The sequence below is a fragment of the Nothobranchius furzeri genome, chromosome 8, assembly GCF_043380555.1.
Source record: "Nothobranchius furzeri strain GRZ-AD chromosome 8, NfurGRZ-RIMD1, whole genome shotgun sequence".
NCBI lineage: Eukaryota > Metazoa > Chordata > Actinopteri > Cyprinodontiformes > Nothobranchiidae > Nothobranchius > Nothobranchius furzeri.
The window spans coordinates 34,904,573-34,972,243 of NC_091748.1; positions in this window are offsets into that span (position 1 = coordinate 34,904,573).

Below are 67,671 nucleotides of genomic sequence, written 5' to 3' on the forward strand. Positions count from 1 at the left end.
TTCTGCTCTGCTCGTTGGCGTCTGCGACTGCTCATCTCCTGCTGCTTATTTCTGCTCTGCTCGTCGGCGTCAGCGACTGCGCTGATCCTGCTGCTGTTTTCTGCTCTGCTCGTCGGTGTCAGCGACTACGCTGATCCTGCTGCTGTTTTTTGCTCTGCTCGTCGACGACTGCGCTGGTCCTGCTGCTGTTTTCTGCACTGCTCATCGGCGTCGGCGACTGCGCTGATCCTGCTGCTGTTTTCTGCTCTGCTCGTAGGCGTCGGCGACTGCGCTGGTCCTGCTGCTGTTTTCTGCACTGCTCATCGGTGTCGGCGACTGCGCTGATCCTGCTGCTGTTTTCTGCTCTGCTCGTCGGCGTCTGCGACTGCACATCTCCTGCTGCTGTTTTTTGCTCTGCTCGTCGGCGACTGCGCTGGACCTGCTGATGTTTTCTGCTCTGCTCATCGGCGTCGGCTACTGCGCTCATCCTGCTGCTGTTTTCTGCTCTGCTTGTCTGCGTCAGCGAATGCGCTGATCCTGCTGCTGTTTCCTGCTCTGGTCGTCGCCGTCGGCGACTGCGCTGGTCCTGCTGTTGTTTTCTGCTCTGATCGTCGGCGTCGGCGACTGCGCTGGTCCTGCTGCTGTTTTCTTCTCTGCTCGTCGGCGTCTGCTCTGCTCGTCGGCGTCTGTGACTGCGCTGGTCCTGCTGCTGTTTTCTGCTCTGCTCATCGGCGACTGCACTGATCCTGCTGCTGTTTCCTGCTCTGCTCGTCGCCGTCGGCGACTGCGCTGGTCCTGCTGTTGTTTTCTGCTCTGATCGTCGGCGTTGGCGACTGCGCTGGTCCTGCTGCTGTTTTCTGCTCTGCTCATCGGCGACTGCGCTGGTCCTGCTGGTGTTTTCTGCTCTGCTCGTTGGCGACTGCGCTGGTCCTCCTGCTGTTTTCTGCACTGCTCATCGGCGTCGGCGACTGCGCTGGTCCTGCTGCTGTTTTCTGCACTGCTCACCGGCGTCTGCGACTGCGCTGGTCCTACTGCTTTTATCTGCTCTGCTCGTTGGCGACTGCGCTGGTCCTGCTGCTGTTTTCTGCTCTGCTCATTGGCGTCTGCGACTGAGCATCTCCTGCTGCTTTTTTCTGCTCTGCTTGTCGGCGTCTGCACATCTCCTGCTGCTGTTTTTTGCTCTGCTTGTCTGCGTCAGCGAATGCGCTGATCCTGCTGCTGTTTCCTGCTCTGCTCGTCGCCGTCGGCGACTGCACATCTCCTGCTGCTGTTTTTTGCTCTGCTCGTCGGCGACTGCGCTGGACCTGCTGATGTTTTCTGCTCTGCTCATCGGCGTCGTCTACTGCGCTCATCCTGCTGCTGTTTTCTGCTCTGCTTCTCTGCGTCAGCGAATGCGCTGATCCTGCTGCTGTTTCCTGCTCTGCTCGTCGCCGTCGGCGACTGCGCCGGTCCTGCTGTTGTTTTCTGCTCTGATCGTCGGCGTCGGCGACTGCGCTGGTCCTGCTGCTGTTTTCTTCTCTGCTCGTCGGCGTCTGCTCTGCTCGTCGGCGTCTGTGACTGCGCTGGTCCTGCTGCTGCTTTCTGCTCTGCTCATCGGCGACTGCGCTGATCCTGCTACTGTTTCCTGCTCTGCTCGTCGCCGTCGGCGACTGCGCTGGTCCTGCTGTTGTTTTCTGCTCTGATCGTCGGCGTTGGCGACTGCGCTGGTCCTGCTGCTGTTTTCTGCTCTGCTCATCGGCGACTGCGCTGGTCCTGCTGGTGTTTTCTGCTCTGCTCGTTGGCGACTGCGCTGGTCCTGCTGCTGTTTTCTGCACTGCTCATCGGCGTCGGCGACTGCGCTGGTCCTGCTGCTGTTTTCTGCACTGCTCACCGGCATCTGCGACTGAGCTGGTCCTACTGCTGTTTTCTGCTCTGCTCGTTGGCGACTGCGCTGGTCCTGCTGCTGTTTTCTGCTCTGCTCGTAGGCGTCGGCGACTGCGCTGGACCTGCTGCTGTTTTCTGCACTGCTCATCGCCGTCGGCGACTGCGTTGATCCTGCTGCTGTTGTCTGCTCTGCTCATTGGCGTCTGCGACTGCGCATCTCCTGCTGTTTTTTTCTGTTCTGCTCGTCGGCGTCAGCGACTGCGCTGACCCTGCTGCTGTTTTCTGCTCTGATTGTCTGCGACTGCGCATCTCCTGCTGCTGTTTTTTGCTCTGCTCATCGGCATCAGCGACTGCGCTTATCCTGCTGCTGTTTTCTGCTCTGCTCGTCGGCGTCTGCGACTGCGCATCTCCTGCTGCTGTTTTTTTCTCTGCTCGTCGGCGACTGCGCTGGTCCTGCTGCTGTTTTCTGCTCTGCTCATCGGCGTCGGCTACTGCGCGGATCCTTCTGCTGTTTTCTGCTCTGCTCATCGGTTTCGGCGACTGCGCTGATCCTGCTGCTGTGTCCTGCTCTGCTCGTCGCCGTCGGCGACTGCGCTGGTCTTGCTGTTGTTTTCTGCTCTGATCGTCGGCGTCGGCGACTTTGCCGGTCCTGCTGGTGTTTTCTGCTCTGCTCATTGGCATCTGCGACTGCGCATCTCCTGCTGTTTTTTTCTGCTCTGCTCGTAGGCGTCGGCGACTGCGCTGGTCCTGCTGCTGTTTTCTGCACTGCTCATCGGTTTCGGCGACTGCGCTGATCCTGCTGCTGTTTTCTGCTCTGCTCGTCGGCGTCTGCGACTTCACATCTCCTGCTGCTGTTTTCTGCTCTGCTCATCGGCATCGGCTACTGCGCTCATCCTGCTGCTGTTTTCTGCTCTGCTTGTCTGCATCAGTGAATGCGCTGATCCTGCTGCTGTTTCCTGCTCTGCTCATCGCCGTCGGCGACTGCGCTGGTCCTGCTGTTGTTTTCTGCTCTGATCGTCGGCGTCGGCGACTGCACTGGTCCTGCTGCTGTTTTCTTCTCTGCTCGTCGGCGTCTGCTCTGCTCGTCGGCGTCTGTGACTGCGCTGGTCCTGCTGCTGTTTTCTGCTCTGCTCATCGGCGACTGCGCTGATCCTGCTGCTGTTTCCTGCTCTGCTCGTCGCCGTCGGCGACTGCGCTGGTCCTGCTGTTGTTTTCTGCTCTGATCGTCGGCGTTGGCGACTGCGCTGGTCCTGCTGCTGTTTTCTTCTCTGCTCGTCAGCGTCTGCTCTGCTCGTCGGCGTCTGCGACTGCGCTGGTCCTGCTGCTGTTTTCTGCTCTGCTCATCGGCGACTGCGCTGGTCCTGCTGGTGTTTTCTGCTCTGCTCGTAGGCGTCGGCGACTGTGCTGGTCCTGCTGCTGTTTTCTGCACTGCTCACCGGCGTCTGCGACTGCGCTGGTCCTACTGCTGTTTTCTGCTCTGCTCGTTGGCGACTGCGCTGGTCCTGCTGCTGTTTTCTGCACTGCTCATCGGCGTCGGCGACTGCGTTGATCCTGCTGCTGTTTTCTGCTCTGCTCATTGGCGTCTGCGACTGAGCATCTCCTGCTGCCTTTTTCTGCTCTGCTCGCCGGCGTCTGCGCATCTCCTGCTGCTGTTTTTTGCTCTGCTCGTCGGCATCAGCGACTGCGCTTATCCTGCTGCTGTTTTTTGCTCTGCTCGTAGGCATCGGCAACTGCGCTGGTCCTGCTGCTGTTTTCTGCACTGCTCATCGGCGTCGGCGACTGCGCTGATCCTGCTGCTGTTTTTTGCTCTTCTCGTCGGCGTCTGCGACTGCACATCTCCTGCTGCTGTTTTTTGCTCTGCTCGTCGGCTACTGCACTGGTCCTGCTGCTGTATTCTGCTCTGCTCATCGGCGTCGGCTACTGCGCTGATCCTGCTGCTGTTTTCTGCTCTGCTCGTAGGCGTCGGTGACTGCGCTGGTCCTGCTGCTGTTTTCTGCACTGATCATCGGCGTCGGCGACTGCGTTGATCCTGCTGCTGTTGTCTGCTCTGCTCATTGGCGTCTGCGACTGCGCATCTCCTGCTTTTTTTTTCTGTTCTGCTCGTCGGCATCTGCGACTGCGCTGGTCCTGCTGGTGTTTTCTGCACTGCTCATCGGCGTCGGAGACTGCGCTGGTCCTGCTGTTGTTTTCGCCTCTGCTCGTCGGCGTCAGCTACTGCGCTTGTCCTGCTGCTGTTTTCTGCTCTGCTCGTCGGCGAGTGCGCTGGTCCTGCTGCTGTTTTCTGCACTGCTCATCGGCGTCGGCGACTGTGCTGATCCTGCTGCTGTTTTCTGCTCTGCTCGTAGGCGTCGGCGACTGCGCTGGACCTGCTGCTGTTTTCTGCACTGCTCATCGCCGTCGGCGACTGCGTTGATCCTGCTGCTGTTGTCTGCTCTGCTCATTGGCGTCTGCGACTGCGCATCTCCTGCTGTTTTTTTCTGTTCTGCTCGTCGGCAGCAGCGACTGCGCTGACCCTGCTGCTGTTTTCTGCTCTGATTGTCTGCGACTGCGCATCTCCTGCTGCTGTTTTTTGCTCTGCTCGTCGGCATCAGCGACTGCGCTTATCCTGCTGCTGTTTTCTGCTCTGCTCGTCGGCGTCTGCGACTGCGCATCTCCTGCTGCTGTTTTTTTCTCTGCTCGTCTGCGACTGCGCTGGTCCTGCTGCTGTTTTCTGCTCTGCTCATCGGCGTCGGCTACTGCGCTGATCCTTCTGCTGTTTTCTGCTCTGCTTGTCTCCGTCAGTGAATGCGCTGATCCTGCTGCTGTGTCCTGCTCTGCTCGCCGCCGTCGGCGACTGCGCTGGTCCTGCTGTTGTTTTCTGCTCTGATCGTCGGCGTCGGCGACTTTGCCGGTCCTGCTGGTGTTTTCTGCTCTGCTCATTGGCATCTGCGACTGCGCATCTCCTGCTGTTTTTTTCTGCTCTGCTCGTAGGCGTCGGCGACTGCGCTGGTCCTGCTGCTGTTTTCTGCACTGCTCATCGGTGTCGGCGACTGCGCTGATCCTGCTGCTGTTTTCTGCTCTGCTCGTCGGCGTCTGCGACTGCACATCTCCTGCTGCTGTTTTCTGCTCTGCTCATCGGCGTCGGCTACTGCGCTCATCCTGCTGCTGTTTTCTGCTCTGCTTGTCTGCATCAGCGAATGCGCTGATCCTGCTGCTGTTTCCTGCTCTGCTCGTCGCCGTCGGCGACTGCGCTGGTCCTGCTGTTGTTTTCTGCTCTGATCGTCGGCGTCGGCGACTGCACTGGTCCTGCTGCTGTTTTCTTCTCTGCTCGTCGGCGTCTGCTCTGGTCGTCGGCGTCTGTGACTGCGCTGGTCCTGCTGATGTTTTCTGCTCTGCTCATCGGCGACTGCGCTGATCCTGCTGCTGTTTCCTGCTCTGCTCGTCGCCGTCGGCGACTGCGCTGGTCCTGCTGTTGTTTTCTGCTCTGATCGTCGGCGTCGGCGACTGCGCTGGTCCTGCTGCTGTTTTCTTCTCTGCTTGTCGGCGTCTGCTCTGCTCGTCGGCGTCTGCGACTGCGCTGGTCCTGCTGCTGTTTTCTGCTCTGCTCATCGGCGACTGCGCTGGTCCTGCTGGTGTTTTCTGCACTGCTAATCGGCGTCGGCGACTGTGCTGATCCTGCTGCTGTTTTCTGCTCTGCTCGTAGGCGACTGTGCTGGTCCTGCTGCTGTTTTCTGCACTGCTCATCGGCGTCTGCGACTGCGCTGGTCCTACTGCTGTTTTCTGCCCTGCTCGTTGGCGACTGCGCTGGTCCTGCTGCTGTTTTCTGCACTGCTCATCGGCGTCGGCGACTGCGTTGATCCTGCTGCTGTTTTCCGCTCTGCTCATTGGCGTCTGCGACTGAGCATCTCCTGCTGCTTTTTTCTGCTCTACTCATCGGCGTCAGCGACTGCGCTGACCCTGCTGCTGTTTTCTGCCCTGATCGTCTGCAACTGCGCATCTCCTGCTGCTGTTTTTTGCTCTGCTCGTCGGCATCAGCGACTGTGCTTATCCTGCTGCTGTTTTCTGCTCTGCTCGTCGGCGTCTGCGACTTCGCATCTCCTGCTGCTGTTTTTTGCTCTGCTCGTCGGCGATTGCGCTGGTCCTGCTGCTGTTTTCTGCTCTGCTCATCGGCGTCGGCTACTGCGCTGATCCTTCTGCTGTTTTCTGCTCTGCTTGTCTGTGTCAGCGAATGCGCTGATCCTGCTGCTGTTTCCTGCTCTGCTCGTTGCCGTCGGCGACTGCGCTGGTCCTGCTGTTGTTTTCTGCTCTGATCGTCGGCGTCGGCGACTGCGCTGGTCCTGCTGCTGTTTTCTTCTCTGCTCGTCGGCGTCTGCTCTGCTCGTCGGCGTCTGCGACTGCGCTGGTCCTGCTGCTGTTTTCTGCTCTGCTCATCGGCGACTGTGCTGGTCCTGCTGGTGTTTTCTGCACTGCTCATCGGTGTCGGCGACTGCGCTGGTCCTGCTGTTGTTTTCGCCTCTGCTCATCGGCGTCTGGAACTGCGCTGGTCCTGCTGCTGTTTTCTGATCTGCTCGTCGGCGTCGGTGACTGCGTTGATCCTGCTGCTGTTTTCTTCTCTGCTCGTTGGCGTCTGCGACTGCTCATCTCCTGCTGCTGTTTTCTGATTTGCTCATCGGCGTCAGCGACTGCGCTGATCCTGCTGCTTTTTTCTGCTCTGCTCGTCGGCGACAGCGACTGCGCTGACCCTGCTGCTGTTTTCTGCTCTGATCGTCTGCGACTGCGCATCTCCTGCTGCTGTTTTTTGCTCTGCTCGTCGGCGTCAGCGACTGCGCTGATCCTGCTGCTGTTTTCTGCTCTGCTCGTCGGCGTCTGCGACTGCGCATCTCCTGCTGCTGTTTTTTGCTCTGCTCGTCGGCGACTGCGCTGGTCCTGCTGCTGTTTTCTGCTCTGCTCGTCGGCGTCGGCAACTGCACTGACCCTGCTGCTGTTTTCTGCTCTGCTTGTCGGCGTCAGCTACTGCGCTGATCCTGCTGCTATTTTCTGCTCTGCTCATCTGCGTCAGTGAATGCGCTGATCCTGCTGCTGTTTTCTGCTTTGCTCATCGCCGTTGGCGCCTGCACTGGTCCTGCTGTTGTTTCTTCTCTGCTCGTCAGCGTCTGCTCTGCTCGTCGGCGTCTGCGACTGCGCTGGTCCTGCTGCTGTTTTCTGCTCTGCTCGTCGGTGACTGCGCTGGTCTTGCTAGTGTTTTCTGCACTGCTCATCGGCATCGGTGACTGCGCTGATCCTGCAGCTGTTTTCTGCACTGCTCGTCAGCGACTGCGCAGGTCCTGCTGCTGTTTTCTGCTCTGCTCGTCGGCGACTGCGCTGGTCCTGCTGCTGTTTTCTGCTCTGCTCGTCGGCGACTGCGCTGGTCCTGCTGCTGTTTTCTGCTCTGCTCGTCGGCGACTGCGCTGGTCCTGCTGCTGTTTTCTGCACTGCTCATCGGCGTCGGCGACTGCGCTGGTCCTGCTGTTGTTTTCGCCTCTGCTCGTCGGCAACTGCTCTGCTCTTCGGCGTCTGCGACTGCACTTGTCCTGCTGCTGTTTTCTGATCTGCTCGTTGGCGTCGGTGACTGCGTTGATCCTGCTGCTGTTTTCTGCTCTGCTCGTTGGCGTCTGCGACTGCTCATCTCCTGCTGCTGTTTTCTGATTTGCTCGTCGGCGTCAGCGACTGCGCTGATCCTGCTGCTGTTTTCTGCTCTGCTCGTCGGTGTCAGTGACTACGCTGATCCTGCTGCTGTTTTTTGCTCTGCTCGTCGGCGACTGCGCTGGTCCTGCTGCTGTTTTCTGCACTGCTCATCGGCGTCGGCGACTGCACTAATCCTGCAATTGTTTTCTGCTCTGCTCGTAGGCGTCGGCGACTGCGCTGGTCCTGCTGCTGTTTTCTGCAATGCTCATCGGCGTCGGCGACTGCGCTGATCCTGCTGCTGTTTTCTGCTCTGCTCTTCGGCGTCTGCGACTGCACATCTCCTGCTGCTGTTTTCTGCTCTGCTCGTCGGTGACTGCGCTGGTCCTGCTGCTGTTTTCTGCACTGCTCATCGGCGTCGGCGACTGCGCTGGTCCTGCTGTTGTTTTCGCCTCTGCTCGTCGGCAACTGCTCTGCTCGTCGGCGTCTGCGACTGCGCTGGTCCTGCTGCTGTTTTCTGATCTGCTCGTCGGCGTCGGTGACTGCTCATCTCCTGCTGCTGTTTTCTGATTTGCTCGTCGGCGTCAGCGACTGCGCTGATCCTGCTTCTGTTTTCTGCTCTGCTCGTTGGTGTCAGTGACTACGCTGATCCTGCTGCTGTTTTTTGCTCTGCTCGTCGGCGACTGCGCTGGTCCTGCTGCTGTTTTCTGCACTGCTCATTGGCGTCGGCGACTGCACTAATCCTGCAAATGTTTTCTGCTCTGCTCGTAGGCGTCGGCGACTGCGCTGGTCCTGCTGCTGTTTTCTGCAATGCTCATCGGCGTCGGCGACTGCGCTGATCCTGCTGCTGTTTTCTGCTCTGCTCTTCGGCGTCTGCGACTGCACATCTCCTGCTGCTGTTTTTTGCTATGCTCGTCGGCGACTGCGCTGGTCTTGCTGCTGTTTCCTGCTCTGCTCGTCGCCATTGATGACTGCGCTGGTCCTGCTGTTGTTTTCTGCTCTGATTTGTCGGCGTCGGCGACTGCGCTGGTCCTGCTGCTGTTTTCTGCTCTGCTCGTCGGCGACGGCAACTGCACTGACCCTGCTGCTGTTTTCTGCTCTGCTTGTCCGCGTCGGCTACTGCGCTGATCCTGCTGCTATTTTCTGCTCTGCTCATCGGCGTCAGCGACTGGGATGATCCTGCTGCTGTTTTCTGCTCTGCCCATCACCGTCAGCGCCTGCACTGGTCCTGCTGTTGTTTTCTTCTCTGCTCGTCAGCGTCTGCTCTGCTCGTCGGCGTATGCGACTGCGCTGGTCCTGCTGCTGTTTTCTGCTCTGCTCGTTGGTGACTGCGCTGGTCCTGCTGCTGTTTTCTGCACTGCTCATCGGCATCGGTGACTGCGCTGATCCTGCGGTTGTTTTCTGCACTGCTCGTCGGCGACTGCGCAGGTCCTGCTGCTGTTTTCTGCACTGCTCGTCGGCGACTGCGCTGGTCCTGCTGCTGTTTTCTGCTCTGCTCGTCGGCAACTGCGCTGGTCCTGCTGCTGTTTTCTGCTCTGCTTGTAGGCGTCGGCGTCTGCGCTGGTCCTGCTGCTGTTTTCTGCACTGCTCATCGGCGACGGCGACTGCGCTGATCCTGCTGCTGTTTTCTGCTCTGCTCGTCGGCGACTGCGCTGGTCCTGCTGCTGTTTTCTGCACTGCTCATCGGCGTTGGCGGCTGCGTTGATCCTGCTGCTGTTTTCTGCTCTGCTCGTTGGCGTCTGCGACTGCACATCTCCTGCCGATTTTTTCTGCTCTGCTCGTAGGCGTCGGTGACTACGCATCTCCTGCTGCTTTTTTTCTGCTCTGCTCGTCGGCGTCAGCGACTGCGCTGACCCTGCTGCTGTTTTCTGCTCTGATCGTCTGCGACTGCGCGTCTCCTGCTGCTGTTTTTTGCTCTGCTCGTCGGCGTCAGCGACTGTGCTGATCCTGCTGCTGTTTTCTGCTCTGCTCATCGGCGTCTGCGACTGCACATCTCCTGCTGCTGTTTTTTGCTCTGCTCGTCGGCGACTGCGCTGGTCCTGCTGCTGTTTTCTGCTCTGCTCATCGGCGTCTGCGACTGCGCTGGTCCTGCTGCTGTTTTCTGCTCTGCTCGTCGGCGACTGCGCTGATCCTGCTGCTGTTTTCTGCTCTGCTCGTAGGCGTCGGTGACTGCGCTGGTCCTGCTGCTGTTTTCTGCACTGCTCATCGGCGTCGGCGACTGCGCTGATTCTGCTGCTGTTTTCTGCTTTGCTCGTAGGCGTCGCCGACTGCGCTGGTCCTGCTGCTGTTTTCTGCTCTGCTCGTCGGCGACTGCTCTGGTCCTGCTGCTGTTTTCTGCGCTGCTCATCGGCGTCGGCGACTGCGTTGATCCTGCTGCTGTTTTCTGCTCTGCTCGTTGGCGTCTGCGCATCTCCCGGTGTTTTTTTCTGCTCCGCTCGTCGGCGTCAGCGACTGCGCTGATCCTGCTGCTGTTTTCTGCTCTGCTCGTCGGTGTCAGCGACTACACTGATCCTGCTGCTGTTTGCTGCTCTGCTCGTCGGCGTCTGCGACTGCGCTGATCATACTGCTGTTTTTTGCTCTGCTCGTCGGCGTCGGCGACTGCGCTGATCCTGCTGCTGTTTTCTGCTCTGCTCGTCGGCGTCTGCGACTGCGCTGATCCTGCTGCTGTTTTCTGCTCTGCTCGTCGGCGTCGGCGACTGCGCTGGTCCTGCTGCTGTTTTCTTCTCTGCTCGTCTGCGTCGGCAACTGCGCTGGTCCTGCTGCTGTTTGCTGCTCTGCCCGTCGGCATCAGCGACTGCGCTGATGCTGTTTTCTGCTCTGCTCGTCAAGGTCAGCAACTGCGCTGATCCTGCTGCTGTTTTTTGCTCTGCTCGTCGGCGTCAGCGACTGCGCTGATCCTGCTGCTGTTTTCTGCTCTGCTCGTCGGCGTCTGTGACTGCGCATCTCCTGCTGCTGTTTTTTGCTCTGCTCGTCGGCGACTGCGCTGGTCCTGCTGCTGTTTAATGCTCTGCTCGTCGCCGTTGGTGACTGCGCTGGTCCTGATGGTGTTTTCTGCTCTGATTGTCGGCGTCGGCGACAGCGCTGGTCCTGCTGCTGTTTTCTGCTCTGCTCGTCGGCGTCGGCAACTGCACTGACCCTGCTGCTGTTTTCTGCTCTGCTTGTCGGCGTCGGCTACTGCGCTGATCCTGCTGCTATTTTCTGCTCTGCTCATCTGCGTCAGTGAATGCGCTGATCCTGCTGCTGTTTTCTGCTCTGCTCATCGCCGTCGGCGCCTGCACTGGTCCTGCTGTTGTTTTCTTCTCTGCTCGTCAGCGTCTGCTCAGCTCGTCGGCGTCTGCGACTGCGCTGGTCCTGCTGCTGTTTTCTGCTCTGCTCGTCGGTGACTGCGCTGGTCTTGCTAGTGTTTTCTGCACTGCTCATCGGCATCGGTGACTGCGCTGATCCTGCGGCTGTTTTCTGCACTGCTCGTCAGCGACTGCGCAGGTCCTGCTGCTGTTTTCTGCTCTGCTCGTCGGCGACTGCGCTGGTCCTGCTGCTGTTTTCTGCTCTGCTCGTCGGCGACTGCGCTGGTCCTGCTGCTGTTTTCTGCTCTGCTCGTCGGCGACTGCGCTGGTCCTGCTGCTGTTTTCTGCACTGCTCATCGGCGTCGGCGACTGCGCTGGTCCTGCTGTTGTTTTCGCCTCTGCTCGTCGGCAACTGCTCTGCTCGTCGGCGTCTGCGACTGCGCTGGTCCTGCTGCTGTTTTCTGATCTGCTCGTCGGCGTCGGTGACTGCGTTGATCCTGCTGCTGTTTTCTGCTCTGCTCGTTGGCGTCTGTGACTGCTCATCTCCTGCTGCTGTTTTCTGATTTGCTCGTCGGCGTCAGCGACTGCGCTGATCCTGCTGATGTTTTCTGCTCTGCTCGTCGGTGTCAGTGACTACGCTGATCCTGCTGCTGTTTTTTGCTCTGCTCGTCGGCGACTGCGCTGGTCCTGCTGCTGTTTTCTGCACTGCTCATCGGAGTCGGCGACTGCATTAATCCTGCAATTGTTTTCTGCTCTGCTCGTAGGCGTCGGCGACTGCGCTGGTCCTGCTGCTGTTTTCTGCAATGCTCGTCGGCGTCGGCGACTGCGCTGATCCTGCTGCTGTTTTCTGCTCTGCTCTTCGGCGTCTGCGACTGCACATCTCCTGCTGCTGTTTTCTGCTCTGCTCGTCGGTGACTGCACTGGTCCTGCAGCTGTTTTCTGCACTGCTCATCGGCGTCGGCGACAGCGCTGGTCCTGCTGTTGTTTTCGCCTCTGCTCGTCGGCAACTGCTCTGCTCGTCGGCATCTGCGACTGCGCTGGTCCTGCTGCTGTTTTCTGATCTGCTCGTCGGCGTCGGTGACTGCTCATCTCCTGCTGCTGTTTTCTGATTTGCTCGTCGGCGTCAGCGACTGCGCTGATCCTGCTGCTGTTTTCTGCTCTGCTCGTCGGTGTCAGTGACTACGCTGATCCTGCTGCTGTTTTTTGCTCTGCTCGTCGGCGACTGCGCTGGTCCTGCTGCTGTTTTCTGCACTGCTCATCGGCGTCGGCGCCTGCACTAATCCTGCAAATGTTTTCTGCTCTGCTCGTAGGCGTCGGCGACTGCGCTGGTCCTGCTGCTGTTTTCTGCAATGCTCATCGGCGTCGGCGACTGCGCTGATCCTGCTGCTGTTTTCTGCTCTGCTCTTCGGCGTCTGCGACTGCACATCTCCTGCTGCTGTTTTTTGCTATGCTCGTCGGCGACTGCGCTGGTCCTGCTGCTGTTTCCTGCTCTGCTCGTCGCCGTTGATGACTGCGCTGGTCCTGCTGTTGTTTTCTGCTCTGATTTGTCGGCGTCGGCGACTACGCTGGTCCTGCTGCTGTTTTCTGCTCTGCTCGTCGGCGTCGGCAACTGCACTGACCCTGCTGCTGTTTTCTGCTCTGCTTGTCCGCGTCGGCTACTGCGCTGATCCTGCTGCTATTTTCTGCTCTGCTCATCGGCGTCAGCGACTGGGATGATCCTGCTGCTGTTTTCTGCTCTGCCCATCACCGTCGGCGCCTGCACTGGTCCTGCTGTTGTTTTCTTCTCTGCTCGTCAGCGTCTGCTCTGCTCGTCGGCATCTGCGACTGCGCTGGTCCTGCTGCTGTTTTCTTCTCTGCTCGTTGGTGACTGCGCTGGTCCTGCTGCTGTTTTCTGCACTGCTCATCGGCATCGGTGACTGCGCTGATCCTGCGGCTGTTTTCTGCACTGCTCGTCGGCGACTGCGCAGGTCCTGCTGCTGTTTTCTGCTCTGCTCGTCGGCGACTGCGCTGGTCCTGCTGCTGTTTTCTGCTCTGCTCGTCGGCAACTGCGCTGGTCCTGCTGCTGTTTTCTGCTCTGCTCGTCGGCGACTGCGCTGGTCCTGCTGCTGTTTTCTGCACTGCTCATCGGCGTCGGCAACTGCGCTGGTCCTGCTGTTGTTTTCGCATCTGCTCGTCGGCGTCTGCGACTGCGCTGGTCCTGCTGCTGTTTTCTGCTCTGCTCGTCGGCGTCAGCGACTGCGCTGACCCTGCTGCTGTTTTCTGCTCTGATCGTCTGCGACTGCGCATCTCCTGCTGCTGTTTTTTGCTCTGCTCGTCGGCGTCAGCGACTGTGCTGATCCTGCTGCTGTTTTCTGCTCTGCTCATCGGCGTCTGCGACTGCACATCTCCTGCTGCTGTTTTTTGCTCTGCTCGTCGGCGACTGCGCTGGTCCTGCTGCTGTTTTCTGCTCTGCTCATCGGCGTCTGCGACTGCGCTGGTCCTGCTGCTGTTTTCTGCTCTGCTCGTCGGCGACTGCGCTGATCCTGCTGCTGTTTTCTGCTCTGCTCGTAGGCGTCGGTGACTGCGCTGGTCCTGCTGCTGTTTTCTGCACTGCTCATCGGCGTCGGCGACTGCGCTGATTCTGCTGTTGTTTTCTGCTTTGCTCGTAGGCGTCGCCGACTGCGCTGGTCCTGCTGCTGTTTTCTGCTCTGCTCGTCGGCGACTGCTCTGGTCCTGCTGCTGTTTTCTGCACTGCTCATCGGCGTCGGCGACTGCGTTGATCCTGCTGCTGTTTTCTGCTCTGCTCGTTCGCGTCTGCGCATCTCCTGGTGCTTTTTTCTGCTCTGCTCGTCGGCGTCAGCGACTGCGCTGATCCTGCTGCTGTTTTCTGCTCTGCTCGTCGGTGTCAGCGACTACACTGATCCTGCTGATGTTTGCTGCTCTGCTCGTTGGCGTCTGCGACTGCGCTGATCATGCTGCTGTTTTTTGCTCTGCTCGTCGGCGTCGGCGACTGCGCTGATCCTGCTGCTGTTTTCTGCTCTGCTCGTCGGCAACTGCGCTGGTCCTGCTGCTGTTTTCTGCTCTGCTCGTCTGCGACTGCGCTGGTCCTGCTGCTGTTTTCTGCACTGCTCATCGGCGTCGGCGACTGCGCTGGTCCTGCTGTTGTTTTCGCATCTACCAGTCGGCCTCTGCGACTGCGCTGGTCCTGCTGCTGTTTTCTGCTCTGCTCGTAGGCGACGGCGACTGCGCTGATCCTGCTGCTGTTTTCTGCTCTGCTCGTCGGCGACTGCGCTGGACCTGCTGCTGTTTTCTGCACTGCTCATCGGCGTTGGCGACTGCGTTGATCCTGCTGCTGTTTTCTGCTCTGCTCGTTGGCGTCTGCGACTGCACATCTCCTGCCGATTTTTTCTGCTCTGCTCGTAGGCGTCGGTGACTACGCATCTCCTGCTGCTTTTTTCTGCTCTGCTCGTCGGCGTCAGCGACTGCGCTGACCCTGCTGCTGTTTTCTGCTCTGATCGTCTGCGACTGCGCATCTCCTGCTGCTGTTTTTTGCTCTGCGCGTCGGCGACTGCTGGTCCTGCAGCTGTTTTATGCACTGCTCATCGGCGTCGGCAACTGCGCTGGTCCTGCTGTTGTTTTCGCCTCTGCTCGTCGGCAACTGCTCTGCTCGTCGGCGTCTGCGACTGCGCTGGTCCTGCTGCTGTTTTCTGATCTGCTCGTCGGTGTCGGTGACTGCTCATCTCCTGCTGCTGTTTTCTGATTTGCTCGTCGGCGTCAGCGACTGCGCTGATCCTGCTGCTGTTTTCTGCTCTGCTCGTCGGTGTCAGTGACTACGCTGATCCTGCTGCTGTTTTTTGCTCTGCTCGTCGGCGACTGCGCTGGTCCTGCTGCTGTTTTCTGCACTGCTCATCGGCCTCGGCGACTGCACTAATCCTGCAAATGTTTTCTGCTCTGCTCGTAGGCGTCGGCGACTGCGCTGGTCCTGCTGCTGTTTTCTGCAATGCTCATCGGCGTCGGCGACTGCGCTGATCCTGCTGCTGTTTTCTGCTCTGCTCTTTGGCGTCTGCGACTGCACATCTCCTGCTGCTGTTTTTTGCTATGCTCGTCGGCGAATGCGCTGGTCCTGCTGCCGTTTCCTGCTCTGCTTGTCGCTGTTGATGACTGCGCTGGTCCTGCTGTTGTTTTCTGCTCTGATTTGTCGGCATCGGCGACTGCGCTGGTCCTGCTGCTGTTTTCTGCTCTGCTCGTCGGCGTCGGCAACTGCACTGACCCTGCTGCTGTTTTCTGCTCTGCTTGTCCGCGTCGGCTACTGCGCTGATCCTGCTGCTATTTTCTGCTCTGCTCATCGGCGTCAGCGACTGGGATGATCCTGCTGCTGTTTTCTGCTCTGCCCATCACCGTCGGCGCCTGCACTGGTCCTGCTGTTGTTTTCTTCTCTGCTCGTCAGCGTCTGCTCTGCTTGTCGGCGTCTGCGACTGCGCTGATCCTGCTGCTATTTTCTGCTCTGCTCATAAGCGTCAGCGACTGGGATGATCCTGCTGCTGTTTTCTGCTCTGCCCATCACCGTCGGTGCCTGCACTGGTCCTGCTGTTGTTTTCTTCTCTGCTCGTCACCGTCTGCTCTGCTCGTCGGCGTCTGCGACTGCGCTGGTCCTGCTGCTGTTTTCTGCTCTGCTCGTTGGTGACTGCGCTGGTCCTGCTGCTGTTTTCTGCACTGCTGATCGGCATCGGTGACTGCGCTGATCCTGCGGCTGTTTTCTGCACTGCTCGTCGGCGACTGCGCAGGTCCTGCTGCTGTTTTCTGCTCTGCTCGTCGGCGACTGTGCTGGTCCTGCTGCTGTTTTCTGCTCTGCTCGTCGGCAACTGCGCTGGTCCTGCTGCTGTTTTCTGCTCTGCTCGTCGGCGACTGCGCTGGTCCTGCTGCTGTTTTCTGCACTGCTCATCGGCGTCGGCGACTGCGCTGGTCCTGCTGTTGTTTTCGCATCTGCTCGTCGGCGTCTGCGACTGCGCTGGTCCTGCTGCTGTTTTCTGCTCTGCTCGTAGGCGTCGGCGACTGCGCTGGTCCTGCTGCTGTTTTCTGCACTGCTCATCGGCGACGGCGACTGCGCTGATCCTGCTGCTGTTTTCTGCTCTGCTCGTCGGTGACTGCGCTGGACCTGCTGCTGTTTTCTGCACTGCTCATCGGCGTTGGCGACTGCGTTGATCCTGCTGCTGTTTTCTGCTCTGCTCGTTGGCGTCTGCGACTGCACATCTCCTGCCGATTTTTTCTGCTCTGCTCGTAGGCGTCGGTGACTACGCATCTCCTGCTGCTTTTTTCTGCTCTGCTCGTCGGCGTCAGCGACTGCGCTGACCCTGCTGCTGTTTTCTGCTCTGATCGTCTGCGACTGCGCTGGTCCTGCTGCTGTTTTCTGCTCTGCTCGTCGGCGACTGCGCTGGTCCTGCTGCTGTTTTCTGCACTGCTCATCGGCGTCGGCGACTGCGCTGGTCCTGCTGTTGTTTTCGCATCTGCTCGTCGGCGTCTGCGACTGCGCTGGTCCTGCTGCTGTTTTCTGCTCTGCTCGTAGGCGTCGGTGACTACGCATCTCCTGCTGCTGTTTTTTGCTCTGCTCGTCGGCGTCAGCGACTGTGCTGATCCTGCTGCTGTTTTCTGCTCTGCTCATCGGCGTCTGCGACTGCTAATCTCCTGCTGCTGTTTTTTGCTCTGCTCGTCGGCGACTGCGCTGGTCCTGCTGCTGTTTTCTGCTCTGCTCATCGGCGTCTGCGACTGCGCTGGTCCTGCTGCTGTTTTCTGCTCTGCTCGTCGGCGACTGCGCTGATCCTGCTGCTGTTTTCTGCTCTGCTCGTAGGCGTCGGTGACTGCGCTGGTCCTGCTGCTGTTTTCTGCACTGCTCATCGGCGTCGGCGACTGCGCTGATTCTGCTGCTGTTTTCTGCTTTGCTCGTAGGCGTCGCCGACTGCGCTGGTCCTGCTGCTGTTTTCTGCTCTGCTCGTCGGCGACTGCTCTGGTCCTGCTGCTGTTTTCTGCACTGCTCATCGGCGTCGGTGACTGCGTTGATCCTGCTGCTGTTTTCTGCTCTGCTCGTTGGCATCTGCGCATCTCCTGGTGCTTTTTTCTGCTCTGCTCGTCGGCGTCAGCGACTGCGCTGATCCTGCTGCTGTTTTCTGCTCTGCTCGTCGGTGTCAGCAACTACACTGATCCTGCTGCTGTTTGCTGCTCTGCTCGTTGGCGTCTGAGACTGCGCTGATCATGCTGCTGTTTTTTGCTCTGCTCGTCGGCGTCGGCGACTGCCCTGATCCTGCTGCTGTTTTCTGCTCTGCTCGTCGGCAACTGCGCTGGTCCTGCTGCTGTTTTCTGCTCTGCTCGTCGGCGACTGCGCTGGTCCTGCTGCTGTTTTCTGCACTGCTCATCGGCGTCGGCGACTGCGCTGGTCCTGCTGTTGTTTTCGCATCTGCTCGTTGGCGTCTGCGACTGCGCTGGTCCTGCTGCTGTTTTCTGCTCTGCTCATCGGCGACGGCGACTGCGCTGATCCTGCTGCTGTTTTCTGCTCTGCTCGTCGGCGACTGCGCTGGACCTGCTGCTGTTTTCTGCACTGCTCATCGGCGTTGGCGACTGCGTTGATCCTGCTGCTGTTTTCTGCTCTGCTCGTTGGCGTCTGCGACTGCACTCTCCTGCCGATTTTTTCTGCTCTGCTCGTAGGCGTCGGTGACTACGCATCTCCTGCTGCTTTTTTCTGCTCTGCTCGTCGGCGTCAGCGACTGCGCTGACCCTGCTGCTGTTTTCTGCTCTGATCGTCTGCGACTGCGCATCTCCTGCTGCTGTTTTTTGCTCTGCTCGTCGGCGTCAGCGACTGTGCTGATCCTGCTGCTGTTTTCTGCTCTGCTCATCGGCGTCTGCGACTGCACATCTCCTGCTGCTGTTTTTTGCTCTGCTCGTCGGCGACTGCGCTGGTCCTGCTGCTGTTTTCTGCTCTGCTCATCGGCGTCTGCGACTGCGCTGGTCCTGCTGCTGTTTTCTGCTCTGCTCGTCGGCGACTGCGCTGATCCTGCTGCTGTTTTCTGCTCTGCTCGTAGGCGTCGGTGACTGCGCTGGTCCTGCTGCTGTTTTCTGCACTGCTCATCAGCGTCGGCGACTGCGCTGATTCTGCTGCTGTTTTCTGCTTTGCTCGTAGGCGTCGCCGACTGCGCTGGTCCTGCTGCTGTTTTCTGCTCTGCTCGTCGGCGACTGCTCTGGTCCTGCTGCTGTTTTCTGCACTGCTCATCGGCGTCGGCGACTGCGTTGATCCTGCTGCTGTTTTCTGCTCTGCTCGTTGGCGTCTGCGCATCTCCTGGTGCTTTTTTCTGCTCTGCTCGTCGGCGTCAGCGACTGCGCTGATCCTGCTGCTGTTTTCTGCTCTGCTCGTCGGTGTCAGCGACTACACTGATCCTGCTGCTGTTTGCTGCTCTGCTCGTCGGCGTCTGCGACTGCGTTGATCATGCTGCTGTTTTTTGCTCTGCTCGTCGGCGTCGGCGACTGCGCTGATCCTGCTGCTGTTTTCTGCTCTGCTCGTCGGCGTCTGCGACTGCGCTGATCCTGCTGCTGTTTTCTGCTCTGCTCGTCGGCGTCGGCGACTGCGCTGGTCCTGCTGCTGTTTTCTTCTCTGCTCGTCTGCGTCGGCAACTGCGCTGGTCCTGCTGCTGTTTGCTGCTCTGCCCGTCGGCATCAGCGACTGCGCTGATGCTGTTTTCTGCTCTGCTCGTCAAGGTCAGCAACTGCGCTGAACCTGCTGCTGTTTTCTGCTCTGCTTGTCGCCGTCGGCGACTGCGCTCGTCCTGCTGTTGTTTTCTGCTCTGATTGTCGGCGTCGGCAACTGCGATGATCCTGCTGCTGTTTTCTGCACTGCTCGTCGGCGACTGCGCTGGTCCTGCAGTTGTTTTCGCCTCTGCTCGTCGGCGTCTGCTCTGCTCGTCGGAGTCTGCAACTGCGCTGGTCATGCTGCTGTTTTCTGCTCTGCTCATCGGCGTCGGCGACTGCGCTGGTCCTGCTGTTGTTTTCGCCTCTGCTCGTCGGCAACTGTTCTGCTCGTCGGCGTCTGCGACTGCGCTGGTCCTGCTGCTGTTTTCTGATCTGCTCGTCGGTGTCGGTGACTGCCCATCTCCTGCTGCTGTTTTCTGATTTGCTCGTCGGCGTCAGCGACTGCGCAGATCCTGCTGCTGTTTTCTGCTCTGCTCGTCGGTGTCAGTGACTACGCTGATCCTGCTGCTGTTTTTTGCTCTGCTCGTCGGCGACTGCGCTGGTCCTGCTGCTGTTTTCTGCACTGCTCATCGGCCTCGGCGACTGCACTAATCCTGCAAATGTTTTCTGCTCTGCTCGTAGGCGTCGGCGACTGCGCTGGTCCTGCTGCTGTTTTCTGCAATGCTCATCGGCGTCGGCGACTGCGCTGATCCTGCTGCTGTTTTCTGCTCTGCTCTTTGGCGTCTGCGACTGCACATCTCCTGCTGCTGTTTTTTGCTATGCTCGTCGGCGACTGCGCTGGTCCTGCTGCTGTTTCCTGCTCTGCTTGTCGCTGTTGATGACTGCGCTGGTCCTGCTGTTGTTTTCTGCTCTGATTTGTCGGCATCGGCGACTGCGCTGGTCCTGCTGCTGTTTTCTGCTCTGCTCGTCGGCGTCGGCAACTGCACTGACCCTGCTGCTGTTTTCTGCTCTGCTTGTCCGTGTCGGCTACTGCGCTGATCCTGCGGCTATTTTCTGCTCTGCTCATCGGCGTCAGCGACTGGGATGATCCTGCTGCTGTTTTCTGCTCTGCCCATCACCGTCGGCGCCTGCACTGGTCCTGCTGTTGTTTTCTTCTCTGCTCGTCAGCGTCTGCTCTGCTTGTCGGCGTCTGCGACTGCGCTGATCCTGCTGCTATTTTCTGCTCTGCTCATCGGCGTCAGCGACTGGGATGATCCTGCTGCTGTTTTCTGCTCTGCCCATCACCGTCGGCGCCTGCACTGGTCCTGCTGTTGTTTTCTTCTCTGCTCGTCAGCGTCTGCTCTGCTCGTCGGCGTCTGCGACTGCGCTGGTCCTGCTGCTGTTTTCTGCTCTGCTCGTTGGTGACTGCGCTGGTCCTGCTGCTGTTTTCTGCACTGCTCATCGGCATCGGTGACTGCGCTGATCCTGCGGCTGTTTTCTGCACTGCTCGTCGGCGACTGCGCAGGTCCTGCTGCTGTTTTCTGCTCTGCTCGTCGGCGACTGCGCTGGTCCTGCTGCTGTTTTCTGCTCTGCTCGTCGGCAACTGCGCTGGTCCTGCTGCTGTTTTCTGCTCTGCTCGTCGGCGACTGCGCTGGTCCTGCTGCTGTTTTCTGCACTGCTCATCGGCGTCGGCGACTGCGCTGGTCCTGCTGTTGTTTTCGCATCTGCTCGTCGGCGTCTGCGACTGCGCTGGTCCTGCTGCTGTTTTCTGCTCTGCTCGTAGGCGTCGGCGACTGCGCTGGTCCTGCTGCTGTTTTCTGCACTGCTCATCGGCGACGGCGACTGCGCTGATCCTGCTGCTGTTTTCTGCTCTGCTCGTCGGCGACTGCGCTGGACCTGCTGCTGTTTTCTGCACTGCTCATCGGCGTTGGCGACTGCGTTGATCCTGCTGCTGTTTTCTGCTCTGCTCGTTGGCGTCTGCGACTGCACATCTCCTGCCGATTTTTTCTGCTCTGCTCGTAGGCGTCGGTGACTACGCATCTCCTGCTGCTTTTTTCTGCTCTGCTCGTCGGCGTCAGCGACTGCGCTGACCCTGCTGCTGTTTTCTGCTCTGATCGTCTGCGACTGCGCTGGTCCTGCTGCTGTTTTCTGCTCTGCTCGTCGGCGACTGCGCTGGTCCTGCTGCTGTTTTCTGAACTGCTCATCGGCGTCGGCGACTGCGCTGGTCCTGCTGTTGTTTTCGCATCTGCTCGTCGGCGTCTGCGACTGCGCTGGTCCTGCTGCTGTTTTCTGCTCTGCTCGTAGGCGTCGGTGACTACGCATCTCCTGCTGCTGTTTTTTGCTCTGCTCGTCGGCGTCAGCGACTGTGCTGATCCTGCTGCTGTTTTCTGCTCTGCTCATCGGCGTCTGCGACTGCACATCTCCTGCTGCTGTTTTTTGCTCTGCTCGTCGGCGACTGTGGTGGTCCTGCTGCTGTTTTCTGCTCTGCTCATCGGCGTCTGCGACTGCGCTGGTCCTGCTGCTGTTTTCTGCTCTGCTCGTCGGCGACTGCGCTGATCCTGCTGCTGTTTTCTTCTCTGCTCGTAGGCGTCGGTGACTGCGCTGGTCCTGCTGCTGTTTTCTGCACTGCTCATCGGCGTCGGCGACTGCGCTGATTCTGCTGCTGTTTTCTGCTTTGCTCGTAGGCGTCGCCGACTGCGCTGGTCCTGCTGCTGTTTTCTGCTCTGCTCGTCGGCGACTGCTCTGGTCCTGCTGCTGTTTTCTGCACTGCTCATCGGCGTCGGCGACTGCGTTGATCCTGCTGCTGTTTTCTGCTCTGCTCGTTGGCGTCTGCGCATCTCCTGGTGCTTTTTTCTGCTCTGCTCGTCGGCGTCAGCGACTGCGCTGATCCTGCTGCTGTTTTCTGCTCTGCTCGTCGGTGTCAGCAACTACACTGATCCTGCTGCTGTTTGCTGCTCAGCTCGTTGGCGTCTGTGACTGCGCTGATCATGCTGCTGTTTTTTGCTCTGCTCGTCGGCGTCGGCGACTGCCCTGATCCTGCTGCTGTTTTCTGCTCTGCTCGTCGGCAACTGCGCTGGTCCTGCTGCTGTTTTCTGCTCTGCTCGTCGGCGACTGCGCTGGTCCTGCTGCTGTTTTCTGCACTGCTCATCGGCGTCGGCGACTGCGCTGGTCCTGCTGTTGTTTTCGCATCTGCTCGTTGGCGTCTGCGACTGCGCTGGTCCTGCTGCTGTTTTCTGCTCTGCTCATCGGCGACGGCGACTGCGCTGATCCTGCTGCTGTTTTCTGCTCTGCTCGTCGGCGACTGCGCTGGACCTGCTGCTGTTTTCTGCACTGCTCATCGGCGACGGCGACTGCGCTGATCCTGCTGCTGTTTTCTGCTCTGCTCGTCGGCGACTGCGTTGATCCTGCTGCTGTTTTCTGCTCTGCTCGTTGGCGTCTGCGACTGCACTCTCCTGCCGATTTTTTCTGCTCTGCTCGTAGGCGTCGGTGACTACGCATCTCCTGCTGCTGTTTTCTGCTCTGCTCGTCGGCGACTGCGTTGATCCTGCTGCTGTTTTCTGCTCTGCTCGTTGGCGTCTGCGACTGCACTCTCCTGCCGATTTTTTCTGCTCTGCTCGTAGGCGTCGGTGACTACGCATCTCCTGCTGCTTTTTTCTGCTCTGCTCGTCGGCGTCAGCGACTGCGCTGACCCTGCTGCTGTTTTCTGCTCTGATCGTCTGCGACTGCGCATCTCCTGCTGCTGTTTTTTGCTCTGCTCGTCGGCGTCAGCGACTGTGCTGATCCTGCTGCTGTTTTCTGCTCTGGTCATCGGCGTCTGCGACTGCACATCTCCTGCTGCTGTTTTTTGCTCTGCTCGTCGGCGACTGCGCTGGTCCTGCTGCTGTTTTCTGCTCTGCTCATCGGCGTCTGCGACTGCGCTGGTCCTGCTGCTGTTTTCTGCTCTGCTCGTCGGCGACTGCGCTGATCCTGCTGCTGTTTTCTGCTCTGCTCGTAGGCGTCGGTGACTGCGCTGGTCCTGCTGCTGTTTTCTGCACTGCTCATCAGCGTCGGCGACTGCGCTGATTCTGCTGCTGTTTTCTGCACTGCTCATCGGCGTCGGCGACTGCGTTGATCCTGCTGCTGTTTTCTGCTCTGCTCGTTGGCGTCTGCGCATCTCCTGGTGCTTTTTTCTGCTCTGCTCGTCGGCGTCAGCGACTGCGCTGATCCTGCTGCTGTTTTCTGCTCTGCTCGTCGGTGTCAGCGACTACACTGATCCTGCTGCTGTTTGCTGCTCCGCTCGTCGGCGTCTGCGACTGCGTTGATCATGCTGCTGTTTTTTGCTCTGCTCGTCGGCGTCGGCGACTGCGCTGATCCTGCTGCTGTTTTCTGCTCTGCTCGTCGGCGTCTGCGACTGCGCTGATCCTGCTGCTGTTTTCTGCTCTGCTCGTCGGCGTCGGCGACTGCGCTGGTCCTGCTGCTGTTTTCTTCTCTGCTCGTCTGCGTCGGCAACTGCGCTGGTCCTGCTGCTGTTTGCTGCTCTGCCCGTCGGCATCAGCGACTGCGCTGATGCTGTTTTCTGCTCTGCTCGTCAAGGTCAGCAACTGCGCTGATCCTGCTGCTGTTTTCTGCTCTGCTTGTCGCCGTCGGCGACTGCGCTCGTCCTGCTGTTGTTTTCTGCTCTGATTGTCGGCGTCGGCAACTGCGATGATCCTGCTGCTTTTTTCTGCACTGCTCGTCGGCGACTGCGCTGGTCCTGCTGTTGTTTTCTGCTCTGATCGTCGGCGTCGGCGACTGCGCTGGTCCTGCTGCTGTTTTCTTCTCTGCTCGTCGGCGTCTGCTCTGCTCGTCGGCGTCTGCGACTGCGCTGGTCCTGCAGCTGTTTTCTGCTCTGCTCCTCGGTGACTGCGCTGGTCCTGATGGGTTTTTTTGCACTGCTCATCGGCGTCGGCGACTGCACTGGTCCTGCTGTTGTTTTCACCTCTGCTCGTCGGCGTCTGCGACTGCGCTTGTCCTGCTGCTGTTTTCTGCTCTGCTCGTCGGCAACTGCGCTGGTCCTGCTGCTGTTTTCTGCACTGCTCATCGGCGTCGGCGACTGTGCTGATCCTGCTGCTGTTTTCTGCTCTGCTCGTAGGCGTCGGCGACTGCGCTGGTCGTGCTGCTGTTTTCTGCACTGCTCATCGGCGTCTGCGACTGCGCTGGTCCTGCTGCTGTTTTCTGCTCTGCTCGGCAGCGACTGCGCTGGTCCTGCTGCTGTTTTCTGCACTGCTCATCGGCGTCGGCGACTATGTTGATCCTGCTGCTGTTTTCTGCTCTGCTCATTGGCATCTGCGACTGCGCATCTCCTGCTGCTTTTTTCTGCTCTGCTCGTCTGCGACTGCACATCTCCTTCTGCTTTTTTCTGCTCTGCTCTTCGTCGTCAGCGACTGCGCTGACCCTGCTGCTGTTTTCTGCTCTGATCGTCTGCGACTGCACATCTCCTTCTGCTTTTTTCTGCTCTGCTCTTCGTCTTCAGCGACTGCGCTGACCCTGCTGCTGTTTTCTGCTCTGATCGTCTGCGACTGCGCATCTCCTGCTGCTGTTTTTTGCTCTGCTTGTCGGCGTCAGCGACTGCGCTGATCCTGCTGCTGTTTTCTGCTCTGCTCGTCGGCGTCCGCGACTGCGCATCTCCTGCTGCTTTTTTTTGCTCTGCTCGTCGGCTATTGCACTGGTCCTGCTGCTGTTTTCTGCCCTGCTTGTCTGCGTCAGCGAATGCGCTGATCCTGCTGTTGTTTTCTGCTCTGATCGTCGGCGTCGGCGACTGCGCTGGTCCTGCTGCTGTTTTCTTCTCTGCTCGTCGGCGTCTGCTCTGCTCGTCGGCGTCTGCGACTGCGCTGGTCCTGCAGCTGTTTCCTGCTCTGCTCGTCGGCGTCCGCGACTGCGCATCTCCTGCTGCTTTTTTTTGCTCTGCTCGTCGGCGACTGCGCTGGTCCTGCTGCTGTTTTCTGATCTGCTCATCGGAGTCGGCTATTGCGCTGGTCCTGCTGCTGTTTTCTGCTCTGCTTGTCTGCGTCAGCGAATGCGCTGATCCTGCTGCTGTTTCCTGCTCTGCTCGTCGCCGTCGGCGACTGCGCTGGTCCTGCTGTTGTTTTCTGCTCTGATCGTCGGCGTCGGCGACTGCGCTGGTCCTGCTGCTGTTTTCTTCTCTGCTCGTCGGCGTCTGCTCTGCTCGTCGGCGTCTGCGACTGCGCTGGTCCTGCAGCTGTTTTCTGCTCTGCTCATTGGTGACTGCGCTGTTCCTGATGGGTTTTTTTGCACTGCTCATCGGCGTCGGCGACTGCGCTGGTCCTGCTGTTGTTTTCGCCTCTGCTCGTCGGCGTCTGCGACTGCGCTTGTCCTGCTGCTGTTTTCTGCTCTGCTCGTCGGCAACTGTGCTGGTCCTGCTGCTGTTTTCTGCACTGCTCATCGGCGTCGGCAACTGTGCTGATCCTGCTGCTATTTTCTGCTCTGCTCGTAGGCGTCGGCGGCTGTGCTGGTCCTGCTGCTGTTTTCTGCACTGCTCATCGGCGTCTGCGACTGTGCTGGTCCTGCTGCTGTTTTCTGCTCTGCTCGGCGGCGACTGCGCTGGTCCTGCTGCTGTTTTCTGCACTGCTCATCGGCGTCGGCGACTATGTTGATCCTGCTGCTGTTTTCTGCTCTGCTCATTGGCGTCTGCGACTGCGCATCTCCTGCTGATTTTTTTTTTTGCTCTGCTCGTCGGCGTCAGCGACTGCGCTGACCCTGCTGCTGTTTTCTGCTCTGATCGTCTGCGACTGCGCATCTCCTTCTGCTTTTTTCTGCTCTGCTCTTCGGCGTCAGCGACTGCGCTGACCCTGCTGCTGTTTTCTGCTCTGATCGTCTGCGACTGCGCATCTCCTGCTGCTGTTTTTTGCTCTGCTCGTCGGCGTCAGCAACTGCGCTGATCCTGCTGCTGTTTTCTGCTCTGCTCGTCGGCGTCTGCGACTGCGCATCTCCTGCTGCTTTTTTTTGCTCTGCTCGTCGGCGACTGTGCTGATCCTGCTGCTGTTTTCTGATCTGCTCATCGGAGTCGGCTATTGGGCTGGTCCTGCTGCTGTTTTCTGCTCTGCTTGTCTGTGGCAGCGAATGCGCTGATCCTGCTGCTGTTTCCTGCTCTGCTCGTCGCCGTCGGCGACTGCGCTGGTCCTGCTGTTGTTTTCTGCTCTGATCGTCGGCGTCGGCGACTGCGCTGGTCCTGCTGCTGTTTGCTTCTCTGCTCGTCGGCGTCTGCTCTGCTCGTCGGCGTTTGTGACTGCGCTGGTCCTGCTGCTGTTTTCTGCACTGCTCATCGGCGTCTGCGACTGCGCTGGTCCTGCTGATGTTTTCTGCTCTGCTCGGCGGCGACTGCGCTGGTCCTGCTGCTGTTTTCTGCACTGCTCATCGGCGTCGGCGACTATGTTGATCCTGCTGCTGTTTTCTGCTCTGCTCATTGGCGTCTGCGACTGCGCATCTCCTGCTGCTTTTTTCTGCTCTGCTCGTCGGCGTCAGCGACTGCGCTGACCCTGCTGCTGTTTTCTGCTCTGATCGTCTGCGACTGCGCATCTCCTTCTGCTGTTTTTTGCTCTGCTCGTCAGCGTCAGCGACTGTGCTTATCCTGCTGCTGTTTTTTGCTCTGCTCATCGGCGACTGCACTGGTCCTGCTGCTTTTTCCTGCTCTGCTCGTCGCCGTTGGCAACTGCGCTGGTCCTGCTGTTGTTTTCTGCTCTGATCGTCGGCATCGGCGACTGCGCTGGTCCTGCTGCTGTTTTCTTCTCTGCTCGTCAGCGTCTGCTCTGCTGGTCGGCGTCTGCGACTGCGCTGGTCCTGCTGCTGTTTTCTGCTCTGCTCATCGGCGACTGCGCTGGTCCTGCTGGTGTATTCTACACTGCTCATCTGCATCGGCGACTGCGCTGGTCCTGCTGTTGTTTTCGCCTCTGCTCATCGGCGCCTGCGACTGCGCTGGTCCTGCTGCTGTTTTCTGCTCTGCTCGTCGGCGACTGCACTGGTCCTGCTGCTGTTTTCTGCACTGCTCATCGGCGTCGGCGACTGTGCTGATCCTGGTTCTGTTTTCTGCTCTGCTCAAAGGCGTCGGCGACTGCGCTGGAACTGCTGCTGTTTTCTGCACTGCTCATCGGCTTCGGCGACTGCGTTGATCCTGCTGCTGTTTTCTGCTCTGCTCGTTTGCGTCTGCGACTGCGCATCTCCTGCCGATTTTTTCTGCTCTGCTCATTGGCGTCAGGGACTGCGCTGATCCTGCTGCTGTTTTCTGCTCTCTTCGTCGGCGTCTGCAACTGCGCATCTCCTGCTGCTGTTATTTGCTCTGCTCGTCGGCGTCGGCGACTGCGCTGATCCTGCTGCTGTTTTCTGCTCTGCTCATTAGCGTCAGCGACTGGGCTGATCCTGCTGCTGTTTTCTGCTCTGCTCGTCTGCGTCAGCGAATGCGCTGATCCTGCTGCTGTTTCCTGCTCTGCTCATCGTCGTTGGCGACTTCGCTGGTCCTGCTGATGTTTTCTGCTCTGATCGCCGGCGTCGGCGACTGCGCTGGTCCTGCTGCTGTTTTTTTTTTCTCTGCTCGTCGGCGTCTGCTCTGCTCGTCGGCGTCTGCGACGGCGCTGGTCCTGCTGCTGTTTTCTGCTCTGCTCATCGGCGACTGCGCTGGTCCTGCTGCTGTTTTCTGCACTGCTCATCGGCATCGGCGACTGCGCTGATCCTGCTGCTGTTTTCTGCTCTGCTCGTCGGCGTCTGCGACTGCAACTCTCCTGCTCAGTTTTTTGCTCTGCTCGTCTGCGACTGTGCTGGTCCTGCTGCTGTTTTCTGCTCTGATCATCGGCGTCGGCTACTGCGCTGATCCTGCTGCTGTTTTCTGCTCTGCTTGTCTGCATCAGCGAATGCGCTGATCCTGTTGCTGTTTCCTGCACTGCTCGTCGCCGTCAGCGACTGCGCTGGTCCTGCTGTTGTTTTCTGCTCTGATCGTCGGCGTCGGCGACTGCTCTGGTCCTGCTGCTGTTTTTTGCTCTGCTCGTCGGCGTCAGCGACTGCACTGATCCTGCTGCTGTTTTCTGCTCTGCTCGTCGGCGACTGCGCTGGTCCATCTGCTGTTTTCTGCTCTGCTTGTCGCCGACTGCGCTGGTCCTGCTGCTGTTTTCTGCACTGCTCATCGGCGTCGGCGACTGTGCTGGTCCTGCTGTTGTTTTCGCCTCTGCTCGTCGGCGACTGCTCTGCTCGTCGGCGTCTGCGACTGCACTGGTCCTGCTGCTGTTTTCTGCTCTGCTCGTCGGCGTTGGCGACTGCTCATCTCCTGCTGCTTTTTTCTGCTCTGCTTGTCGGCGTCAGCGACTGCGCTGATCCTGCTGCTGTTTTCTGCTCTGCTCATCGGTGACTGTGCTGTTCCTACTGCTGTTTTCTGCACTGCTCATCGGCGTCGGCGACTGCGCTGATCCTGCTGCTGTTTTCTGCTCTGCTCGTAGGCGTCGCCGACTGCGCTGGTCCTGCTGTTGTTTTCGCCTCTGCTCGTCTGCGTCTGCTCTGCTTGTCGACGTCTGCGACTGCGCTGGTCCTGCTGTTGTTTTCGCCTCTGCTCGTCTGCGTCTGCTCTGCTCGTCGCCGTCTGCGACTGTGCTGGTCCTGTTGCTGTTTTCTGCACTGCTCATCGGCGTCGGCGACTGCGTTGATCCTGTTGCTGTTTTCTGCTCTGCTCATTTGCGTCTGCGACTGCGCATCTCCTGCTGCTTTTTTGTGCTCTGCTCGTCGGCGTCAGCGACTGCGCTGACCCTGCTGCTGTTTTCTGCTCTGATCGTCTGCGACTGCGCATCTCCTGCTGCTGTTTTTTGCTCTGCTTGTCGGCGTCAGCGACTGCGCTGATCCTGCTGCTGTTTTCTGCTCTGCTCGTCGGCGTCTGCGACTGCGCATCTCCTGCTGCTGTTTTTTGCTCTGCTCGTCGGCGTCAGCGAATGTGCTGATCCTGCTGCTGTTTCCTGCTCTGCTCGTCGCCGTCGGCGACTGCGCTGGTCCTGCTGTTGTTTTCTGCTCTTATCGTCGGCATCGGCGATTGCGCTGGTCCTGCTGCTGTTTTCTTCTCTGCTCGTCGGCGTCTGCTCTGCTCGTCGTCGTCTGCGACTGTGCTGGTCCTGCTGCTGTTTTCTGCTCTGCTCATCGGCAACTGTGCTGGTCCTGCTGGTGTTGTCGCCTCTGCTCGTCGGCGTCTGCGACTGCGCTGGTCCTGCTGCTGTTTTCTGCTCTGCTCGTCGGCGACTGTGCTGGTCCTGCTGCTGTTTTCTGCACTGCTCATTGGCATCGGCGACTGTGCTGATCCTGCTGCTGTTTTCTGCTCTGCTTGTGGGCGTCGGCGACTGCTCTGGTCCTGCTGCTGTTTTCTGCTCTGCTCGTCGGCGACTACGCTGGTCCTGCTGCTGTTTTCTGCACTGCTCATCGGCGTCGGCGACTGTGCTGATCCTGCTGCTGTTTTCTGCTCTGCTCGTAGGCGTCGGCGACTGCGATGGTCCTGCTGCTGTTTTCTGCACTGCTCATTGGCGTCGGCGACTGCGCTGATCCTGCTGCTGTTTTCTGCTCTGCTCGTCGGCAACTGCGCTGGACCTGCTGCTGTTTTCTGCACTGCTCATCGGCGTCGGCGACTGCGTTGATCCTGCTGCTGTTTTCTGCTCTGCTCGTTGGCGTCTGCGTCTGCGCATCTCCTGCTACTTTTTTCTGCTCTGCTCGTCGGCGTCAGCGACGGCGCTGATCGTGCAGCTGTTTTCTGCTCTGCTCGTCGGCGTCTGCAACTGCGCATCTCCTGCTGCTGTTTTTTGCTCTACTCGTCGGCGTCGGCGACTGCGGTGATGCTGCTGATGTTTTCTGCTCTGCTCATCGGCGTCAGTGACTGGGCTGATCCTGCTGCTGTTTTCTGCTCTGCCCGTGTGTGTCAACTAATGCGCTGATCCTGCTGCTGTTTCCTGCTCTGCTCGTCGCCGTCGGCGACTTCGCTGGTCCTGCTGTTGTTTTCTGCTCTGATTGCCGGCGTCGGCGACTGCGCTGGTCCTGCTGCTGTTTCTTCTCTGCTCGTTGGCGTCTGCTCTGCTCGTCTGCGTCTGCGCTGGTCCTGCTGCTGTTTTCTGCTCTGCTCGTCGGCGACTGCGCTGGTCCTGCTGCTGTTATCTGCTCTGCTCATAGGCGTCGGCTACTGCACTGATCCTGATGCTGTTTTCTGCTCTGCTTGTCTGCGTCAGCGAATATGCTGATCCTGCTGCTGTTTCCTGCTCTGCTCGTCGCCGTCGGCGACTGCGTTGGTCCTGCTGTTGTTTTCTGCTCTGATCGTCGGCATCGGCGACTGCGCTGGTCCTGCTGCTGTTTTCTTCTCTGCTCGTCGGCGTCTGCTCTGCTCGTCGGCGTCTGCGACTGCGCTGGTCCTGCTGCTGTTTTCTGCTCTGCTCATCGGCGACTGCGCTGGTCCTGCTGGTGTTTTCTGCACTGCTCATCGGCGTCAGTGACTGCGGTGTCCTGCTGTTGTTTTCGCCTCTGCTCGTCGGCGTCTGCAACTGCGCTGGTCCTGCTGCTGTTTTCTGCTCTGCTCGTCGGCGACTGCGCTGGTCCTGCTGCTGTTTTCTGCACTGCTCATTGGTGTCGGCGACTGTGCTGATCCTGCTGCTGTTTTCTGCTCTGCTCGTCGGCGTCGGCGACTGCGCTGGTCCTGCTGCTGTTTTCTGCTCTGCTCGTCGACGACTACGCTGGTCCTGCTGCTGTTTTCTGCACTGCTCATCGGCGTCGGCGACTGTGCTGATCCTGCTGCTGTTTTCTGCTCTGCTCGTCGGCGTCAGCGACAGCGCTGATCCTGCAGCTGTTTTCTGCTCTGCTCGTCGGCGTGTGCGACTGCTTATCTCCTGCTGCTGTTTTTTGCTCTGCTCGTCGGCGTCGGCGACTGCGCTGATGCTGCTGATGTTTTCTGCTCTGTGCGTCTGTGTCAGCGAATGCGCTGATCCTGCTGCTGTTTCCTGCTCTGCTCGTCGCCGTCAGCGACTTCACTTGGTCCTGCTGTTGTTTTCTGCTCTGATTGCCGGCGTCGGCGACTCCGCTGGTCCTGCTGCTGTTTTCTTCTCTGCTCGTCGGCGTCTGCTCTGCTCGTCGGCGTCTGCGCTGGTCCTGCTGCTGTTTTCTGCTCTGCTCGTCGGCGACTGCGCTGGTCCTGCTGTTGTTTTCGCCTCTGCTTGTCGGCGTCTGCTCTGCTCATCGGCGTCTGCGACTGCGCTGGTCCTGCTCTTGTTTTCTTCTCTGCTCGTCAGCGTCTGCTCTGCTCGTCGGCGTCTGCGCTGGTCCTGCTGCTGTTTTCTGCTCTGCTCGTCGGCGACTGCGCTGGTCCTGCTGCTGTTTTCTTCTCTGCTCGTCGGCGTCTGCTCTGCTCGTCGGCGTCTGCGCTGGTCCTGCTGCTGTTTTCTGCTCTGCTCGTCGGTGACTGCGCTGGCCCTGCTAGTGTTTTCTGCACTGCTCTTCGGCGTCGGCGACTGCGCTGATCCTACCGCTGTTTTCTGCACTGCTCGTCGGCGACTGCGCTGGTCCTGCTGCTGTTTTCTGCTCTGCTCGTTGGCGTCTGCGACTGCTCATCTCCTGCTGCTTTTTTCTGCTCTGCTCGTCGGTGTCAGCGACTACGCTGATCCTGCTGCTGTTTTTTGCTCTGCTCATCGGCGTCGGCGACTGCGCTGATCCTGCTGCTGTTTTCTGCTCTGCTCGTAGGCGTCGGCGACTGCGCTGGTCCTGCTGCTGTTTTCTGCACTGCTCATCGGTGTCGGCGACTGCGCTGATCCTGCTGCTGTTTTCTGCTCTGCTCGTAGGCGTCGCCGACTGCGCTGGTCCTGCTGTTGTTTTCGCCTCTCTTCGTCTGCGTCTGCTCTGCTCGTCGGCGACTGCGACTGCGCTGGTCCTGCTGTTGTTTTCGCCTCTGCTTGTCTGCGTCTGCTCTGCTCGTCGCCGTCTGCGACTGTGCAGGTCCTGTTGCTGTTTTCTGCTCTGCTCGTCGGCGACTGTGCTGGTCCTGCTGCTGTTTTCTGCACTGCTCATCGGCGTCGGCGACTGCGTTGATCCTGCTGCTGTTTTCTGCTCTGCTCATTGGCGTTTGCGACTGCGCATCTCCTGCTGCTTTTTTCTGCTCTGCTCGTTCGCGTCAGCGACTGCGCTGACCCTGTTGCTGTTTTCTGCTCTGATCGTCGGCGTCTGCGACTGTGCAACTCCTGCTGCTGTTTTCTTCTCTGCTCGTCGGCATCTGCTCTGATCGTCGGCGTCTGCGACTGCGCTGGTCGTGCTGCTGTTTTCTGCTCTGCTCACCGACGACTGCGCTGGTTCTGCTGGTGTTTTCTGCACTGCTCATCGGCGTCGGCGACTGCGCTGGTCCTGCTGTTGTTTTCGCCTCTGCTCGTCGGCGTCTGCGACTGCACTGGACCTGCTACTGCGCTGGTCCTGCTACTGTTTTCTGCTCTGCTCGTCGGCTACTGTGCTGATCCTGCTGCTGTTTTCTGCTCTGCTCGTAGGCGTCGGCGACTGCGCTGGTCCTGCTGCTGTTTTCTGCACTGCTCATCGGCGTCTGCGACTGCGCTGGTCCTGTTGCTGTTTTCTGCTCTGCTCGTCGGCGACTGCGCTGGTCCTGCTGCTGTTTTCTGCACTGCTCATCGGCGTCGGCGACTATGTTGATCCTGCTGCTGTTTTCTGCTCTGCTCATTGGCGTCTGCGACTGCGCATCTCCTGCTGCTTTTTTCTGCTCTGCTCGTCGGCGTCAGCGACTGCGCTGACCCTGCTGCTGTTTTCTGCTCTGATCGTCTGCGACTGCGCATCTCCTGCTGCTGTTTTTTGCTCTGCTCGTCGGCATCAGTGACTGCGCTGATCCTGCTGCTTTTTTCTGCTCTGCTCGTCGGCGTCTGCGACTGCGCATCTCCTGCTGCTGTTTTTTGCTCTGCTCGTCGGCGACTGCGCTGGTCCTGCTGCTGTTTTCTGCTCTGCTCATCGGCGTCGGCTACTGCGCTGATCCTGCTGCTGTTTTCTGCTCTGCTTGTCTGCATCAGCGAATGCGCTGATCCTGCTGCTCTTTCCTGCTCTGCTCGTCGCCGTCGGCGACTGCGCTGGTCCTGCTGCTGTTTTCTGCTCTGCTCATCAGCGTCAGCTACTGCGCTGATCCTGCTGTTGTTTCCTGCTCTGCTCGTCGACGTCGGCGACTGCGCTGGTCCTGCTGTTGTTTTCTGCTCTGATCGTCGGCGCCGGCGACTGCGCTGGTCCTGCTGCTGTTTTCTTCTCTGCTCGTCGGCGTCTGCTCTGCTCGTCGGCGTTGCGACTGCGCTGATCCTGCTGCTGTTTTCTGCTCTGCTCGTCGGCGTCTGTGACTGCGCATCTCCTGCTGCTGTTTTTTGCTCTGCTCGTCGGCGACTGCGCTTGTCCTGCTGCTGTTTTCTGCTATGATCATCGGTGTCGGCTACTGCGCTGATCCTGCTAGTTTTTTCTGCTCTGCTCGTCGGCGTCAGCGACTGCGCTGATCCTGCAGCTGTTTTCTGCTCTGCTCGTCCCCGTCTGCGACTGTGCAGGTCCTGTTGCTGTTTTCTGCTCTGCTCGTTGGCGACTGCGCTGATCCTGCTGCTGTTTTCTGCTCTGCTCGTAGGCGTCGCCGACTGCGCTGGTCCTGCTGTTGTTTTCGCCTCTGCTTTGTCTGCGTCTGCTCTGCTCGTCGGCGTCTGCGACTGCGCTGGTCCTGCTGTTGTTTTCGCCTCTGCTCGTCTGCGTCTGCTCTGCTCGTCGGCGTCTGCGACTGCGCTGGTCCTGCTGCTGTTTTCTGCTCTGCTTGTCGGCGACTGTGCTGGTCCTGCTGCTGTTTTCTGCACTGCTCATCGGCGTCGGCGACTGTGCTGATCCTGATGCTGTTTTCTGCTCTGCTCGTAGGCGTCGGCGACTGCGCTGGTCCTGCTGCTGTTTTCTGCACTGCTCATCGGCGTCTGCGACTGCGCTGGTCCTGCTGCTGTTTTCTGCTCTGCTAGTCGGCGACTGCACTGGTTCTGCTGCTGTTTTCTGCCCTGCTCATCGGCGTCGGCGACTCCGTTGATCCTGCTGCTGTTTTCTGCTCTGCTCATTGGCGTCTGCGACTGCGCATCTCCTGCTGCTTTTTTCTGCTCTGCTCGTCGGCGTCAGCGACTGCGCTGACACTGCTGCTGTTTTCTACTCTGATCGTCTGCGACTGCGCATCTCCTGCTGCCGGTTTTTTGCTCTGCTCGTCGGCGACTGCGCTGGTCCTGCTGCTGTTTTCTGCTCGGCTCATCGGCGTCGGCTACTGCGCTGATCCTGCTGCTGTTTTCTGCTCTGCTTGTCTGCGTCAGCGAATGCGCTGATCCTGCTGCTGTTTCCTGCTCTGCTCGTCGCCGTCGGCAACTGCACTGGTCCTGCTGTTGTTTTCTGCTCGGTTCGTCGGCGACTGCGCTGGTCATGCTGCTGTTTTCTTCTCTGCTTGTCGGCGTCTGCTCTGCTCGTCGGAGTCTGCGACTGCGCTGGTCCTGCTGCTGTTTTCTGCTCTGCTCATCGGCGACTGTGCTGGTCCTGCTGCTGTTTTCTACTCTGATCGTCTGCGACTGCGCATCTCCTGCTGCCGGTTTTTTGCTCTGCTCGTCGGCGACTGCGCTGGTCCTGCTGCTGTTTTCTGCTCGGCTCATCGGCGTCGGCTACTGCGCTGATCCTGCTGCTGTTTTCTGCTCTGCTTGTCTGCGTCAGCGAATGCGCTGATCCTGCTGCTGTTTCCTGCTCTGCTCGTCGCCGTCGGCGACTGCACTGGTCCTGCTGTTGTTTTCTGCTCTGTTCGTCGGCGACTGCGCTGGTCATGCTGCTGTTTTCTTCTCTGCTTGTCGGCGTCTGCTCTGCTCGTCGGAGTCTGCGACTGCGCTGGTCCTGTTGCTGTTTTCTGCTCTGCTCATCGGCGACTGCGCTGGTCCTGCTGGTGTTTTCTGCACTACTCATCGGCGTCGGCGACTGCACTGGCCCTGCTGTTGTTTTCGCCTCTGCTCGTCGGCGTCTGCGACTGCGCTGGTCCTGCTGCTGTTTTCTGCTCTGCTCGTCGGCGACTGCACTGGTCCTGCTGCTTTTTTCTGCACTGCTCATCGGCGTCGGCGACTGTGCTGATCCTGCTGCTGTTTTCTGCTCTGCTCATAGGCGTCGGCGACTGCGCTGGTCCTGCTGCTGTTTTCTGCACTGCTCATCTGCGTCGGCGACTGTGCTGATCCTGCTGCTGTTTTCTGCTCTGGTCGTCGGCGACTGCGCTGGACCTGCTGCTGTTTTCTGCACTGCTCATTGGCGTCTGCGACTGCGTTGATCCTGCTGCTGTTTTCTGCTCTGCTCGTTGGCGTCTGCGACTGCGCATCTCCTGCCGCTTTTTCTGCTCTGCTCGTCGGCGTCTGCGAATGCACTGATCCTGCTGCTGTTTCCTGCTCTGCTCGTCGCCGTCGGCGACTGCGCTGTTCCTGCTGCTGTATTCTGCTCTGCTTGTCTGCGTCAGTGAATGCGCTGATCCTGCTGCTGTTTCCTGCTCTGCTCTTCGCCGTCGGCGACTGCGCTGGTCCTGCTGTTGTTTTCTGCTCTGATCGTCTTCAACTGCGCTGGTCATGCTGCTGTTTTTTTCTCTGCTTGTCGGCGTCTGCTCTGCTCATCGGCGTCTGCGACTGCGCTGGTCCTGCTGCTGTTTTCTGCTCTGCTCATCGGCAACAGCGCTGGTCCTGCTGGTGTTTTCTGCACTGCTCATCGGCGTCGCCGACTGCGTTGATCCTGCTGCTGTTTTCTGCTCTGCTCGTTGGCGTCTGCGACTGCGCATCTCCTGCTGCTTTTTTCTGCTCTGCTCGTCGGCGACTGCGCTGATCCTGCTGCTGTTTCCTGCTCTGCTCGTCGCCGTCGGCGACTGCGCTGTTCCTGCTGCTGTATTCTGCTCTGCTTGTCTGCGTCAGTGAATGCGCTGATCCTGCTGCTGTTTCCTGCTCTGTTCTTCGCCGTCGGCGACTGCGCTGGTCCTGCTGTTGTTTTCTGCTCTGATCGTCTTCAACTGCGCTGGTCATGCTGCTGTTTTTTTCTCTGCTTGTCGGCGTCTGCTCTGCTCATCGGCGTCAGCGACTGCGCTGATCCTGCAGCTGTTTTCTGCTCTGCTCGTCCCCGTCTGCGACTGTGCAGGTCCTGTTGCTGTTTTCTGCTCTGCTCGTTGACGACTGCGCTGATCCTGCTGCTGTTTTCTGCTCTGCTCGTAGGCGTCGCCGACTGCGCTGGTCCTGCTGTTGTTTTCGCCTCTGCTCTGTCTGCGTCTGCTCTGCTCGTCGGCGTCTGCGACTGCGCTGGTCCTGCTGTTGTTTTCGCCTCTGCTCGTCTGCGTCTGCTCTGCTCGTCGGCGTCTGCGACTGCGCTGGTCCTGCTGCTGTTTTCTGCTCTGCTTGTCGGCGACTGTGCTGGTCCTGCTGCTGTTTTCTGCACTGCTCATCGGCGTCGGCGACTGTGCTGATCCTGATGCTGTTTTCTGCTCTGCTCGTAGGCGTCGGCGACTGCGCTGGTCCTGCTGCTGTTTTCTGCACTGCTCATCGGCGTCTGCGACTGCGCTGGTCCTGCTGCTGTTTTCTGCTCTGCTAGTCGGCGACTGCGCTGGTTCTGCTGCTGTTTTCTGCACTGCTCATCGGCGTCGGCGACTCCGTTGATCCTGCTGCTGTTTTCTGCTCTGCTCATTGGCGTCTGCGACTGCGCATCTCCTGCTGCTTTTTTCTGCTCTGCTCGTCGGCGTCAGCGACTGCGCTGACACTGCTGCTGTTTTCTACTCTGATCGTCTGCGACTGCGCATCTCCTGCTGCAGGTTTTTTGCTCTGCTCGTCGGCGACTGCGCTGGTCCTGCTGCTGTTTTCTGCTCGGTTCATCGGCGTCGGCTACTGCGCTGATCCTGCTGCTGTTTTCAGCTCTGCTTGTCTGCGTCAGCGAATGCGCTGATCCTGCTGCTGTTTCCTGCTCTGCTCGTCGCCGTCGGCGACTGCACTGGTCCTGCTGTTGTTTTCTGCTCTGTTCGTCGGCGACTGCACTGGTCATGCTGCTGTTTTCTTCTCTGCTTGTCGGCGTCTGCTCTGCTCGTCGGAGTCTGCGACTGCGCTGGTCCTGCTGCTGTTTTCTGCTCTGCTCATCGGCGACTGCGCTGGTCCTGCTGCTGTTTTCTACTCTGATCGTCTGCGACTGCGCATCTCCTGCTGCCAGTTTTTTGCTCTGCTCGTCGGCGACTGCGCTGGTCCTGCTGCTGTTTTCTGCTCGGCTCATCGGCGTCGGCTACTGCGCTGATCCTGCTAGTGTTTTCTGCTCTGCTTGTCTGCGTCAGCGAATGCGCTGATCCTGCTGCTGTTTTCTGCTCTGTTCGTCGGCGACTGCGCTGGTCATGCTGCTGTTTTCTTCTCTGCTTGTCGGCGTCTGCTCTGCTCATCGGCGTCTGCGACTGCGCTGGTCCTGCTGCTGTTTTCTGCTCTGCTCATCGGCGACTGCGCTGGTCCTGCTGGTGTTTTCTGCACTGCTCATCGGCGTCGGCGACTGCGTTGATCCTGCTGCTGTTTTCTGCTCTGCTCGTTGGCGTCTGCGACTGCGCATCTCCTGCTGCTTTTTTCTGCTCTGCTCGTCGGCGACTGCGCTGGTCCTGCTGCTGTTTTCTGCTCTGCTCATCGGCGTCTGCTACTGCGCTGATCCTGCTGTTGTTTCCTGCTCTGCTCGTCGCTGTCGGCGACTGCGCTGGTCCTGCTGTTGTTTTCTGCTCTGATCGTCGGCGCCGGCGACTGTGCTGGTCCTGCTGCTGTTTTCTTCTCTGCTCGTCGGCGTCTGCTCTGCTCGTCGGCGTCTGCGACTGCACTGATCCTGCTGCTGTTTTCTGCTCTGCTCGTCGGCGTCTGTGACTGCGCATCTCCTGCTAAAGTTTTTTGCTCTGCTCGTCGGCGACTGCGCTTGTCCTGCTGCTGTTTTCTGCTCTGCTCGTAGGCGTCGCCGACTGCACTGGTCCTGCTGTTGTTTTCGCCTCTGCTCGTCTGCGTCTGCTCTGCTCGTCGGCGTCTGCGACTGCGCTGGTCCTGATGCTGTTTTCTGCTCTGCTCGTCGGCGACTGCGCTGGTCCTGCTGCTGTTTTCTGCCCTGCTCATCGGCGTCGGCGACTGCGCTGATCCTGCTGCTGTTTTCTGCTTTGCTCGTAGGCGTCGCCGACAGCGCTGGTCCTGCTGCTGTTTTCTGCTCTGTTCGTCGGCGACTGCGCTGGTCCTGCTGCTGTTTTCTGCACTGCTCATCGGCGTCGGCGACTGCATTGATCCTGCTGCTGTTTTCTGCTCTGCTCGTTGGCGTCTGCGACTGCGCATCTCCTGCTGCTTTTTTCTGCTCTGCTCGTCGGTGTCAGCAACTGCGCTGATCCTGCTGCTGTTTTCTGCTCTGCTCGTCGGTGTCAGCGACTACGCTGATCCTGCTGCTGTTTTCTGCTCTGCTCGTCGGCGTCTGCGACTGCGCATCTCCTGCTGCTGTTTTTTGCTCTTCTCGTCGGCGACTGCGCTGGTCCTGCTGCTGTTTTCTGCTCTGCTCATCAGCGTTGGCTACTGCGCTGATCCTGCTGTTGTTTCCTGCTCTGCTCGTCGCCGTCGGCGACTGCGCTGGTCCTACTGTTGTTTTCTGCTCTGATCGTCGGCACCGGCGACTGCGCTGGTCCTGCTGCTGTTTTCTTCTGGGCTCGTCGGCGTCTGCTCTGCTCGTCGGCGTCTGCGACTGCGCTGATCCTGCTGCTGTTTTCTGCTCTGCTCGTCGGCGTCTGTGACTGCGCATCTCCTGCTGCTGTTTTTTGCTCTGCTCGTCGGCAACTGCGCTTGTCCTGCTGCTGTTTTCTGCTATGATCATCGGCGTCGGCTACTGCGCTGATCCTGCTGCTGTTTTCTGCTCTGCTCGTTGGCGTCTGCGACTGCGCTGGTCCTGCTGTTGTTTTCTGCTCTTATCGTCGGCATCGGCGATTGCGCTGGTCCTGCTGCTGTTTTCTTCTCTGCTCGTCGGCGTCTGCTCTGCTCGTCGGCGTCTGCGACTGCGCTGGTCCTGCTGCTGTTTTCTGCTCTGCTCATCGGCAACTGTGCTGGTCCTGCTGGTGTTGTCGCCTCTGCTCGTCGGCGTCTGCGACTGCGCTGGTCCTGCTGCTGTTTTCTGCTCTGCTCGTCGGCGACTGTGCTGGTCCTGCTGCTGTTTTCTGCACTGCTCATTGGCGTCGGCGACTGTGCTGATCCTGCTGCTGTTTTCTGCTCTGCTTGTGGGCGTCGGCGACTGCTCTGGTCCTGCTGCTGTTTTCTGCTCTGCTCGTCGGCGACTACGCTGGTCCTGCTGCTGTTTTCTGCACTGCTCATTGGCGTCGGCGACTGTGCTGATCCTGCTGCTGTTTTCTGCTCTGCTCGTAGGCGTCGGCGACTGCGATGGTCCTGCTGCTGTTTTCTGCACTGCTCATTGGCGTCGGCGACTGCGCTGATCCTGCTGCTGTTTTCTGCTCTGCTCGTCGGCAACTGCGCTGGACCTGCTGCTGTTTTCTGCACTGCTCATCGGCGTCGGCGACTGCGTTGATCCTGCTGCTGTTTTCTGCTCTGCTCGTTGGCGTCTGCGTCTGCGCATCTCCTGCTACTTTTTTCTGCTCTGCTCGTCGGCGTCAGCGACGGCGCTGATCGTGCAGCTGTTTTCTGCTCTGCTCGTCGGCGTCTGCAACTGCGCATCTCCTGCTGCTGTTTTTTGCTCTACTCGTCGGCGTCGGCGACTGCGGTGATGCTGCTGATGTTTTCTGCTCTGCTCATCGGCGTCAGTGACTGGGCTGATCCTGCTGCTGTTTTCTGCTCTGCCCGTGTGTGTCAACTAATGCGCTGATCCTGCTGCTGTTTCCTGCTCTGCTCGTCGCCGTCGGCGACTTCGCTGGTCCTGCTGTTGTTTTCTGCTCTGATTGCCGGCGTCGGCGACTGCGCTGGTCCTGCTGCTGTTTCTTCTCTGCTCGTCGGCGTCTGCTCTGCTCGTCTGCGTCTGCGCTGGTCCTGCTGCTGTTTTCTGCTCTGCTCGTCGGCGACTGCGCTGGTCCTGCTGCTGTTATCTGCTCTGCTCATAGGCGTCGGCTACTGCACTGATCCTGATGCTGTTTTCTGCTCTGCTTGTCTGCGTCAGCGAATATGCTGATCCTGCTGCTGTTTCCTGCTCTGCTCGTCGCCGTCGGCGACTGCGTTGGTCCTGCTGTTGTTTTCTGCTCTGATCGTCGGCATCGGCGACTGCGCTGGTCCTGCTGCTGTTTTCTTCTCTGCTCGTCGGCGTCTGCTCTGCTCGTCGGCGTCTGCGACTGCGCTGGTCCTGCTGCTGTTTTCTGCTCTGCTCATCGGCGACTGCGCTGGTCCTGCTGGTGTTTTCTGCACTGCTCATCGGCGTCGGTGACTGCGGTGTCCTGCTGTTGTTTTCGCCTCTGCTCGTCGGCGTCTGCAACTGCGCTGGTCCTGCTGCTGTTTTCTGCTCTGCTCGTCGGCGACTGCGCTGGTCCTGCTGCTGTTTTCTGCACTGCTCATTGGTGTCGGCGACTGTGCTGATCCTGCTGCTGTTTTCTGCTCTGCTCGTCGGCGTCGGCGACTGCGCTGGTCCTGCTGCTGTTTTCTGCTCTGCTCGTCGACGACTTCGCTGGTCCTGCTGCTGTTTTCTGCACTGCTCATCGGCGTCGGCGACTGTGCTGATCCTGCTGCTGTTTTCTGCTCTGCTCGTCGGCGTCAGCGACAGCGCTGATCCTGCAGCTGTTTTCTGCTCTGCTCGTCGGCGTGTGCGACTGCTTATCTCCTGCTGCTGTTTTTTGCTCTGCTCGTCGGCGTCGGCGACTGCGCTGATGCTGCTGATGTTTTCTGCTCTGTGCGTCTGTGTCAGCGAATGCGCTGATCCTGCTGCTGTTTCCTGCTCTGCTCGTCGCCGTCGGCGACTTCACTTGGTCCTGCTGTTGTTTTCTGCTCTGATTGCCGGCGTCGGCGACTCCGCTGGTCCTGCTGCTGTTTTCTTCTCTGCTCGTCGGCGTCTGCTCTGCTCGTCGGCGTCTGCGCTGGTCCTGCTGCTGTTTTCTGCTCTGCTCGTCGGCGACTGCGCTGGTCCTGCTGTTGTTTTCGCCTCTGCTTGTCGGCGTCTGCTCTGCTCATCGGCGTCTGCGACTGCGCTGGTCCTGCTGTTGTTTTCTTCTCTGCTCGTCAGCGTCTGCTCTGCTCGTCGGCGTCTGCGCTGGTCCTGCTGCTGTTTTCTGCTCTGCTCGTCGGCGACTGCGCTGGTCCTGCTGCTGTTTTCTTCTCTGCTCGTCGGCGTCTGCTCTGCTCGTCGGCGTCTGCGCTGGTCCTGCTGCTGTTTTCTGCTCTGCTCGTCGGTGACTGCGCTGGCCCTGCTAGTGTTTTCTGCACTGCTCTTCGGCGTCGGCGACTGCGCTGATCCTACCGCTGTTTTCTGCACTGCTCGTCGGCGACTGCGCTGGTCCTGCTGCTGTTTTCTGCTCTGCTCGTTGGCGTCTGCGACTGCTCATCTCCTGCTGCTTTTTTCTGCTCTGCTCGTCGGTGTCAGCGACTACGCTGATCCTGCTGCTGTTTTTTGCTCTGCTCATCGGCGTCGGCGACTGCGCTGATCCTGCTGCTGTTTTCTGCTCTGCTCGTAGGCGTCGGCGACTGCGCTGGTCCTGCTGCTGTTTTCTGCACTGCTCATCGGTGTCGGCGACTGCGCTGATCCTGCTGCTGTTTTCTGCTCTGCTCGTAGGCGTCGCCGACTGCGCTGGTCCTGCTGTTGTTTTCGCCTCTCTTCGTCTGCGTCTGCTCTGCTCGTCGGCGACTGCGACTGCGCTGGTCCTGCTGTTGTTTTCGCCTCTGCTTGTCTGCGTCTGCTCTGCTCGTCGCCGTCTGCGACTGTGCAGGTCCTGTTGCTGTTTTCTGCTCTGCTCATCGGCGACTGTGCTGGTCCTGCTGCTGTTTTCTGCACTGCTCATCGGCGTCGGCGACTGCGTTGATCCTGCTGCTGTTTTCTGCTCTGCTCATTGGCGTTTGCGACTGCGCATCTCCTGCTGCTTTTTTCTGCTCTGCTCGTTCGCGTCAGCGACTGCGCTGACCCTGTTGCTGTTTTCTGCTCTGATCGTCGGCGTCTGCGACTGTGCAACTCCTGCTGCTGTTTTCTTCTCTGCTCGTCGGCATCTGCTCTGATCGTCGGCGTCTGCGACTGCGCTGGTCGTGCTGCTGTTTTCTGCTCTGCTCACCGACGACTGCGCTGGTTCTGCTGGTGTTTTCTGCACTGCTCATCGGCGTCGGCGACTGCGCTGGTCCTGCTGTTGTTTTCGCCTCTGCTCGTCGGCGTCTGCGACTGCACTGGACCTGCTACTTTCGCTGGTCCTGCTACTGTTTTCTGCTCTGCTCGTCGGCTACTGTGCTGATCCTGCTGCTGTTTTCTGCTCTGCTCGTAGGCGTCGGCGACTGCGCTGGTCCTGCTGCTGTTTTCTGCACTGCTCATCGGCGTCTGCGACTGCGCTGGTCCTGTTGCTGTTTTCTGCTCTGCTCGTCGGCGACTGTGCTGGTCCTGCTGCTGTTTTCTGCACTGCTCATCGGCGTCGGCGACTATGTTGATCCTGCTGCTGTTTTCTGCTCTGCTCATTGGCGTCTGCGACTGCGCATCTCCTGCTGCTTTTTTCTGCTCTGCTCGTCGGCGTCAGCGACTGCGCTGACCCTGCTGCTGTTTTCTGCTCTGATCGTCTGCGACTGCGCATCTCCTGCTGCTGTTTTTTGCTCTGCTCGTCGGCATCAGTGACTGCGCTGATCCTGCTGCTTTTTTCTGCTCGGCTCGTCGGCGTCTGCGACTGCGCATCTCCTGCTGCTGTTTTTTGCTCTGCTCGTCGGCGACTGCGCTGGTCCTGCTGCTGTTTTCTGCTCTGCTCATCGGCGTCGGCTACTGCGCTGATCCTGCTGCTGTTTTCTGCTCTGCTTGTCTGCATCAGCGAATGCGCTGATCCTGCTGCTCTTTCCTGCTCTGCTCGTCGCCGTCGGCGACTGCGCTGGTCCTGCTGCTGTTTTCTGCTCTGCTCATCAGCGTCAGCTACTGCACTGATCCTGCTGTTGTTTCCTGCTCTGCTCGTCGACGTCGGCGACTGCGCTGGTCCTGCTGTTGTTTTCTGCTCTGATCGTCGGCGCCGGCGACTGCGCTGGTCCTGCTGCTGTTTTCTTCTCTGCTCGTCGGCGTCTGCTCTGCTCGTCGGCGTTGCGACTGCGCTGATCCTGCTGCTGTTTTCTGCTCTGCTCGTCGGCGTCTGTGACTGCGCATCTCCTGCTGCTGTTTTTTGCTCTGCTCGTCGGCGACTGCGCTTGTCCTGCTGCTGTTTTCTGCTATTATCATCGGTGTCGGCTACTGCGCTGATCCTGCTGCTTTTTTCTGCTCTGCTCGTCGGCGTCAGCGACTGCGCTGATCCTGCAGCTGTTTTCTGCTCTGCTCGTCCCCGTCTGCGACTGTGCAGGTCCTGTTGCTGTTTTCTGCTCTGCTCGTTGGCGACTGCGCTGATCCTGCTGCTGTTTTCTGCTCTGCTCGTAGGCGTCGCCGACTGCGCTGGTCCTGCTGTTGTTTTCGCCTCTGCTTTGTCTGCGTCTGCTCTGCTCGTCGGCGTCTGCGACTGCGCTGGTCCTGCTGTTGTTTTCGCCTCTGCTCGTCTGCGTCTGCTCTGCTCGTCGGCGTCTGCGACTGCGCTGGTCCTGCTGCTGTTTTCTGCTCTGCTTGTCGGCGACTGTGCTGGTCCTGCTGCTGTTTTCTGCACTGCTCATCGGCGTCGGCGACTGTGCTGATCCTGATGCTGTTTTCTGCTCTGCTCGTAGGCGTCGGCGACTGCGCTGGTCCTGCTGCTGTTTTCTGCACTGCTCATCGGCGTCTGCGACTGCGCTGGTCCTGCTGCTGTTTTCTGCTCTGCTAGTCGGCGACTGCACTGGTTCTGCTGCTGTTTTCTGCCCTGCTCATCGGCGTCGGCGACTCCGTTGATCCTGCTGCTGTTTTCTGCTCTGCTCATTGGCGTCTGCGACTGCGCATCTCCTGCTGCTTTTTTCTGCTCTGCTCGTCGGCGTCAGCGACTGCGCTGACACTGCTGCTGTTTTCTACTCTGATCGTCTGCGACTGCGCATCTCCTGCTGCCGGTTTTTTGCTCTGCTCGTCGGCGACTGCGCTGGTCCTGCTGCTGTTTTCTGCTCGGCTCATCGGCGTCGGCTACTGCGCTGATCCTGCTGCTGTTTTCTGCTCTGCTTGTCTGCGTCAGCGAATGCGCTGATCCTGCTGCTGTTTCCTGCTCTGCTCGTCGCCGTCGGCAACTGCACTGGTCCTGCTGTTGTTTTCTGCTCGGTTCGTCGGCGACTGCGCTGGTCATGCTGCTGTTTTCTTCTCTGCTTGTCGGCGTCTGCTCTGCTCGTCGGAGTCTGCGACTGCGCTGGTCCTGCTGCTGTTTTCTGCTCTGCTCATCGGCGACTGCGCTGGTCCTGCTGCTGTTTTCTACTCTGATCGTCTGCGACTGCGCATCTCCTGCTGCCGGTTTTTTGCTCTGCTCGTCGGCGACTGCGCTGGTCCTGCTGCTGTTTTCTGCTCGGCTCATCGGCGTCGGCTACTGCGCTGATCCTGCTGCTGTTTTCTGCTCTGCTTGTCTGCGTCAGCGAATGCGCTGATCCTGCTGCTGTTTCCTGCTCTGCTCGTCGCCGTCGGCGACTGCACTGGTCCTGCTGTTGTTTTCTGCTCTGTTCGTCGGCGACTGCGCTGGTCATGCTGCTGTTTTCTTCTCTGCTTGTCGGCGTCTGCTCTGCTCGTCAGAGTCTGCGACTGCGCTGGTCCTGTTGCTGTTTTCTGCTCTGCTCATCGGCGACTGCGCTGGTCCTGCTGGTGTTTTCTGCACTACTCATCGGCGTCGGCGACTGCACTGGCCCTGCTGTTGTTTTCGCCTCTGCTCGTCGGCGTCTGCGACTGCGCTGGTCCTGCTGCTGTTTTCTGCTCTGCTCGTCGGCGACTGCACTGGTCCTGCTGCTTTTTTCTGCACTGCTCATCGGCGTCGGCGACTGTGCTGATCCTGCTGCTGTTTTCTGCTCTGCTCATAGGCGTCGGCGACTGCGCTGGTCCTGCTGCTGTTTTCTGCACTGCTCATCTGCGTCGGCGACTGTGCTGATCCTGCTGCTGTTTTCTGCTCTGGTCGTCGGCGACTGCGCTGGACCTGCTGCTGTTTTCTGCACTGCTCATTGGCGTCTGCGACTGCGTTGATCCTGCTGCTGTTTTCTGCTCTGCTCGTTGGCGTCTGCGACTGCGCATCTCCTGCCGCTTTTTCTGCTCTGCTCGTCGGCGTCTGCGAATGCACTGATCCTGCTGCTGTTTCCTGCTCTGCTCGTCGCCGTCGGCGACTGCGCTGTTCCTGCTGCTGTATTCTGCTCTGCTTGTCTGCGTCAGTGAATGCGCTGATCCTGCTGCTGTTTCCTGCTCTGCTCTTCGCCGTCGGCGACTGCGCTGGTCCTGCTGTTGTTTTCTGCTCTGATCGTCTTCAACTGCGCTGGTCATGCTGCTGTTTTTTTCTCTGCTTGTCGGCGTCTGCTCTGCTCATCGGCGTCTGCGACTGCGCTGGTCCTTCTGCTGTTTTCTGCTCTGCTCATCGGCAACAGCGCTGGTCCTGCTGGTGTTTTCTGCACTGCTCATCGGCGTCGCCGACTGCGTTGATCCTGCTGCTGTTTTCTGCTCTGCTCGTTGGCGTCTGCGACTGCGCATCTCCTGCTGCTTTTTTCTGCTCTGCTCGTCGGCGACTGCGCTGATCCTGCTGCTGTTTCCTGCTCTGCTCGTCGCCGTCGGCGACTGCGCTGTTCCTGCTGCTGTATTCTGCTCTGCTTGTCTGCGTCAGTGAATGCGCTGATCCTGCTGCTGTTTCCTGCTCTGTTCTTCGCCGTCGGCGACTGCGCTGGTCCTGCTGTTGTTTTCTGCTCTGATCGTCTTCAACTGCGCTGGTCATGCTGCTGTTTTTTTCTCTGCTTGTCGGCGTCTGCTCTGCTCATCGGCGTCAGCGACTGCGCTGATCCTGCAGCTGTTTTCTGCTCTGCTCGTCCCCGTCTGCGACTGTGCAGGTCCTGTTGCTGTTTTCTGCTCTGCTCGTTGACGACTGCGCTGATCCTGCTGCTGTTTTCTGCTCTGCTCGTAGGCGTCGCCGACTGCGCTGGTCCTGCTGTTGTTTTCGCCTCTGCTCTGTCTGCGTCTGCTCTGCTCGTCGGCGTCTGCGACTGCGCTGGTCCTGCTGTTGTTTTCGCCTCTGCTCGTCTGCGTCTGCTCTGCTCGTCGGCGTCTGCGACTGCGCTGGTCCTGCTGCTGTTTTCTGCTCTGCTTGTCGGCGACTGTGCTGGTCCTGCTGCTGTTTTCTGCACTGCTCATCGGCGTCGGCGACTGTGCTGATCCTGATGCTGTTTTCTGCTCTGCTCGTAGGCGTCGGCGACTGCGCTGGTCCTGCTGCTGTTTTCTGCACTGCTCATCGGCGTCTGCGACTGCGCTGGTCCTGCTGCTGTTTTCTGCTCTGCTAGTCGGCGACTGCGCTGGTTCTGCTGCTGTTTTCTGCACTGCTCATCGGCGTCGGCGACTCCGTTGATCCTGCTGCTGTTTTCTGCTCTGCTCATTGGCGTCTGCGACTGCGCATCTCCTGCTGCTTTTTTCTGCTCTGCTCGTCGGCGTCAGCGACTGCGCTGACACTGCTGCTGTTTTCTACTCTGATCGTCTGCGACTGCGCATCTCCTGCTGCAGGTTTTTTGCTCTGCTCGTCGGCGACTGCGCTGGTCCTGCTGCTGTTTTCTGCTCGGTTCATCGGCGTCGGCTACTGCGCTGATCCTGCTGCTGTTTTCAGCTCTGCTTGTCTGCGTCAGCGAATGCGCTGATCCTGCTGCTGTTTCCTGCTCTGCTCGTCGCCGTCGGCGACTGCACTGGTCCTGCTGTTGTTTTCTGCTCTGTTCGTCGGCGACTGCGCTGGTCATGCTGCTGTTTTCTTCTCTGCTTGTCGGCGTCTGCTCTGCTCGTCGGAGTCTGCGACTGCGCTGGTCCTGCTGCTGTTTTCTGCTCTGCTCATCGGCGACTGCGCTGGTCCTGCTGCTGTTTTCTACTCTGATCGTCTGCGACTGCGCATCTCCTGCTGCCGGTTTTTTGCTCTGCTCGTCGGCGACTGCGCTGGTCCTGCTGCTGTTTTCTGCTCGGCTCATCGGCGTCGGCTACTGCGCTGATCCTGCTGCTGTTTTCTGCTCTGCTTGTCTGCGTCAGCGAATGCGCTGATCCTGCTGCTGTTTCCTGCTCTGCTCGTCGCCGTCGGCGACTGCACTGGTCCTGCTGCTGTTTTCTGCTCTGTTCGTCGGTGACTGCGCTGGTCATGCTGCTGTTTTCTTCTCTGCTTGTCGGCGTCTGCTCTGCTCATCGGCGTCTGCGACTGCGCTGGTCCTGCTGCTGTTTTCTGCTCTGCTCATCGGCGACTGCACTGGTCCTGCTGGTGTTTTCTGCACTGCTCATCGGCGTCGGCGACTGCGTTGATCCTGCTGCTTTTTTCTGCTCTGCTCGTCGGCGACTGCGCTGGTCCTGCTGCTGTTTTCTGCTCTGCTCATCGGCGTCTGCTACTGCGCTGATCCTGCTGTTGTTTCCTGCTCTGCTCGTCGCTGTCGGCGACTGCGCTGGTCCTGCTGTTGTTTTCTGCTCTGATCGTCGGCGCCGGCGACTGTGCTGGTCCTGCTGCTGTTTTCTTCTCTGCTCGTCGGCGTCTGCTCTGCTCGTCGGCGTCTGCGACTGCACTGATCCTGCTGCTGTTTTCTGCTCTGCTCGTCGGCGTCTGTGACTGCGCATCTCCTGCTAAAGTTTTTTGCTCTGCTCGTCGGCGACTGCGCTTGTCCTGCTGCTGTTTTCTGCTCTGCTCATCGGCGTCGGCTACTGCGCTGATCCTGCAGCTGTTTTCTGCTCTGCTCGTCGCCGTCTGCGACTGTGCTGGTCCTGTTGATGTTTTCTGCTCTGCTCGTCGGCGACTGCACTGATCCTGCTGCTGTTTTCTGCTCTGCTCGTAGGCGTCGCCGACTGTGCTGGTCCTGCTGTTGTTTTCGCCTCTGCTCGTCTGCGTCTGCTCTGCTCGTCGGCGTCTGCGACTGCACTGGTCCTGCTGTTGTTTTCGCCTCTGCTCGTCTGCGTCTGCTCTGCTCGTCGGCGTCTGCGACTGCGCTGGTCCTGATGCTGTTTTCTGCTCTGCTCGTCGGCGACTGCGCTGGTCCTGCTGCTGTTTTCTGCCCTGCTCATCGGCGTCGGCGACTGCGCTGATCCTGCTGCTGTTTTCTGCTTTGCTCGTAGGTGTCGCCGACAGCGCTGGTCCTGCTGCTGTTTTCTGCTCTGTTCGTCGGCGACTGCGCTGGTCCTGCTGCTGTTTTCTGCACTGCTCATCGGCGTCGGCGACTGCATTGATCCTGCTGCTGTTTTCTGCTCTGCTCGTTGGCGTCTGCGACTGCGCATCTCCTGCTGCTTTTTTCTGCTCTGCTCGTCGGTGTCAGCAACTGCGCTGATCCTGCTGCTGTTTTCTGCTCTGCTCGTCGGTGTCAGCGACTACGCTGATCCTGCTGCTGTTTTCTGCTCTGCTCGTCGGCGTCTGCGACTGCGCATCTCCTGCTGCTGTTTTTTGCTCTTCTCGTCGGCGACTGCGCTGGTCCTGCTGCTGTTTTCTGCTCTGCTCATCAGCGTTGGCTACTGCGCTGATCCTGCTGTTGTTTCCTGCTCTGCTCGTCGCCGTCGGCGACTGCGCTGGTCCTACTGTTGTTTTCTGCTCTGATCGTCGGCACCGGCGACTGCGCTGGTCCTGCTGCTGTTTTCTTCTGGGCTCGTCGGCGTCTGCTCTGCTCGTCGGCGTCTGCGACTGCGCTGATCCTGCTGCTGTTTTCTGCTCTGCTCGTCGGCGTCTGTGACTGCGCATCTCCTGCTGCTGTTTTTTGCTCTGCTCGTCGGCAACTGCGCTTGTCCTGCTGCTGTTTTCTGCTATGATCATCGGCGTCGGCTACTGCGCTGATCCTGCTGCTGTTTTCTGCTCTGCTCGTTGGCGTCTGCGACTGCGCATCTCCTGCTGCTTTTTTCTGCTCTGCTCATCGGCGTCAGCGACTGCGCTGATCCTGCAGCTGTTTTCTGCTCTGCTCGTCGCCGTCTGCGACTGTGCTGGTCCTGTTGCTGTTTTCTGCTCTGCTCGTTGAAGACTGTGCTGATCCTGCTGCTGTTTTCTGCTCTGCTCGTAGGCGTCGCCGACTGCGCTGGTCCTGCTGTTGTTTTCGCCTCTGCTCGTCTGCGTCTGCTCTGCTCGTCGGCGTCTGCGACTGCGCTGGTCCAGCTGTTGTTTTCTGCTCTGCTCGTCGGCGTCTGTGACTGCGCATCTCCTGCTGCTGTTTTTTGCTCTGCTCGTCGGCGACTGCGCTTGTCCTGCTGCTGTTTTCTGCTATGATCATCGGCGTCGGCTACTGCGCTGATCCTGCTGCTGTTTTCTGCTCTGCTCGTTGGCGTCTGCGACTGCGCATCTCCTGCTGCTTTTTTCTGCTCTGCTCGTCGGCGTCAGCGACTGCGCTGATCCTGCAGCTGTTTTCTGCTCTGCTCGTCGCCGTCTGCGACTGTGCTGGTCCTGTTGCTGTTTTCTGCTCTGCTCGTTGGCGACTGCGCTGATCCTGCTGCTGTTTTCTGCTCTGCTCGTAGGCGTCGCCGACTGCGCTGGTCCTGCTGTTGTTTTCGCCTCTGCTCGTCTGAGTCTGCTCTGCTCGTCGGCGTCTGTGACTGCGCTGGTCCTGCTGTTGTTTTCGCCTCTGCTCGTCTGCGTCTGCTCTGCTCGTCGGCGTCTGCGACTGCGCTGGTCCTGCTGCTGTTTTCTGCTCTGCTCGTCAGCGACTGTGCTGGTCCTGCTGCTGTTTTCTGCACTGCTCATCGGCGTCGGCGACTCTGCTGATCCCGATGCTGTTTTCTGCTCTGCTCGTAGGCGTCGGCGACAGCGCTGGTCCTGCTGCTGTTTTCTGACTGCTCATCGGCGTCTGCAACTGCGCTGGTCCTGCTGCTGTTTTCTGCTCTGCTTGTCGGCGACTGCGCTGGTTCTGCTGCTGTTTTCTGCACTGCTCATCGGCGTCGGCGACTGCGTTGATCCTGCTGCTGTTTTCTGCTCTGCTCATTGGCGTCTGCGACTGCGCATCTCCTGCTGCTTTTTTCTGCTCTGCTCGTCGGCGTCAGCGACTGCGCTGACCCTGCTGCTGTTTTATACTCTGATCGTCTGCGACTGCGCATCTCCTGCTGCTGTTTTTTGCTCTGCTCGTCGGCGACTGCGCTGGTCCTGCTGCTGTTTTCTGCTCTGCTCATCGGCGTCGGCTACTGTGCTGATCCTGCTGCTGTTTTCTGCCCTGCTTGTCTGCGTCAGCGAATGCGCTGATCCTGCTGCTGTTTTCTGCTCTGCTCGTCACCTTCGGCGACTGCACTGGTCCTGCTGTTGTTTTCTGCTCTGATCGTCGGCGACTGCGCTGGTCATGCTGCTGTTTTCTTCTCTGCTTGTCGGCGTCTGCTCTGCTCGTCGGAGTCTGCGACTGCGCTGGTCCTGCTGCTGTTTTCTGCTCTGCTCATCGGCGACTGCGCTGGTCCTGCTGGTGTTTTCTGCACTGCTCATCGGCGTCGGCGACTGCACTGGCCCTGCTGTTGTTTTCGCCTCTGCTCGTCGGCGTCTGCGACTGCACTGGTCCTGCTGCCGTTTTCTGCTCTGCTCGTCGGCGACTGCACTGGTCCTGCTGCTTTTTTCTGCACTGCTCATCGGCGTCGGCGACTGTGCTGATCCTGCTGCTGTTTTCTGCTCTGCTCGTAGGCGTCGGCGACTGCGCTGGTCCTGCTGCTGTTTTCTGCACTGCTCATCGGCGTCGGCGACTGTGCTGATCCTGCTGCTGTTTTCTGCTCTGCTCGTCGGCGACTGCGCTGGACCTGCTGCTGTTTTCTGCACTGCTCATCGGCGTCGGTGAATGCGTTGATCCTGCTGCTGTTTTCTGCTCTGCTTGTTGGCGTCTGCGACTGAGCATCTCCTGCCGCTTTTTTCTGCTCTGCTCGGCGGCGTCTGCGAATGCGCTGATCCTGCTGCTGTTTCCTGCTCTGCTCGTCGCCGTCTGCGACTGCGCTGGTCCTGCTGCTGTATTCTGCTCTGCTTGTCTGCGTCAGCGAATGCGCTGATCCTGCTGCTGTTTCCTGCTCTGCTCTTCGCCGTCGGCGACTGCGCTGGTCCTGCTGTTGTTTTCTGCTCTGATCGTCTTCAACTGCGCTGGTCATGCTGCTGTTTTTTTCTCTGCTTGTCGGCGTCTGCCCTGCTCGTCGGTGTCTGCGACTGCGGTGGTCCTGATGCTGTTTTCTGCTCTGCTCATCGGCGACTGCGCTGGTCCTGCTGGTGTTTTCTGCACTGCTCATCGGCGTCGGCGACTGCGTTGATCCTGCTGCTGTTTTCTGCTCTGCTCGTTGGCGTATGCGACTGCGCATCTCCTGCTGCTTTTTTCTGCTCTGCTCGTCGGCGTCAGCAACTGCGCTGATCCTGCTGCTGTTTTCTGCACTGCTCATTGGCGTCGGCGACTGCGTTGATCCTGCTGATGTTTTCTGCTCTGCTCGTCGGCGACTGCGCTGGTCCTGCTGCTGTTTTCTGCTCTGCCCATCGGCATCGGCTACTGCGCTGATCCTGCTGTTGATTCCTGCTCTGCTCGTCGCCGTCGGCGACTGCGCTGGTCCTGCTGTTGTTTTCTGCTCTGCTCGTCGGCGCCGGCGACTGCGCTGGTCCTGCTGCTGTTTTCTTCTCTGCTCGACGGCGTCTGCTCTGCTCGTCGGCGTCTGCGACTGCGCTGATCCTGCTGCTGTTTTCTGCTCTGCTCGTCGGCGTCTGTGACTGCGCATCTCCTGCTAAAGTTTTTTGCTCTGCTCGTCGGCGACTGCGCTTGTCCTGCTGCTGTTTTCTGCTATGATCATCGGCGTCGGCTACTGCGCTGATCCTGCTGCTGTTTTCTGCTTTGCTCGTTGGCGTCTGCGACTGCGCATCTCCTGCTGCTTTTTTTCTGCTCTGCTCGTCGGCGTCAGCGACTGAGCTGATCCTGCAGCTGTTTTCTGCTCTGCTCTTTGCCGTCTGCGACTGTGCTGGTCCTGTTGCTGTTTTCTGCTCTGTTCGTCGGCGACTGCGCTGATCCTGCTGCTGTTTTCTGCTCTGCTCGTTGGTGTCGCCGACTGCGCTGGTCCTGCTATTGTTTTCGCCTCTGCTTGTCTGTGTCTGCTCTGCTCGTCGGCGTCTGCGACTGCGCTGGTCCTGCTGTTGTTTTCGCCTCTGCTCGTCTGCGTCTGCTCTGCTCGTGGCATCTGCGACTGCGCTGGTCCTGCTGCTGTTTTATGCTCTGCTCGTCGGCGACTGCGCTGGTCCAGCTGCTGTTTTCTGCACTGCTCATCGGCGTCGGCGACTGCGCTGATCCTGCTGCTGTTTTCTGCTTTGCTCGTAGGCGTCGCCGACTGCGCTGGTCCTGCTGCTGTTTTCTGCACTGCTCATCGGCGTCGGCGACTGCGTTGATCCTGCTGCTGTTTTCTGCTCTGCTCGTTGGCGTCTGCGACTGCGCATCATCTGCTGCTTTTTTCTGCTCTGCTCGTCGGCGTCAGCAACTGCGCTGATCCTGCTGCTGTTTTCTGCTCTGCTCGTCGGTGTCAGCGACTACGCTGATCCTGCTGCTGTTTTCTGCACTGCTCATTGGCGTCGGCGACTGCGTTGATCCTGCTGCTGTTTTCTGCTCTGCTCGTCGGCGTCTGCGACTGCGCATCTCCTGCTGCTGTTTTTTGCTCTGCTCGTCGGCGACTGCGCTGGTCCTGCTGCTGTTTTCTGCTCTGCTCATCAGCGTCGGCTACTGCGCTGATCCTGCTGTTGTTTCCTGCTCTGCTCGTCGCCGTCGGCGACTGCGCTGGTCCTGCTGTTGTTTTCTGCTCTGATCGTCGGCGCCGGCGACTGCGCTGGTCATGCTGCTGTTTTCTTTTCTGCTCGTCGGCATCTGCTCTGCTCGTCGGCGTCTGCGACTGCGCTGATCCTGCTGCTGTTTTCTGCTCTGCTCGTCGGCGTCTGTGACTGCGCATCTCCTGCTGCTGTTTTTTGCTCTGCTCGTCGGCGACTGCGCTTGTCCTGCTGCTGTTTTCTGCTATGATCGTCGGCGACTGCGCTGGTCATGCTGCTGTTTTCTTCTCTGCTTGTCGGCGTCTGCTCTGCTCATCGGCGTCTGCGACTGCGCTGGTCCTGCTGCTGTTTTCTGCTCTGCTCGTCGGCGACTGCGCTGGTCCTGCTGCTTTTTTCTACACTGCTCATCGGTGTCGGCGACTGTGCTGATCCTGCTGCTGTTTTCTGCTCTGCTTGTAGGCGTCGGCGACTGTGCTGGTCCTGCTGCTGGTTTCTGCACTGCTCATCGTGTCGGCGACTGTGCTGATCCTGCTGCTGTTTTCTGCTCTGCTCGTCGGCGACTGCGCTGGACCTGCTGCTGTTTTCTGCACTGCTCATCGGCGTCGGCGACTGCGTTGATCCTGCTGCTGTTTTCTGCTCTGCTCGTTGGCATCTGCGACTGCACATCTCCTGCTGCTGTTTCCTGCTCTGCTCGTCGCCGTCGGCGACTGCGCTGTTCCTGCTGCTGTATTCTGCTCTGCTTGTCTGCGTCAGTGAATGCGCTGATCCTGCTGCTGTTTCCTGCTCTGTTCTTCGCCGTCGGCGACTGCGCTGGTCCTGCTGTTGTTTTCTGCTCTGATCGTCTTCAACTACGCTGGTCATGCTGCTGTTTTTTTCTCTGCTTGTCGGCGTCTGCTCTGCTCATCGGCGTCTGCGACTGCGCTGGTCCTGCTGCTGTTTTCTGCTCTGCTCATCGGCGACTGCGCTGGTCCTGCTGGTGTTTTCTGCACTGCTCATCGGCGTCGGCGACTGCGTTGATCCTGCTGCTGTTTTCTGCTCTGCTCGTTGGCGTCTGCGACTGCGCATCTCCTAATGCTTTTTTCTGCTCTGCTCGTCGGCGTCAGCAACTGCGCTGATCCTGCTGCTGTTTTCTGATCTGCTCGTCGGTGTCAGCGACTACGCTGATCCTGCTGCTGTTTTCTGCACTGCTCATTGGCGTCGGCGACTGCGTTGATCCTGCTGCTGTTTTCTGCTCTGCTCGTCGGCGTCTGCGACTGCGCATCTCCTGCTGCTGTTTTTTGCTCTGCTCGTCGGCGACTGCGCTGGTCCTGCTGCTGTTTTCTGCTCTGCTCATCAGCGTCGGCTACTGCGCTGATCCTGCTGTTGTTTCCTGCTCTGCTCGTCGCCGTCGGCGACTGCGCTGGTCCTGCTGTTGTTTTCTGCTCTGATTGTCGGCGCCGGCGACTGCGCTGGTCATGCTGCTGTTTTCTTTTCTGCTCGTCGGCATCTGCTCTGCTCGTCGGCGTCTGCGACTGCGCTGATCCTGCTGCTGTTTTCTGCTCTGCTCGTCGGCGTCTGTGACTGCGCATCTCCTGCTGCTGTTTTTTGCTCTGCTCGTCGGCGACTGCGCTTGTCCTGCTGCTGTTTTCTGCTATGATCGTCGGCGACTGCGCTGGTCATGCTGCTGTTTTCTTCTCTGCTTGTCGGCGTCTGCTCTGCTCATCGGCGTCTGCGACTGCGCTGGTCCTGCTGCTGTTTTCTGCTCTGCTCGTCGGCGACTGCGCTGGTCCTGCTGCTTTTTTCTACACTGCTCATCGGCGTCGGCGACTGTGCTGATCCTGCTGCTGTTTTCTGCTCTGCTTGTAGGCGTCGGCGACTGTGCTGGTCCTGCTGCTGGTTTCTGCACTGCTCATCGTGTCGGCGACTGTGCTGATCCTGCTGCTGTTTTCTGCTCTGCTCGTCGGCGACTGCGCTGGACCTGCTGCTGTTTTCTGCACTGCTCATCGGCGTCGGCGACTGCGTTGATCCTGCTGCTGTTTTCTGCTCTGCTCGTTGGCATCTGCGACTGCACATCTCCTGCTGCTGTTTCCTGCTCTGCTCGTCGCCGTCGGCGACTGCGCTGTTCCTGCTGCTGTATTCTGCTCTGCTTGTCTGCGTCAGTGAATGCGCTGATCCTGCTGCTGTTTCCTGCTCTGTTCTTCGCCGTCGGCGACTGCGCTGGTCCTGCTGTTGTTTTCTGCTCTGATCGTCTTCAACTACGCTGGTCATGCTGCTGTTTTTTTCTCTGCTTGTCGGCGTCTGCTCTGCTCATCGGCGTCTGCGACTGCGCTGGTCCTGCTGCTGTTTTCTGCTCTGCTCATCGGCGACTGCGCTGGTCCTGCTGGTGTTTTCTGCACTGCTCATCGGCATCGGCGACTGCGTTGATCCTGCTGCTGTTTTCTGCTCTGCTCGTTGGCGTCTGCGACTGCGCATCTCCTGCTGCTTTTTTCTGCTCTGCTCGTCGGCGACTGCGCTGGTCCTGCTGCTGTTTTCTGCTCTGCTCATCGGCGTCGGCTACTGCGCTGATCCTGCTGTTGTTTCCTGCTCTGCTCGTCGCTGTCGGCGACTGCGCTGGTCCTGCTGTTGTTTTCTGCTCTGATCGTCGGCGCCGGCGACTGTGCTGGTCCTGCTGCTGTTTTCTTCTCTGCTCGTCAGCGTCTGCTCTGCTCGTCGGCGTCTGAGACTGCGCTGATCCTGCTGCTGTTTTCTGCTCTGCTCGTCGGCGTCTGTGACTGCGCATCTCCTGCTAAAGTTTTTTGCTCTGATCGTCGGCGACTGTGCTTGTCCTGCTGCTGTTTTCTGCTCTGCTCATCGGCGTCGGCTACTGCGCTGATCCTGCAGCTGTTTTCTGCTCTGCTCGTCACCGTCTGCGACTGTGCTGGTCCTGTTGCTGTTTTCTGCTCTGCTTGTTGAAGACTGTGCTGATCCTGCTGCTGTTTTCTGCTCTGCTCGTCGGCGCCGGCGACTGCGCTGGTCCTGCTGCTGTTTTCTTCTCTGCTCGTCGGCGTCTGCTCTGCTCATCGGCGTCTGCGACTGCGCTGATCCTGCTGCTGTTTTCTGCTCTGCTCGTCGGCGTCTGTGACTGCGCATCTCCTGCTAAAGTTTTTTGCTCTGCTCGTCGGCGACTGCGCTTGTCCTGCTGCTGTTTTCTGCTATGATCATCGGCGTCGGCTACTGCGCTGATCCTGCTGCTGTTTTCTGCTTTGCTCGTTGGCGTCAGCGACTGAGCTGATCCTGCAGCTGTTTTCTGCTCTGCTCTTCGCCGTCTGCGACTGTGCTGGTCCTGTTGCTGTTTTCTGCTCTGTTCGTCGGCGACTGCGCTGATCCTGCTGCTGTTTTCTGCTCTGCTCGTTGGCGTCGCCGACTGCGCTGGTCCTGCTATTGTTTTCGCCTCTGCTTGTCTGTGTCTGCTCTGCTCGTCGGCGTCTGCGACTGCGCTGGTCCTGCTGTTGTTTTCGCCTCTGCTCGTCTGCGTCTGCTCTGCTCGTGGCATCTGCGACTGCGCTGGTCCTGCTGCTGTTTTATGCTCTGCTCGTCGGCGACTGCGCTGGTCCAGCTGCTGTTTTCTGCACTGCTCATCGGCGTCGGCGACTGCGCTGATCCTGCTGCTGTTTTCTGCTTTGCTCGTAGGCGTCGCCGAATGCGCTGGTCCTGCTGCTGTTTTCTGCACTGCTCATCGGCGTCGGCGACTGCGTTGATCCTGCTGCTGTTTTCTGCTTTGCTCGTTGGCGTCTGCGACTGCGCATCTCCTGCTGCTTTTTTCTGCTCTGCTCGTCGGCGTCAGCAACTGCGCTGATCCTGCTGCTGTTTTCTGCTCTGCTCGTCGGTGTCAGCGACTACGCTGATCCTGCTGCTGTTTTCTGCACTGCTCATTGGCGTCGGCGACTGCGTTGATCCTGCTGCTGTTTTCTGCTCTGCTCGTCGGCGTCTGCGACTGCGCATCTCCTCCTGCTGTTTTTTGCTCTGCTCGTCGGCGACTGCGCTGGTCCTGCTGCTGTTTTCTGCTCTGCTCATCAGCGTCGGCTACTGCGCTGATCCTGCTGTTGTTTCCTGCTCTGCTCGTCGCCGTCGGCGACTGCGCTGGTCCTGCTGTTGTTTTCTGCTCTGATCGTCGGCGCCGGCGACTGCGCTGGTCATGCTGCTGTTTTCTTTTCTGCTCGTCGGCATCTGCTCTGCTCGTCGGCGTCTGCGACTGCGCTGATCCTGCTGCTGTTTTCTGCTCTGCTCGTCGGCGTCTGTGACTGCGCATCTCCTGCTGCTGTTTTTTGCTCTGCTCGTCGGCGACTGCGCTTGTCCTGCTGCTGTTTTCTGCTATGATCATCGGCGACTGCGCTGGTCATGCTGCTGTTTTCTTCTCTGCTTGTCGGCGTCTGCTCTGCTCATCGGCGTCTGCGACTGCGCTGGTCCTGCTGCTGTTTTCTGCTCTGCTCGTCGGCGACTGCGCTGGTCCTGCTGCTTTTTTCTACACTGCTCATCGGCGTCGGCGACTGTGCTGATCCTGCTGCTGTTTTCTGCTCTGCTTGTAGGCGTCGGCGACTGTGCTGGTCCTGCTGCTGGTTTCTGCACTGCTCATCGTGTCGGCGACTGTGCTGATCCTGCTGCTGTTTTCTGCTCTGCTCGTCGGCGACTGCGCTGGACCTGCTGCTGTTTTCTGCACTGCTCATCGGCGTCGGCGACTGCGTTGATCCTGCTGCTGTTTTCTGCTCTGCTCGTTGGCATCTGCGACTGCACATCTCCTGCTGCTGTTTCCTGCTCTGCTCGTCGGCGTCGGCAACTGCGCTGATACTGCTGCTGTTTTCTGCTCTGGTCGTTGGCGACTGCGCTGATACTGCTGCTGTTTACTGCTCTGCTCGTCGGCGTCAGCAACTGAGCTGATCCTGCTGCTGTTTTCGGCTCTGCTCGTCGGCATCGGCGACTGCGCTGATCATGCAGCTGTTTTCTGCTCTGCTCGTCGGCGTCGGCGACTGCGCTGATCATGCTGCTGCTTACTGCTCTGCTCGTCGGCGACTGCGCTGATCCTCCTGCTGTTTTCTGCTCTGCTCGTCGGCGACTGCGCTGATCATGCTGCTGTTTTCTGCTTTGCTCGTCGGCGATTGCACTGATCCTGCAGCTGTTTTCTGCTCTGCTCGTCGGTGTCGGCAACTGCGCTGATCATGCTGCTGTTTTCTGCTCTGCTCGTCGGCGACTGCGCTGATCCTCCTGCTGTTTTCTGCTCTGCTCGTCGGCGACTGCGCTGGTCCTGCTGCTTTTTTTCTGCACTGCTCATCGGCGTCGGCGACTGCGCTGATCCTGCTGCTGTTTTCTGCTCTGCTTCTCGGGGTCAGCGACTGCGCTGGTCCTGCTGCTGTTTTCTGCTCTTCTCGTTGGCGACTGCACTGGTCCTGCTGCTGTTTTCTTCTCTGCTCGTCGGCGTCTGCTCTGCTCGTCGGCGTCAGCGACTGCGCTGATCCTGCTGCTGTTTTCTGCTCTGCTCGTCGGCGACTGCGCTGGTTCTGCTGCTGTTTACTGCTCTGCTCGTCGGCGTCAGCAACTGCGCTGATCCTGCTGCTGTTTTTTTTATGCTGTGCTCGTCGGCATCGGCGACTGCGCTGATCATGCTGCTGTTTTCTGCTGTGCTCGTCGGCGTCGGCGACTGCGCTGATCCTGAAGCTGTTTTCTGCTCTGCTCTGCTCGTCGGCGACTGCGCTGATCATGCTGCTGTTTTCTGCTGTGCTCGTCGGCGTCGGCGATTGCACTGATCCTGCAGCTGTTTTCTGCTCTGCTCGTCGGCATCGGCGACGGCGCTGATCATGCTGCTGTTTTCTGCTCTGCTCGTCGGCGACTGCGCTGGTCCTGCTGCTTTTTTTCTGCACTGCTTATCGGCGTCGGCGACTGCGCTGATCCTGCTGCTGTTTTCTGCTCTGCTTCTCGGGGTCGGCGACTGCGCTGGTCCTGCTGCTGTTTTCTGCTCATCTCGTTGGCGACTGCGCTGGTCCTGCTGCTGTTTTCTTCTCTAATTGTCGGCGTCTGCTCTGCTCGTCGGCGTCAGCGACTGCGCTGATCCTGCTGCTGTTTTCTGCTCTGCTCGTCGGCGACGGCGACTGCGCTGATCCTGCTGCTGTTTTTTTTTTATGCTGTGCTCGTCGGCATCAGCGACTGCGCTGATCATACTGCTGTTTACTGCTCTGCTCGTCGGCGTCAGCAACTGAGCTGATCCTGCTGCTGTTTTCGGCTCTGCTCGTCGGCATCGGCGACTGCGCTGATCATGCTGCTGTTTTCTGCTGTGCTCGTCGGCGTCGGCGATTGCGCTGATCCTGCAGCTGTTTTCTGCTCTGCTCGTCGGCGTCGGCGACTGCGCTGATCATGCTGCTGCTTTCTGCTCTGCTCGTCGGCGACTGCGCTGATCCTCCTGCTGTTTTCTGCTCTGCTCGTCGGCGACTGCGCTGATCATGCTGCTGTTTTCTGCTTTGCTCGTCGGCGATTGCACTGATCCTGCAGCTGTTTTCTGCTCTGCTCGTCGGCGTCGGCAACTGCGCTGATCATGCTGCTGTTTTCTGCTCTGCTCGTCGGCAACTGAGCTGATCCTCCTGCAGTTTTCTGCTCTGCTCGTCGGCGACTGCGCTGGTCCTGCTGCTTTTTTTCTGCACTGCTCATTGGCGTCGGCGACTGCGCTGATCCTGCTGCTGTTTTCTGCTCTGCTTCTCGGGGTCGGCGACTGCGCTGGTCCTGCTGCTGTTTTCTGCTCTTCTCGTTGGCGACTGCACTGGTCCTGCTGCTGTTTTCTTCTCTGCTCGTCGGCGTCTGCTCTGCTCGTCGGCGTCAGCGACTGCGCTGATCCTGCTGCTGTTTTCTGCTCTGCTCGTCGGCGACTGCGCTGGTTCTGCTGCTGTTTACTGCTCTGCTCGTCGGCGTCAGCAACTGCGCTGATCCTGCTGCTGTTTTTTTTATGCTGTGCTCGTCGGCATCGGCGACTGCGCTGAGCATGCTGCTGTTTTCTGCTGTGCTCGTCGGCGTCGGCGACTGCGCTGATCCTGAAGCTGTTTTCTGCTCTGCTCGTCGGCATCGGCGACTGCACTGATCATGCTGCTGTTTTCTGCTGTGCTCGTCGGCGTCGGCGATTGCGCTGATCCTGCAGCTGTTTTCTGCTCTGCTCGTCGGCGTCAGCGACTGCGCTGATCATGCTGCTGCTTTCTGCTCTGCTCGTCTGCGACTGCGCTGATCCTCCTGCTGTTTTCTGCTCTGCTCGTCGGCGACTGCGCTGATCATGCTGCTGTTTTCTGCTGTGCTCGTCGGCGTCGGCGATTGCACTGATCCTGCAGCTGTTTTCTGCTCTGCTCGTCGGCATCGGCGACGGCGCTGATCATGCTGCTGTTTTCTGCTCTGCTCGTCGGCGACTGCGCTGATCCTCCTGCTGTTTTCTGCTCTGCTCGTCGGCGACTGCACTGGTCCTGCTGGTTTTTTTCTGCACTGCTTATCGGCGTCGGCGACTGCGCTGATCCTGCTGCTGTTTTCTGCTCTGCTTCTCGGGGTCGGCGACTACGCTGGTCCTGCTGCTGTTTTCTGCTCATCTCGTTGGCGACTGCGCTGGTCCTGCTGCTGTTTTCTTCTCTGATCGTCGGCGTCTGCTATGCTCGTCGGCGTCAGCGACTGCGCTGATCCTGCTGCTGTTTTCTGCTCTGCTCGTCGGCGTCAGCGACTGCGCTGATCCTGCTGCTGTTTTCTGCTCTGCTCGTCAGCGTCAGCGACTGGGCTGATCCTGCTGCTGTTTTCTGCTCTGCTCGTCTGTGTCAGCGAATGCGCTGATCCTGCTGCTGTTTCCTGCTCTGCTCGTCGCCGTCAGCGACTGCACTGGTCCTGCTGTTGTTTTCTGCTCTGATCGCCGGCGTCGGTGACTGCCCTGGTCCTGCTGCTGTTTTCTTCTCTGCTCGTCGGCATCTGCTCTGCTCATCGGCGTCTGCGACAGCGCTGGTCCTGCTGCTGTTTTCTGCTCTGTTCGGCGGCGACTGCATTGGTCCTGCTGGTGTTTTCTGCACTGCTCATCAGCGTCGGCGACTGCGCTGGTCCTGCTGTTGTTTTCGCCTCTGCCGGTCGGCGTCTGCTCTGCTCATCGGCGTCGGCGACTGCGCTGATCCTGCGGCTGTTTTCTGCACTGCTCGTCGGCGACTACGCTGGTCCTGCTGCTGTTTTCTGCTCTGCTCGTCGGCGACTGCGCTGGTCCTGCTGCTGTTTTCTGCACTTCTCATCGGCGTCCGCAACTGCGCTGGTCCTGCTGTTGTTTTTGCCTCTGCTCGTCGGCGTCTGCTCTGCTCGTCGGCGTCTGCGACTGCGCTGGTCCTGCTGCAGTTTTCTGCTCTGCTCGTCGGCGACTGCGTTGATCCTGCTGCTGTTTTCTGCTCTGCTCGTTGGCGTCTGCGACTGCTTATCTCCTGCTGCTATTTTCTGCTCTGCTCGTCGGTGTCAGCGACTGCGCTGGTCCTGCTGCTGTTTTCTGCTCTGCTCGTAGGCGTCGCCGACTGCGCTGGTCCTGCTGCTGTTTTCTGCATTGCTCATCGGCGTCGGCGACTGCGCTGATCCTGCTGCTGTTTTCTGCTCTGCTGTAGGCGTCGCCAACTGCGCTGGTCCTGCAGTTGTTTTCGCCTCTGCTTGTCTGCGTATGCTCTGCTCGTCGGCATCTGCGACTGTGCTGGTCCTGCTGCTGTTTTCTGCTCTGCTCGTCGGCGACTGCGCTGGTCCTGCTGCTGTTTTCTGCACTGCTCATCGGCGTCGGCGACTGCAATGATCCTGCTGCTGTTTTCTGCTCTGCTCATTGGCGCAGCGACTGTGCTGATCCTGCTGCTGTTTTTTATGCTTTGCTCGTCGGCATCGGCGACTGCGCTGATCATGCTGCTCTTTTCTGATCTGCTCGTCGGCGACTGCGCTGGTCCTGCTGCTGTTTTCTGGTCAGCTCGTCGGCGTCAGCAACTGCGCTGATCCTGCTGCTGTTTTTTTATGCTGTGCTCGTCGGCATCAGCGACTGCGCTGATCATGCTGCTGTTTTCTGCTGTGCTAGTCGGCGTCGGCGACTGCGTTGATCCTGCTGCTGTTTTCTGCTCTGCTCGTTGGCATCTGCGACTGTGCTGGTCCTGCTGCTGTTTTTTTATGCCTTGCTCGTCGGCATCGGCGACTGCGCTGATCATGCTGCTGTTTTCTGCTCTGCTTGTCGGCGTCGGCGACTGCGCTGGTCCTGCTGCTGTTTTCTGCTCTTCTCGTCGGCGACTGCGCTGGGCCTGCTGCGGTTTTCTGCTCTGCTCGTCGGCTACAGCGACTGCGCTGATCCTGCTGCTGTTTTCTGCTCTGCTCGTCAGCGTCTGCTCTGCTCGTCAGCGTCAGCGACTGCGCTGATCCTGCTGGTGTTTTCTGCTCTGCTCGTCAGCGTCAGCAACTGCGCTGATCCTGCTGCTGTTTTTTTATGCTGTGCTCGTCGGCATCGGCGACTGCGCTGATCTTGCTGCTGTTTTCTGCTCTGCTCGGCTGCGACTGCGCTGGTCCTGCTGCTGTTTTCTGCTCTGCTCATCGGCATCGGCGACTGCGCTGGTCCTGCTGCTGTTTTCTTCTCTGCTCGTCGGCGTCTGCTCTGCTCGTCGGCATCAGCCACTGCGCTGATCCTGCTGCTTTTTTCTGCACTGCTCATCGGCATCGGCGACTGCGCTGGTCCTGCTGCAGTTTTCTTCTCTGCTCGTCGGCGTCTGCTCTGCTCGTCGACGTCAGCGACTGCGCTGATCCTGCTGCTGTTTTCTGCTCTGCTAATAGGCGTCGCCGACTGCGCTGGTCCTGCTGCTGTTTTCTGCTCTGCTCGTCGGCGACTGCGCTGGCCCTGCTGTTGTTTTCTGCACTACTCATCGGCATTGGCGACTGCGTTGATCCTGCTGCTGTTTTCTGCTCTGCTCGTTGGCATCTGCGACTGCGCATCTCCTGCTGCTTTTTTTTGCTCTACTCGTCAGCGTCAGCGACTGCGCTGATCCTGCTGCTTTTTTCTGCTCTGCTCGTCGGCGTCTGAGACTGCGCATCTCCTGCTGCTGTTTTTTGCTCTGCTCGTCGGCGACCGCGCTGGTGCTGCTTCTGTTTTCTGCACTGCTCATCGGCGTCGGCAACTGCGATGATCCTGCTGCTGTTTTCTGCTCTGCTCTGCTCGTAGGCGTCGCCGACTGCGCTGGTCCTGCTGCTGTTTTCTGTTCTGCTCGTCGGCGACTGCTCTGGTCCTGCTGCTGTTTTCTGCACTGCTCATCGGCGTCGGCAACTGCATTGATCCTGCTGCTGTTTTCTGCTCTGCTCGTCTGTGTCAGCGAATGCGCTGATCCTGCTGCTGTTTCCTGCTCTGCTCGTCGCCGTCAGCGACTGCACTGGTCCTGCTGTTGTTTTCTGCTCTGATCGCCGGCGTCGGTGACTGCCCTGGTCCTGCTGCTGTTTTCTTCTCTGCTCGTCGGCATCTGCTCTGCTCATCGGCGTCTGCGACAGCGCTGGTCCTGCTGCTGTTTTCTGCTCTGTTCGGCGGCGACTGCATTGGTCCTGCTGGTGTTTTCTGCACTGCTCATCAGCGTCGGCGACTGCGCTGGTCCTGCTGTTGTTTTCGCCTCTGCCGGTCGGCGTCTGCTCTGCTCATCGGCGTCTGTGACTGCGCTGGTCATCCTGCTGTTTTCTGCTCTGCTCGTCGGCGACTGCGCTGGTCCTGCTGCTGTTTTCTGCTCTGCTCGTCGGCTACTGCGCTGGTCCTGCTGGTGTTTTCTGCACTGCTCATCGGCGTCGGCGACTGCGCTGATCCTGCGGCTGTTTTCTGCACTGCTCGTCGGCGACTACGCTCGTCCTGCTGCTGTTTTCTGCTCTGCTCGTCGGCGACTGCGCTGGTCCTGCTGCTGTTTTCTGCACTGCTCATCGGCGTCCGCAACTGCGCTGGTCCTGCTGTTGTTTTTGCCTCTGCTCGTCGGCGTCTGCTCTGCTCGTCGGCGTCTGCGACTGCGCTGGTCCTGCTGCAGTTTTCTGCTCTGCTCGTCGGCGACTGCGTTGATCCTGCTGCTGTTTTCTGCTCTGCTCGTTGGCGTCTGCGACTGCTTATCTCCTGCTGCTATTTTCTGCTCTGCTCGTCGGTGTCAGCGACTGCGCTGGTCCTGCTGCTGTTTTCTGCTCTGCTCGTAGGCGTCGCCGACTGCGCTGGTCCTGCTGCTGTTTTCTGCATTGCTCATCGGCGTCGGCGACTGCGCTGATCCTGCTGCTGTTTTCTGCTCTGCTGTAGGCGTCGCCAACTGCGCTGGTCCTGCAGTTGTTTTCGCCTCTGCTTGTCTGCGTATGCTCTGCTCGTCGGCATCTGCGACTGCGCTGGTCCTGCTGCTGTTTTCTGCTCTGCTCGTCGGCGACTGCGCTGGTCCTGCTGCTGTTTTCTGCACTGCTCATCGGCGTCGGCGACTGCAATGATCCTGCTGCTGTTTTCTGCTCTGCTCATTGGCGCAGCGACTGCGCTGATCCTGCTGCTGTTTTTTATGCTTTGCTCGTCGGCATCGGCGACTGCGCTGATCATGCTGCTCTTTTCTGATCTGCTCGTCGGCGACTGCGCTGGTCCTGCTGCTGTTTTCTGGTCAGCTCGTCGGCGTCAGCAACTGCGCTGATCCTGCTGCTGTTTTTTTATGCTGTGCTCGTCGGCATCAGCGACTGCGCTGATCATGCTGCTGTTTTCTGCTGTGCTAGTCGGCGTCGGCGACTGCGTTGATCCTGCTGCTGTTTTCTGCTCTGCTCGTTGGCATCTGCGACTGTGCTGGTCCTGCTGCTGTTTTTTTATGCCTTGCTCGTCGGCATCGGCGACTGCGCTGATCATGCTGCTGTTTTCTGCTCTGCTTGTCGGCGTCGGCGACTGCGCTGGTCCTGCTGCTGTTTTCTGCTCTTCTCGTCGGCGACTGCGCTGGGCCTGCTGCGGTTTTCTGCTCTGCTCGTCGGCTACAGCGACTGCGCTGATCCTGCTGCTGTTTTCTGCTCTGCTCGTCAGCGTCTGCTCTGCTCGTCAGCGTCAGCGACTGCGCTGATCCTGCTGGTGTTTTCTGCTCTGCTCGTCAGCGTCAGCAACTGCGCTGATCCTGCTGCTGTTTTTTTATGCTGTGCTCGTCGGCATCGGCGACTGCGCTGATCTTGCTGCTGTTTTCTGCTCTGCTCGTCGGCATCGGTGACTGCGCTGATCCTCCTGCTGTTTTCTGCTCTGCTCGGCTGCGACTGCGCTGGTCCTGCTGCTGTTTTCTGCTCTGCTCATCGGCATCGGCGACTGCGCTGGTCCTGCTGCTGTTTTCTTCTCTGCTCGTCGGCGTCTGCTCTGCTCGTCGGCATCAGCCACTGCGCTGATCCTGCTGCTGTTTTCTGCACTGCTCATCGGCATCGGCGACTGCGCTGGTCCTGCTGCAGTTTTCTTCTCTGCTCGTCGGCGTCTGCTCTGCTCGTCGACGTCAGCGACTGCGCTGATCCTGCTGCTGTTTTCTGCTCTGCTAATAGGCGTCGCCGACTGCGCTGGTCCTGCTGCTGTTTTCTGCTCTGCTCGTCGGCGACTGCGCTGGTCCTGCTGTTGTTTTCTGCACTACTCATCGGCATTGGCGACTGCGTTGATCCTGCTGCTGTTTTCTGCTCTGCTCGTTGGCATCTGCGACTGCGCATCTCCTGCTGCTTTTTTTTGCTCTACTCGTCAGCGTCAGCGACTGCGCTGATCCTGCTGCTTTTTTCTGCTCTGCTCGTCGGCGTCTGAGACTGCGCATCTCCTGCTGCTGTTTTTTGCTCTGCTCGTCGGCGACCGCGCTGGTGCTGCTTCTGTTTTCTGCACTGCTCATCGGCGTCGGCAACTGCGATGATCCTGCTGCTGTTTTCTGCTCTGCTCTGCTCGTAGGCGTCGCCGACTGCGCTGGTCCTGCTGCTTTTTTCTGCTCTGCTCGTCGGCGTCGGCGACTGCGTTGATCCTGCTGCTGTTTTCTGCTTTGCTCGTTGGCGTCTGCGACTGCGCATCTCCTGCTGCTTTTTTCTGCTCTGCTCGTCGGCGTCAGCAACTGCGCTGATCCTGCTGCTGTTTTCTGCTCTGCTCGTCGGTGTCAGCGACTACGCTGATCCTGCTGCTGTTTTCTGCACTGCTCATTGGCGTCGGCGACTGCGTTGATCCTGCTGCTGTTTTCTGCTCTGCTCGTCGGCGTCTGCGACTGCGCATCTCCTCCTGCTGTTTTTTGCTCTGCTCGTCGGCGACTGCGCTGGTCCTGCTGCTGTTTTCTGCTCTGCTCATCAGCGTCGGCTACTGCGCTGATCCTGCTGTTGTTTCCTGCTCTGCTCGTCGCCGTCGGCGACTGCGCTGGTCCTGCTGTTGTTTTCTGCTCTGATCGTCGGCGCCGGCGACTGCGCTGGTCATGCTGCTGTTTTCTTTTCTGCTCGTCGGCATCTGCTCTGCTCGTCGGCGTCTGCGACTGCGCTGATCCTGCTGCTGTTTTCTGCTCTGCTCGTCGGCGTCTGTGACTGCGCATCTCCTGCTGCTGTTTTTTGCTCTGCTCGTCGGCGACTGCGCTTGTCCTGCTGCTGTTTTCTGCTATGATCATCGGCGACTGCGCTGGTCATGCTGCTGTTTTCTTCTCTGCTTGTCGGCGTCTGCTCTGCTCATCGGCGTCTGCGACTGCGCTGGTCCTGCTGCTGTTTTCTGCTCTGCTCGTCGGCGACTGCGCTGGTCCTGCTGCTTTTTTCTACACTGCTCATCGGCGTCGGCGACTGTGCTGATCCTGCTGCTGTTTTCTGCTCTGCTTGTAGGCGTCGGCGACTGTGCTGGTCCTGCTGCTGGTTTCTGCACTGCTCATCGTGTCGGCGACTGTGCTGATCCTGCTGCTGTTTTCTGCTCTGCTCGTCGGCGACTGCGCTGGACCTGCTGCTGTTTTCTGCACTGCTCATCGGCGTCGGCGACTGCGTTGATCCTGCTGCTGTTTTCTGCTCTGCTCGTTGGCATCTGCGACTGCACATCTCCTGCTGCTGTTTCCTGCTCTGCTCGTCGGCGTCGGCAACTGCGCTGATACTGCTGCTGTTTTCTGCTCTGGTCGTTGGCGACTGCGCTGATACTGCTGCTGTTTACTGCTCTGCTCGTCGGCGTCAGCAACTGAGCTGATCCTGCTGCTGTTTTCGGCTCTGCTCGTCGGCATCGGCGACTGCGCTGATCATGCTGCTGTTTTCTGCTGTGCTCGTCGGCGTCGGCGATTGCGCTGATCCTGCAGCTGTTTTCTGCTCTGCTCGTCGGCGTCGGCGACTGCGCTGATCATGCTGCTGCTTACTGCTCTGCTCGTCGGCGACTGCGCTGATCCTCCTGCTGTTTTCTGCTCTGCTCGTCGGCGACTGCGCTGATCATGCTGCTGTTTTCTGCTTTGCTCGTCGGCGATTGCACTGATCCTGCAGCTGTTTTCTGCTCTGCTCGTCGGTGTCGGCAACTGCGCTGATCATGCTGCTGTTTTCTGCTCTGCTCGTCGGCGACTGCGCTGATCCTCCTGCTGTTTTCTGCTCTGCTCGTCGGCGACTGCGCTGGTCCTGCTGCTTTTTTTCTGCACTGCTCATCGGCGTCGGCGACTGCGCTGATCCTGCTGCTGTTTTCTGCTCTGCTTCTCGGGGTCAGCGACTGCGCTGGTCCTGCTGCTGTTTTCTGCTCTTCTCGTTGGCGACTGCACTGGTCCTGCTGCTGTTTTCTTCTCTGCTCGTCGGCGTCTGCTCTGCTCGTCGGCGTCAGCGACTGCGCTGATCCTGCTGCTGTTTTCTGCTCTGCTCGTCGGCGACTGCGCTGGTTCTGCTGCTGTTTACTGCTCTGCTCGTCGGCGTCAGCAACTGCGCTGATCCTGCTGCTGTTTTTTTTATGCTGTGCTCGTCGGCATCGGCGACTGCGCTGATCATGCTGCTGTTTTCTGCTGTGCTCGTCGGCGTCGGCGACTGCGCTGATCCTGAAGCTGTTTTCTGCTCTGCTCTGCTCGTCGGCGACTGCGCTGATCATGCTGCTGTTTTCTGCTGTGCTCGTCGGCGTCGGCGATTGCACTGATCCTGCAGCTGTTTTCTGCTCTGCTCGTCGGCGTCAGCGACGGCGCTGATCATGCTGCTGTTTTCTGCTCTGCTCGTCGGCGACTGCGCTGGTCCTGCTGCTTTTTTTCTGCACTGCTTATCGGCGTCGGCGACTGCGCTGATCCTGCTGCTGTTTTCTGCTCTGCTTCTCGGGGTCGGCGACTGCGCTGGTCCTGCTGCTGTTTTCTGCTCATCTCGTTGGCGACTGCGCTGGTCCTGCTGCTGTTTTCTTCTCTGATTGTCGGCGTCTGCTCTGCTCGTCGGCGTCAGCGACTGCGCTGATCCTGC